This window comes from Schistocerca serialis, chromosome 7 (assembly GCF_023864345.2).
Source record: "Schistocerca serialis cubense isolate TAMUIC-IGC-003099 chromosome 7, iqSchSeri2.2, whole genome shotgun sequence".
Taxonomy (NCBI): domain Eukaryota; kingdom Metazoa; phylum Arthropoda; class Insecta; order Orthoptera; family Acrididae; genus Schistocerca; species Schistocerca serialis.
The window spans coordinates 330,955,484-331,027,572 of record NC_064644.1 but is presented as its reverse complement, the minus strand read 5'-3'; the positions used below and the strand labels follow the sequence as shown (position 1 = coordinate 331,027,572).

The 72,089-nt window shown below is 43.0% G+C and overlaps 1 protein-coding gene across 1 annotated transcript; it reads right to left on the bottom strand.

Moving 5' to 3' along the window:
* Positions 1-23,989: 23,989 nt before the first annotated feature.
* LOC126413053 (myrosinase 1-like) lies at positions 23,990-46,688 on the bottom strand. Its single transcript, XM_050082951.1, has 11 exons — positions 46,502-46,688; positions 41,844-41,977; positions 37,637-37,771; positions 37,421-37,543; positions 36,257-36,440; positions 33,698-33,792; positions 30,423-30,570; positions 27,264-27,412; positions 24,946-25,080; positions 24,408-24,514; positions 23,990-24,116 (listed from the first exon to the last, which is right to left on the bottom strand). The coding sequence occupies exons 1-11, from the start codon at positions 46,686-46,688 to the stop codon at positions 23,990-23,992; spliced, it is 1,524 nt and encodes a 507-aa protein (XP_049938908.1).
* Between the last annotated feature and the right edge of the window lie 25,401 nt (positions 46,689-72,089).

Sequence of the window (72,089 nt, the reverse complement as noted above, 5' to 3'; positions counted from 1 at the left end):
CCCGTAGTGAAGTGCGTGAGGAGGCAGCCTCGACTGATTTTAATGAGCACGAACTGTGTCGTCACTTTGCAGCAACGAGGCATGTAAGGAATCCGACTTGAACACAGTAATCTACTTTAAGGAGACTGTTAAGAGGAATCAGTACCTCGATGAGCCATTTGATCGGCTGAAGTTATTTGAATGTGTTTAACTGAGCAATGTCAGCATCTTGACGTGAGACAGTAATCGCCAGACGGTGCGTGGACTATGATGTGATCGTTGGTACGCGGCAAGTGTGCCTATCGCACTACAGAGTAATGTGGCACACCCAGAACATCGTTTTGACGAACTAAGAGGTTGGGAAACTCGTCACCGACCACAAAGGAATGGAAATAGGTTTCAACACAATAGCCTGAGGACATTGATCCTCGCGCAATAGCGATAACGGGACATGGGATGCTTCCAATTGTGAGAAAAGGGTGAGGCGAAATTTAGAGGTCGTGGAAGTACAAACTACGAACCGAAGGAAAAATGGTCAGAGTACGAGTGAAACGAGTAAATGACTAGGAGATAAAAGGTCGGGCACTGTTACACATAGTGTGGAGCCACTCAGAACCCTGTGTATAAATTTTGAAGAGCTGAGGTATGATATCGTACACTATCGACATTCCACCATGCATTCTATGTCCAGAGGTCAGCAGTAAAGCGTGTGACTGCCCTGCCAATCCGTAACCGCCCCGTAGACACACTCTCTGCTGCATATGCAAGTAGCGCAGCCTTCAGGCCGATTTAAGAGGATGTCGCACCGACACCTGCCATTCTAATCGTAGAGTTCAATTGGAGCCTCCGCAGCGTTACTAGTTTGCCTCTGTTATTTTGATTGTTCATCACTAACGTGAATGTGTAAGACTGGTTGGATTCTCTATGGACGTGCTGCTGTAAAGTGAAGTGAAATAAACAAAATGGTTCAAATGGCTGTAAGCACTATGGGACATAACATCTGAGGTCATCGGTCCCCTGGATTTAGATCTACTTAAACCTAACTAAACTAAGGACATCACAGACATCCGTGCCCGAGGCAGGATTCGAACCTGCTACCGTAGCGGCAGCGCGGTTCCGGACTGAATTGCCTAGAACCGGTCGGCCACAGCGGCCGGGTAAAGTAAACAGTTACATACTTATTACGTGTGCTCCTAATTATCTTGCTCTCTGTCTCAGCACCCTAATATTCCTCGGCATCCGCTCCTGGACTAATCATTAATAGTGACAGGTCTCTACCCATGAGTATTCCGGACTTTGACCTGCATTTTCCAGCGTTTTCTTCTTTTCTTTTCTTTTTTGGTGTGCTCTACATCATTTTTAGTGACCACGCATACTTTTCATCGTAATTTGTGTGAGTGTTCATCATGGATAGTCCTCCGAAGAACTGCCAATATCACAGGTTGTTCAGTTTCAGGCACAGCAGGTGCAGAACTTGATGGAAATGATAAGACTGTTCGCTGCGCAATGTAACACGCCGCCATCGCCTAAACCTCCCACAGCACAGCCACAGGTAGCAGCGTCTGTTTCCGTGCCGCCTTTCCGTGATTTTCATTCAACACACGAGGAATGGTTCGGCAACCAAGCTCAGTTCGACACACACATCACGGCACAAGACGTTGAAGGTAGGGACAGGCAACGTTATTTTTTGGCAACTATCGGAGTGTCAGTGTACAGGCTTGCAAACCGTTTCCCCAACACCCGATCTGAAAGTGTCCCTCATGAGGAATTAATTGGTGCACTAGACAAATAATTTGATAAATAGGGAGGCACAGTTGTCAGCGGCATTAGTACATTAGGCGGTATCAGCGGCGACAAGTGAAAATGCGTACGGGACCGGGATCTCCCGCTTACTTGGCAACTACACTCCTGGAAATTGAAATAAGAACACCGTGAATTCATTGTCCCAGGAAGGGGAAACTTAATTGACACATTCCTGGGGTCAGATACATCACATGATCACACTGACAGAACCACAGGCACATAGACACAGGCAACATAGCATGCACAATGTCGGCACTAGTACAGTCTATATCCACCTTTCGCAGCAATGCAGGCTGCTATTCTCCCATGGAGACGATCGTGGAGATGCTGGATGTAGTCCTGAGGAATGGCTTGCCATGCCATTTCCACCTGGCGCCTCAGTTGGACCAGCGTTCGTGCTGGACGTGCAGACTGCGTGAGACAACGCTTCATCCAGTCCCAAACATGCTCAATGGGGGACAGATCCGGAGATATTGCTGGCCAGGGTAGTTGACTTACACCTTCTAGAGCACGTTGGGTGGCACGGGATACATGCGGACGTGCATTGTCCTGTTGGAACAGCAAGTTCCCTTGCCGGTCTAGGAATGGTAGAACGATGGGTTCGATGACGGTTTGGATGTACCGTGCACTATTCAGTGTCCCCTCGACGATCACCAGTGGTGTACGGCCAGTGTAGGAGATCGCTCCCCACACCATGATGCCGGGTGTTGGCCCTGTGTGCCTCGGTCGTATGCAGTCCTGATTGTGGCGCTCACCTGCACGGCGCCAAACATGCATACGACCATCATTGGCACCAAATCAGAAGCGACTCTCATCGCTGAAGACGACACGTCTCCATTCGTCCCTCCATTCACGCCTGTCGCGACACCACTGGAGGCGGGCTGCACGATGTTGGGGCGTGAGCGGAAGACGGCCTAACGGTGTGCGGGACCGTAGGCCAGCTTCATGGAGACGGTTGCGAATGGTCCTGGCCGATACCCCTGGAGCAACAGTGTCCCTAATTTGCTGGGAAGTGGCGGTGCGGTCCCCTACGGCACTGCGTAGGATCCTACGGTCTTGGCGTGCATCCGTGCGTCGCTGCGGTCCGGTCCCAGGTCGACGGGCACGTGCACCGTCCGCCGATCACTGGCGACAACATCGATGTACTGTGGAGACCTCACGCCCCACGTGTTGAGCAATTCGGCGGTACGTCCACCCGGCCTCCCGCATGCCCACTATATGCCCTCGCTCAAAGTCCGTCAACTGCACATACGGTTCACGTCCACGCTGTCGCGGCATGCTACCAGTGTTAAAGACTGCGATGGAGCTCCGTATGCCACGGCAAACTGGCTGACACTGACGGCGGCAGTGCACAAATGCTGCGCAGCTAGCGCCATTCGACGGCCAACACCGCGGTTCCTGGTGTGTCCGCTGTGCCGTGCGTGTGATCATTGCTTGTACAGCCCTCTCGCAGTGTCCGGAGCAAGTATGGTGGGTCTGACACACCGGTGTCAATGTGTTCTTTTTTCCATTTCCAGGAGTGTACATTAACCACTGCGCCATACCATCCGGGCAACAGCGTTACCGCAACTGTTCGGACTGCCTCAGCATGCTTCACGGCTGATCAACATTTCCATCGAGCTCCACTTATCCGCAGTCCGTATCTATTTCTTCCATGTTCGCTCTCTGAGATTCCCAGAGATGGTTGGACATATTTGTGCACCTGCACTGAAGAAGTTGAATCCATTGCCCAGCTATGCCTATCAAATTATATGAATGTGTGGTGTCTGTCCTTTCGGACATGTCCGACAGGCCTACTTGGGCAATTGATCAACCTTCTTCAGTGCGGGTGCACAAGTAGGTCCGACCTCTTGTTGGAATCTGAGAGAGCGAACATGGAGGATTTAGACGGGGACTGCGGACAGGTGCCGCTCGATGGCAATGTGAATCTGCCGAGAGGCATGCCGAGATAGTCCGTGCAGTTGCGGTAACGCTGTGTCGCGGATGGGACGGCGCAGTGGTTGTCACACTGAAATATTATTGGGTTTAGGATGCTCTGTATATAAAATATTCGTCATAAAAGAGAAGAATAGCCATCGAGCTGTAGTTGGTAAAATGTTACGCATCACAGCGCAGATGATAGGAAAACAAATATTTTTGTAATGTGCGTCTACACAAAGACGCGAGTCCAGCACTAACTGCTTCAAATAAACACTATTACCCGCCGAGTGCAGATATGCAAATAATTGCTGCAGCGCTCGATCCTAATAAGATACGAAACATTTGAATTATAAAAGTTTTGACTTTTGCTATGAATAGTTATAGAGACTTGGTTACCTTTTACTGTTTCGATGCTGACGTGTTAAGAAGTGCAGTGTAGCATCGCTACAAGTTTTATGTGATATTTGTGTATCAGTAACGTAAACCATCGAACGAACGCTTCGATAAACAGTGCGACACTATGAAATCACGCTCGCACAAGGAGAATTAATTTTGAGAAAATATTGGACATACAAGAAAGGACATTGTCGTAGCACGGAATGTGCGTAAGAAGTGCAAAATGTAAGTTTTATATTCCATGGTTATTTGTTCACGCTTAGTGGTATGGATTATTTCAGAATATACTGATGTGTTATATTGAAATCCCTTTTTTGTTCTTTTCTTTGAGTAGCCTCAGTGTTTTTCCTTTGTATGCAAACTATGTTACAGGGCAGCTCTTTACAGCGGTGTCTTGGTTGTTTTCGGGAGGCTACTAATATATTCAATCGCAGATTTGATAACCATTGCCATAGCCCACTTTCCTTCATCCATTTCCCTTTCAATATTCAGTTAGTTCCCTCATGTATTTGTATCGAAAAATCAGATTGCGTGAAGGGAATCCGGATTAAATGTCAGGTTCAAACCACTTTTGCGTAATCAAACACTATTATTCCTCCTGGACACAATCCAGAACCGAAGCAACGCAGTTCACAAAATCTGCTCTTTCTCTCCAACCTGCACCAAAATTGGTAAAGAAATTACCGTGAGTGCGAGATCTAGTATAATTACTATTGTCATACCACATTAATTACAACTTTATATATATATATATATATATATATATATATATATATATATAATTATACCGGAAGACCAACATAGTAAACAGGAGAATCCGGGTTCGTATCCCGGTCGGGTACACATTTTCACTCGTCGCTGCTGGTTCCGCGTAATGTCTCGATGCAGCTGACAGCAGTGATCCCCTCTCCACATACCTATAGCACAACGGCCAGGGAAAATTTAAGTCCGAGTGTGGACATCATCGAAGTGATGCCACGATCGGTCACGCCATTACTCAAAATGTGCCAGATTCCTTGCACACACAAACAAATTCTTAAGTATCGTGATCCTAGTTTGCACAAGTCTTTGGAATTAGGGGAGCGTCAGGATTTGTATGACACTGCAGCGGTGGCTTTTGACTCCGCTTCTATTTGTACCATACAGAGTAGTAGTAAACAGGTTGTGCCCTTAGCTCGTGCACCGGAGCACTCTAAGAGCCAGGCCAGCGACGTAAACGGATTCAGTGCGGCAGGCAGCAGACTAGTGGCGATAAATTTTACCCTTGGTGTTTCAAGCGCTCAAGCGCCAGGCATGCCCCTGTCGCGACGCTAACTGTTGCAATGTGGCAAGACGGTCACTTTCAAGTTGTTTGTTTGCATAAAAGCAAGTCCAACACGCACTTCTTACGTTTTCCAGTTGACCCTCGATGAATGTCAATGCAACTTTTTCAGAGTCAAGTAGTGATTCCAGTGCAACACAGTGCAAAGCAAGTGCAGCAACGAAGAAATCACACAATTCTTCTAGACAGCGTCAGGCAAATAAAATTTTTGTCACTTTGCAGATTGCCAACTGCAAAATATGCTTACGGTTGGACACTGGTGCATAAGTGATTTTGTGGGACAGAAGCACATACGAACGTTAGGCAACAGTAAATTACGTCACAGGCCTCTCTTTCTGGTAATGGTGTACATACTACTCCTGTGTCAGCTATTTGCAGCCTACCTGCCACTTCTCGTAACATCACCAAGTGAGTTTCATTCACGATTATTGCGCTCATGTGACAGTGAAAATATTTTTGGCATGCAGTCTTTTCATTTGTTTGTTTTACGCATCAAGGCAATCAAGGCAATGTTTCTTCCGTGAACTCTTTTGTGCCTATGGACAGGATACCTGAACTGGGTAACGAAATAAGTGATATTTTTCATCATGGCCTAGACAAATCTAATAATTTTAAGACTCACGTTACCATGCAAGACAGTGCGTCAACCATGGTTGTGCCGAGTATGGCCGGTCCCTTACACTATCAGTGATCGGGTGGCACAAGAGTTCTTATCTTGGCAGGACAATGGTATGATTTTCACTTTAGCAGCCAGTCAGTGGTCATCACCTTTAGTGACAGTAAACAAATCTTCCTGCGGGTTAGGCTTATGCACAGATTTCAAGGGAACAGTAAATCCACAGACTGTGATCGACGTGTGTTCCCTGCACAGCCTGAGGAACTCTTGAAAAAACTTGATGCGGGTCGCTTCTTTTCCAGGATTGGTCTTCGTGATCCTCATTTGCAGCTTCCCTGAGATGAACAATAGCAACAAGTTTTTTTGTTCAAATGGCTCTGAGCAATATGGGACTTAACATCTGTGGTCATCAGTCCCCTAGAACTTAGAACTACTTAAACCTAACTAACCTAAGGACATCATACACATCCATGCCCGAGGCAGGATTCGAACCTGCGACCGTAGCGGTCGCGCGGCTCCGGACTGAGCGCCTAGAACCACGAGACCACCGCGGCCGGCATGGAGTTATTTAAGTTTTGAAGTTGCCCTTCCGCATTGCATCCACTTTTGCAACGTTATCCATCGAGTTGACTGCTACAATTCCTTCTTGTTTGAGCTATTTTGATGACATAGTCGTTACGGGTCGTACTCCCGATGAACATCTTTACAATCTCAGAAATCGTTTCAAGTGCTCTCAGACGCCGGGTTAAAGTGTAACTACTCCAAGTTGTTTTGAGTAAATTGAGTTATTACATTCGGTTGATTCCAAATGCTCCACTTGTTACGCACGGTCTTCGAAGAGAGAATGTTCCGTTTGTGTGGTATAGGGAGTGTCAGGTCGCATTTCAGAAACTGAAAATGCTTTACTGAGGGATCGTTGTCTGGCATATTTTGAGCCTGATAAGACGGCCGTTTTTGTGATTAACATATCCCCTTGCAGGATTGGGGCTGTTATCTCACACAGAGTTGGATCACTGGACTGGTCAAATGCCTTCATATCCAAAGCCATCGATAAGGCACAGTGAAACTAGTCACAGATTGAAAAGGAAGCTAATGTTATCGTATGTGGGGTCTCCAAATTCCACCAATAATTATACGGCACAAAATTTTGCTTTGTGATGCATCACAAGCCACTCACCTCATTGTTCAGTCCTTCCAAGGCAGCCCCTCCATGTACAGCGAAAACGTTTGCAGCTTTGGTCTCTGCTCCTCTCTAATTACCAGTAGGAAATTGTGTACCAACCAACAGCTAAGCATTCCAATGATGACACACTTTGTCGCCTGCCAGTTGGCGCTGATTCAGTGTTTGACACTTTTTTCAAGATTCATATTTCCATTTAATGTTCAGGATAATGAAACACTTGATGGTTTTCCCATTCACTACCGAGAAATTGCTCAGTGAAAGGCCACAGCCTCAGCTACCTACGCCAGATGGGGAGCCAATGACTCTCGGTGCAGCGCCGTCACCATCGCTGTCATCGTAGTGCCAGTAACCCAGCCGTAAAAGGGGGACCCCTTCGCCGTGCTAGTTTCCGGCGGGCAACTGTGGACTCTCTCAAGTCATCGTCGCGCCTTCACGTCTTCGTCAATGGAAGATTATTTTCCGTCCGTGAGCGTAGGTGTGCACCTTACGGCTGTCCACCAAACCGTTCCTTCCATAAAGCGGTAAACAACGGTCACAACAGCTGCTTCTCCGTGTACCGCTAGTTCGTAAACAAGGGTACAGCTCTGAGATATTACACTGAACCATTAACCACGTAGAAACATTTCAGAGACGCTCAAAGAGCATGGAGCGACGTTATGCTAATGGTTATCTGTGCAAAATCGTTCACATTTATTGTACAAACGCCAACCTTAATATATATATATATATATATATATATATATATATATATATATATATATATATATATATATATATACCCCCTGGTGCAAGGTAGCGCAATGGGCTCGCATTCGGGAGGAAGACGGTTCCAACCCGCATCCGGTCATCCTGATTTAGGTTCTTCGTGATTTCCCTAATTCGTTTAAGGCAAATGCCGAGATGGTTCTTCTGAAGTGTTACGGCTGATTTCCTTCCCCATCCTTCCCCAATCCTAGCTTGTGCTCCGTTCGTTTTCGACGAGTCGTTAAACACTAATCTCCTCCTTCTCCTACCTTTAGCAGTCACCGATCTGCAGTAGTAACCCGCTCTAAAAACGTCTACAGGTTCCCCATATCTTGTCGACAATTCTCTACCAGTTTGTCTTATGTATTTCGCTTCACAAGATGCAGACTGTATTTTATATTTACTCATTCTGTTTCCGACATCATACTTTAAAGTGCACTCTAGGTAAAACAAAATGAGACCCACCACGAATAGGACGTAACTCGTTAGATATCATGTACAGGTAAACGACTTATTATCGGATGATTGATTCAAGAGAAAACGCTTCACAAATTAAGCAAGTCAGTAGCACTTTGGTTCACCTCTGGCCTCATCCAAGCAGTTATTCGGGCTTGGCAAGGATTTTTAGAGTTTTTGGATGTCCTTCTGAGGGACATCATGCCAAATTCTGTCCAACTGGCGCGTTAGATCCTCAATCTCCTGATGGTTTGAGGTCCCTGCCCATAACGCTTCGGCCTGGAATCTCATTGACTGGACTAGAATTATCTGCAGTGATGAGTCCCGCTTCAAGGTGAGCCCCAATGACTAGCGAAGGCGTGTCTGAATACGTCCCAGGTCCCAGGTATAATGGACCAGAGAACCATTTCTTTCCATTGCAAGACCCATCTGGTCGTCGTCCGCAGCACCCTTCAGCACAGCAGTGCGCCAACGATATTCTCTGCCCTGTTTTGTTGCCCTTCATGGCAAGCCAGACCGGACTTATATTTCAGCAAGATAATGGACCACTGCTTGTCTTCGTGGTTGCGAAATCATACCTTCGCCAGCAAGGTCGCCGGACCTCTCCCCAGTTCAGAACGTTTGGAACGTTGTGGGCAGGGACCTTCAAGCAGTTTCGGATTTTGACGACTTGGCCAGTCAATTGGTCTGAATTCGGCAAGACATCCCTTAAGGAGGTCATCCAACAACTGTGTCACTCAGTCCCAAGCTGAATAACTGCTTGTATAAAGGCCAGAGGTGGACGAACTTGCTCAATTTGCGGATCTCTTTCCCTCGAAGAAACCACGTAACTTTTCTGAAATTGTAATTTCTTCTCTGTACAAGTACATCACAACTACCGATCCCCGCACCATTCGGATAATACTTTCATGGTGCGTTGATTTTTCCCTTAGAGTGTATTAGTGGTTGTGCTAAAATATTTGTAACGATTATCTTAACAACCGTTACCTCCGGGTTCGTAAGATGGACAATGTTACAAGACATAAAGCAGATGACATATCAGACACCTGGAAAAGACGAGGGTCATGAGACATCTCCAAGAAATTTTAACGTCTCATCGTGAGGTATTCTCTGGAGCACCTGGAACTACTCGTATTAAAAATTTCGTGCGGCACTTCTAGCTTAAACCGCAAAAGAAGTTTCTGGGTGACCGTATTCATCTCGTTAATGAACAAGGAGAAAGTGGAGGAGTAGATACGTTTTGTGGTCGCGGAAGGAATTATTGAACCTGCAGCCAGTTCATATAGTGGCCCCTTAATCTGCGTCACTGAGAAGAATGATTCTATTCGGCTTGTGCTCGACCGGTGCCAAATTATTACTATTATAGAGTCGGAGACCGGCCGTTCTGAGATGCTGGAACAGTTATTGCAATGTTTTCACGGGTTAGAGGCGCATATCTCTGTCAACCTTATAACCGAACCCGCCGATTTCCCGTTTGACCTGTCCACTAAATTCTAACGAATCTCGCCCCGTGGATTCGAATCTATAAATTTTTTCGTAATATAGACTAAACTTTTTAATTAAGAAAATAAGAAGTATGGGTAGATTTGAATTACTTGCCATTTTTGGCAGCAGTTCTGTACTGACTCAAACTGTTAACATCTGGAAACCACAACCTAACTTGCTTGTTGCTTGCAAACTGGCTGCTCGACCAACCGTTTCTGTGCCGGGACGGCCAGTACCGTTTGTTCTGCACATTAAAACCACTTTACTGAATATGCTTCAAAAGCTTTTAACAAAAACTGCCCTGTGGAACCTAATTGGAATTTATGTTATAGTCACTTCTTTACCAAAGTCGAAGAGAACTGGTTCCACTGGTTCAAATGGCTCTAAGTACTATGGGACTTAAGATCTGAGGTCATCACTCCCGTATACTTAGAACTACTTAAACCTAACTAACCTAAGGACATCACACACATCCATTCCCAAGGCAGGATTTGAACCTGCGACCGTAGCAGCATCGAGGTGCCGAACTGAAGCGCCTACAACCGCTCGACCACAGTGGCCGGCAGAGAACTGTCATTAGCTTACAGTATGACTATCCTCCTGTAAAGCAAGTTATTCTACAAAGATTTCGATTTCCAGATCTGAAGGAGGATTTGAACTTTAATTTTTCAGAAATAATTTTGCGTTTACTGAAATGAAGTTAATCATCTTTCGTCAAACGGACTTACTTAGAGGCAAGATGGGTGCAAGGTGGGAAAATACTATGTAGTAAAACGACTTCCGTCTTTAAAGTTTTGATGTGTTCGTGCTAGAGTTGATTAGGACGGGAAATGAGCAGAAAATGGGGTCTCCGGTGGTGTTGGGAGAAAACCTTCGAAAGAAAAGACTGATTCCAGTTACCAGTGGAGGTTTTATTTTCCAAATGCCTATGCCTAAGGGCTACACCAAACTCAATCGCTGCAACAGAAGGCTGCCGCAGTTAAACTGCGCTCCCACAGGAAGAAACTAGTGGACACGTCCCGTCGCGGACCGAGCTAGCAGGCAAGAGAGCGTCCCGAATACCGACCCACTCTCACCTACTCATCCTCCACGCCCCACGTGACTGCTCCACAGTACTCCCATTGGTGAGCAGACGGTGCTATAGTGGGCGACCCTCCGTCAGCGATACTCAACGATAGCGTCCCTTGTCAGCAGTACTACTGTGGGACAATGTGCATGTGGGCTGAGCGTGGGTGTTGTACGATGCATCTGTTGCTATGCCGACCCAGACTCAGCCTTTGTCTTACCAGAGAGCAGTACTGTGGGCCACCTGAAAGATAATCAACATGTAAAATCGGTAAGAAATTTGAAAAGCTTTTTTTACCCTAATAAAACTGCTCACCACCTACATAATTTGCATAGGTATTGAAATTAATTACTGAAGAAACTGTGATATTACTTCAAAGCAAAATCAATTATCAGCAAATCAGAAAAGCTACTACTTTTCTAAATAAAACAATAATAGATCTTTAAGGTGGAATTGTAAGATGTCAAAAAAATTTTGAACAGTTGCGTTTTGTTACTTAAATAACGCGGTCGTTTCAATCTATTATTGTAGCAGCAAAATGTCGTAAAGCAAGTAAAGTGTGTATAAATGCTTTTTTTCTTGTAACTAAAGTAAGTGTATGTGTGTATATCTTCTAGAAAAAGCACTTCCGTAACCAGCTTTACAATTGTTCATCCAGAAGCGGCAAAGACCATGTATGCGGCGGTGGTTGACAGCAGCAACGCAAGCCAGAGATCATCCTGGGCGAGCTGGCAGCTATGTAACGAAACGATAGCCATTTGAAGTGCCAAACAAACTGGTATAGGCATGCGTATTCAAATATAGAGACACGTAAAGAAGCAGAGTACGGGGCTGTGGTCGGCAACGCCTATGTAAGACATGTGTCTGGCGCAGTTGTTAGATCGTTACTGCTGCTACAATGGCAGGTTATCAAGATTTAAGTGAATCTGAACGTGGCGTTATAGTCGGCCCACGAGCGACGGGATACAGCATCTCCGAGGTGGCGGTGAAGTGGGGATTGTCCCCTACGACCATTTCATGAGTGTATCGTGAATATCAGGAATCCATTAAAACATCAAATCTCTGACATCGTTGCAGTCAGAGAAAGATCCTGCAAGAACGGGAGCAACGGCGACTGAACAGAATCGTTCAACGTGACAGAAGTTCAACCCTTCCGCAGATTGCTGCAGGTTTCAGTGCTGGGCCATCAACAAGAGTCGGCGTGCGAACCATTCAACGAAACACCCACACGACAAGAATTGCTACAGTGTGGCTCCAGAGACACTCTTCTGAGTTCCCACTGATCACCAAGCTCCACAGACATGAACATTATTGAGTATCTCTGGGATGCCTTGCAACGTGGTGTTCAGAAGAGATCTCCTCCCCCACTGGTACTTTTACGGATTTATGGACAGCCCTGCAGGATTCATGATGTAAATTCACTCCAGCGCTACTTGAGACATTAATGGAGTCCATGCCACGTTGTGTTGCGGGACTTCTGCATGCTCGCGGGTGCCTTACAGGATATTTGCAGGTGTACGAGTTGCTTTGGCTCTTCAGTGAGTATTGATTGTTAAAGAATAATGGTGGCGCCTTAAGTTTGTCTAGATTTATGGTTCAGCTATGGTTTTGTGGAAAGAAACAGTTAGTCACCGTCAAGGAACGGAAGAGTACGAGCTTGAGTCGGTAAGACGACTGTTGTGTTACTGCATATAGTCGACACACATTTGCGTGTGTAACAATCGATACTTTGCAATGAGAATTCGGTATCAATTATCAATATAGTTGGAGATTTTCCGTAAATTTTGTTGGAAAGGTTTCGGCAGTTTGTAATGAGAGAGTTAAAATTTTTAAATGCAAGATTACACGATGCAGAAACGGTACTAGGCACAATCAGTAACTGTTTGATGAATTTTATTCCAATCTGGCTCCTCGTAATTTTGTTTTGTACTTGACCTGTGGTCAAGCGATCTTTCAGCGACTTGCTTAGTGAAGCCCTGCTGGTGCGCTGAGTCAGTTTGAAGACTGGTATTCGTGTGTCGTAGACACGACCGCAAATAAAAGTTTTAAAGTCAACTATTGTGTCTGGTTTTGTTGCCTGTGACAGTTGATTGCACATGCCAGTGGATTTGGGTGGTGCGTATAGTTTGAAGATTTTGCAGTAAGAAAACTCTAAGGCAGGCGAGTGTTAGCTATTTGTGTAGATTTGTTGTACGCTGTGAATTATTTAATAATCGAGCGTCGTTCTCGAGTTTTTCTGGATCATAGGATCAAGTGCAGGAAGAAACGGACCGAAAGTGAATTGTGATTACCACTGTATTTAGTCCGTACTCATTGTTAGTGCCGCAATTATAGAGGTTCCCTTGCACTAGCTGAGTCATTTGAAGATGGAAAACCCAACTGTTGCCATTATTCTAGTAGTGACGAGTGGCATTCGATTAAATTTGTGGTGGACGCGCGAGAAGCCAACACCTGAAATAAGAGAGTTTTGAAAATCTGCTTTTAAATTGAGCTTGAAAGTGGTGGTGGCGCGTAGTTTTCTCTGTTTTTTCTGTCTCGTTCAGTGTGGGGATTAGATATGTAGTCCCTCGCTCACATCAACGTTTGTCAATGGAAAGCTCTGATTCATTTTAAATAAACTCTGAGTCGTTAAAATTAATATCAAGTCCCCGTATTATTATTTTATCCACTATTATACATAAACTGAAATCCAATTTTGAACTTTGAAAAGAAAAATATGTAACAAAGCTTGAAAGTTTAGTGATCTGACGTATGACAAGTAGAGCAAGCACTTTCAAGTCAATGATATAAAATAAATAAATTAATGACGAGTATTTAAAAAAGATAGCAGAGAAGTATTTTATCAAAGTTTAACGACGCAAAGTTTACTATTTACGTAATGTTCTGAAAGGTAAAATTGGAGTTCAGTTAAAAAAATATTGACAATTATGAACCAATACGCGAATATTTACATACGAAAGAATTCTGATTCAGTGCAAAAGACTATATTTAAACTTAATTAGCAGAGGTATCGCTAATCAGAGGGTGTAAATAACTGTTATTTGTTTCCATAGTAACCAATACATGTCTGGCCTGAGACGACAACTGCATTATAAAAAATAATTAGCCTCAGAACCTTTAAGACATTTTGAGACGCGTAAGTGCTGTAATTAAGAAGTAAGAGTAATTAACTAAATAATTTAATGCCAAATACAACGTTGTTATTATCTGCGTAACGAGTTCAATGGTGTCAATATTACGTGGTAGAGCACGACTGTCCTATATAATTTTCATTAATAGTAACTTTTACGGTGCTCACGTTTGTGGTGTGTTGATGACCTCTATAACCATTTATGAGCCTAACGCAAAAAGTTAAAATGGCTCTAAGCACTATGGGACTTAACATCTGAGGTCATCAGTCCCCTAGACTTAGAACTACTTAAACCTAATTAACCTAAGGACATCACAAACATCCATGCCCGAGTCAGGATTCGAACCTGCGACCGTAGCAGCAGCGCCGTTCCGGACTGTACGCTGGCAGTCAGTACAGTGAGTAAACCAGAGACTACAGACATGTTTGTAAATAGTAGTAGCATTGTGTAGCCCCCACTCAAGAAATTTTCTTGAAAAAGGTAGGGCCCGGCACACTTCAGATCGCATATTTAAGGGACTGGTGAACTGCAGTCAATGGATCGATTACAGTTATGTCTGTAAATAGTAGCAGTATTGAGTAGCCTCCATCCTAACACAATTTCTTGGAAACGGTAGGGACTGTACCACTACAGACTGCCAGCTCAAAGGACTTGTGAACGATGATTAACAAATCGGGATTCACGATAGGACAGTGGTTTGCTGATTGACCATGCACGTCCACAACTTCGAGTGGCCTTGGTGTGATGTCTGCGTGGAAATGTTTTGAGACATATTTGGTATAACTAGTATTAATTTATCCCCACTGGATGTGTGTTGGATTTTTGCGATGTTCGTTGCTTTAAGAAATTCTCCAGTTGTGAGTATTTCGAATTCTCATTTGTGTAGGGTATGTAAACATCTCGCTTGAATTTGTGCGTCAAGAGGTAGGGAATGGCATGTTCTAATTGAGGAATATTTTTTTTAAATAGAGTTCAGTAGAAAGAATTTTTGTGCAGATCACAAGAGCTTGACGTCTCGCCCCTCGAATTTGATGGGGCAAATAAGACGATAAATCCATAAGTGTTAGTGCCAATCAATCTGCCTCTCTTATAATTTTGGTGGTTTTGCTTGTCAAGCACGTAATGTGTGTGGAGTATCTTTTTTGTGAGTGCAATTGCTCGTATTTTCCATGTCAGGTAGGAAGACGAAGCTAGGAATCTGAGTTGTGTGTCTTCATTCTCATCTTAATTACAAACAGTAGTCCTCACAACATGTACCTATAACCGCCTGTCCCAAAATTGGATGATTACTCATTTGGAATGAATGTGGGTATGACAACAAATGCATCCAACTAGGCACAGCCAGGTGGAAGCACATGGTTTATCTTTACAGTAGCAGTCTTGAAAGGCAGTTGAATCTTATTTTTGAAGCCAGCTCCGGTGGCGGCAATGTGTCGTGACACGGTTGCCACACATGGCAGTTTGCATCCTCGGGCATGAGGTCGCATGGATAGTTATTGCAGAGCCAAGCGCTGGGATTCCTTCTTCAAGATTTTAGCCGTTGAACGTGAAAGACGATATTTAGCCACTTTCATATCGATTGGTGAAAAGTATCTCTCACCTGTTCTTCACGCTGGCGGTGCTGCATAGTGTGTGCCGCGCTAGTTTTACATTGGGGAAACGCCACTAATAGTCTTCTGGAAGCAAGATGGGAGATATAATTGTTTTATTTTTGTCTTATTTCGTTTATTCCTCACTCCATGTGTTAGTGCATTGGATGATTGTTTGGGAACTTAGAATTTAATGCATCATGGTGGCAGAGTAAAGAAAAATACAGTAGGGCAGGAATGACGCTTCTTCCACCCTAAAACTTTACGTTGCTTAAAGCATGACGAAGACTCGTCTTGTGTGAGGAACGCTACAAACTTTGACGAAAATCTCTTCCCTCCTCCTGAGATATTTTGGGAGTTAGAAATATGCCTTTGGAAGAGGGAGATGGCAAAACGTGCAACTGCTAAGGGCGGAATCATTGGCATGTTTCAATTCTAACGTAACTTCCTCCCCAACACTCGATAGAAAGAGCCAGTTTTGGAACTGAGAGAGAAATGCAGGACGGGGAAGACATAGAAAACCGCGTGCCCCAGATGGCCATATTAGTGTTTTTTCAATCCACCAGCCGTCAACACCATCTGCAAGCGAGTGCCGTTCTGGAATAGAAGAGAAAGGCTAAGTGTCAGAGAGAGACAGGATGGCGCAGAGCTGTAAGCTTTGTAATGACTGGCCATTTCAAAACGAACGAGTTTTACCCTCTCGCTTTGGATCTGAAAGTAAAACTCACGAAAGTGTGGAGAGGGCAGACGAGAGAGCAGGATTGTGGATTCAGATTACTATAGAAAAGTTGCGTCAGACAGGGAAAGATTATAAATTGTCTCTTTCAAATTTGACGCATTTTGCTTTCTCCCCTCTTGAGGACCGCGTAATGACCTTACTGTAATGACCTTACTTGCGCAAGTAATTCTCGGATAGATGGAGAGTCGCTGTGTTCGTCTAGGACGCAAAAAATTGGAGAGCTGACGGGCAGCCGTGACGATGGAATTAGCGCGATGCCTGATGGCAATGTTAAGTGTGCCTTTGCGGGTGGATGAAGACTTCCACGGTCCTCCAGAAGTCGGTATTTAGGCCATTTTTGGTTGCGTCCTATCGCTTGCGTGTTTTGCTCACGTGTTTCGGTGAAGTTTTGGAAATGATTGGAATTATTCTTGCATCTTAAATGACGGTGGGTTCAACAAAAGCATCACTAGATGTCCGTTCCTACTGCACCGTATTCTTAGTTACTCTGCCGCCAATGTTTGAAATGGTGATCAGTAGTTAGCAGAGAAACATGATTTTCTGGCGTGTCTGCAGGTTACGTGAGAGAACCACCATTGGCTTCTTTCGTATGTAACGACCTCGTCATTTCATCTGCACATGAATGTAATCCCATATCTTTACAGAATTAATGTTACGGAGAGCACAACTTGCTATGAAACGTTTTACTAATCTTTCATCGTCCATGATCTTGTCCGGTGGTTGTTCATGTTTTATCTACTAATTAACCGTGTCCTACGAAATAAAGACCATTTATATTGTTAAATTAACTTGACATTCTCTTCCAAGACATCTACCGCCACCTTCGCACGAGAACACATTTCCATTGCGCGAGGATTCGATGATTACTACCTTAACCGTGATTCCTAAATCAGCTGAAAAGAAAGCTGGGCTGAAGGAGCATATACAAGTTAATATTCCATTTATCCTATCCCATTCTAAACTTCTTGAGGGAATTTTTGTTCTATCGTTGCAAATACAAAAATGCGTGATTATTTCACCAAACGCGTTTCGCTTCATTGAGGTAAAGCATCATCAGTGATCTGTAATTAATTTTTTTACATTTTGATTTGCTTTTAGATCGAAAAACAGTTCGTTAAGAATAGGTTGATTTGTATTTGCGGTGAGTTTTCGGCTTTCTCGCTTACATCGGGAAATGTCGTCTGCTAGCACATCGTTGTTTTTCTGTGTTAGACACCGATAATTTTGGTCTAACTTTTAGATGTTCTGCAGCACTATGCATTTCTTATGTTTTTCACAACACACTTTTATGCACACCACTGTATTCTGTTTGTTTTTGTACTTCAAGTATGTGTTGTTGTTTACGTTTAGTAGTGTTGCCAATATAACCTTTCCACTACTTTGTCTTTGACCTGTCACATCTTTTAAAATTAGTTATTGTATGTGTGTAATTCTATTTAATTATGTTTCTGTGTATTTATGTACTTTGTATGAGTAGAGAAGGAATAGCGATGGTTGGATTTTCTTTTGTAGGGGATGAGGAAACCATGATGAGTGGACATACCCAAAAAGCAAGGCATAAACATAGCTTCCAAAGAAACAATTCCATACAAAAGCACATCCCAAAACTGAAATCAAAACGAGGCAGATACCAACAATGTGGTATCAGTCAGCTCAGTCACAGAGATAGTGAGAAAGTTACACTGGAATGACTAGTAGGACATTCGACACAAGATGTAAAGAACTCATGAGAGCATTTAAATACGGTGCAAATCATGCAACATTTGCGGATCGTCTAAAAGAGGAACACCATAGACCAAACAATATTGAAAACAATAGGAATATCATAAAAATCAGTAAAGACAGACACCTCCTCCCTATCCAAGAAAATTTCCAGATACAAAAAGCATTAACACAAAATAAACAGTTGCTCAATGACCAGATAAAAATTGGAAACCAGACTCTATATAGAATAATTTATGAAAATACATGAAATCTTCTCCTCTAACTCACACTCACTACACTGCTATATACTTATGTCCACTCATCTTGATTTCCCCCCTCCCCCCCCCTAAAAAAAAGAATAAAATCCCTCCATCGCTATTCCTTCTCTACCATTACACAGTACATAAATACACAGAAACATAATTAAGTAGAATTACACACATACACTAATCTAATTTTTAAAAAGTGTTGTAGGTCAAAGAAAACTAGTGGAAAGGGTATGTTGGCAACACTACAAAACACAAACAATAACACATACCCTCAAGAATTATAAAGCAACTACAGATACTATGGCCACACAAATGAAGAATTCATTCTAACTATTTTACACCAATCCGACGCTCGACAGGACTACGTTCATTTTAGTTCTCCTACTAGGATTACTATTAAAGGTAGTGAAGCAGACTTTCTAATGGAGTGGAAAATTTTAGGCCAAAGAGACCATGCGTTTCCTCTCCCATCTGGTTGGAAGAGGCGCCTACTCATTTTGTAAAAAGCAACTTGATGATGGGTCAATACACACCACGAAATTATCGACCTCTGTTCACTGTGACGAGTCGGTTTAAAGTTTGGCAGAGAACTTATTGGTGCACGGATGAGGCCAGTCGTAGCAAGAAATCATTGCTATGTGACCAAGTGACCAGTGATTTTTGGATGGGAGTTAGGGTGATTTCGTATTAGACTACTCTATAATGATGAAATTCCGCCTCAAGAGCAGTGGAGAATTCTCACAAGTAATGATTTCAATATCGTTTTATGTAAATTCAGATCAAACCGAATTAGGTGTTTAGTCAGACACCACGAACTTCTGTGTACTCAGTTAGTTTTTATGATTATTTCCGCTGTGAGTCACGAGCTGACCATGATGATTGACATATTAACGGAAATTGGTGAACTTTGCGTTCAAATCTTTGTGTGTGAGTAACTTGCCTGTCCATTTCGCATTTCCTTAATGGAATCAATTCTTTACTGACAGATGAGCGGTATGTTATTATCGTCTGCTCTTACAAACCATAGGTATGGTATTTTTATGTGTATTCCTTGTAACACTGTCTCAGGAGTACGCTTCAACAGCTTAATGTATCAAACTCTGCCCCAACGTGTGTACTAGCACGCTTTTCCCCATCCCGTAATCTCTGACCACATGTTTCGTTTGAGAGAAAATTACGTGGAATTTCTGATCGATCTTCCTGGAGTTCACTAATTAAATTCCTGTTGAGCAGTTTTCTGTTTAGGATAAAAACTCGGACTAATAATCAATTAATATTCAAGGAACATCAGACAATTTGGCACTCAGGGTCGAGAAGCTAATGTTAATCCCTATATTTGTGTACATTTACCGCTCAACTACCCAAAGAACTCTTAGCTTTGATTTGTGGCTATTAGCGGAAACCATAGACAGCCTTGTTACAGATATTGGTAAAATCAACTACAGTGAAAATGATTATCTCCTTAGCAAAAAGAATTTAAACGTTCTTGCACGCATTACATAAACGTTGGGTGATAATATTATGGTAGTTAAGGTTGTGACCTCTTGGGCTACCATGAACGATTGGACAAGGGACAGTCTGTAACGTTAAAGAAGGGAATTTGTGGTGTATTTAACAGCTTTCTATCAGGTAAATTCTCCAAGTTCATCTCTGGGAGACATAATGTCAAGACGAACTAATATTTCTCCTACACGGATATTATAACGTGGCAGCAAGAGAAACACTGGGAATAACTGGCAAGGGAGCAGAGAATCCCGTTTTGGGGAAATACAAGAATCTTGTTCCTACAACATATGAAGTGGAACTGACTGACGGCAAAATGGATGTTCTGATGGACCAACTGGATGGAGTATTGCAGCAACTTCTTCTAGATGACTGTTAACTAAATGTTATTATTATTACAACAATATTTTGCTGCGATTTTTAACAAAATCAAATTTGTGATTACCCAAGATTAAACCACGACTTCTGTGTGCAAGAAGACTACCAAGGACACAGTAATGTGATAGTAAACAACGATAATTCTGTTGGAATAGACTGTATAACGTGGATGAACTCAAACTAAACAGTAAAGCTATATAACAGATTTAAAGGCCATATCACCAATATCTTTGTTCACTCCAGCTCTCAAAACTGCTTTATCAATTTTATAAAGTGTCCAGACATGTAGCTAAAGGAAAAATTTTACGTCTTTCTTGGTTAAAAAAGTGTGTGATCGTCAGATTGTAGACTACAATAAACAACAACAGAATGGTCGATTCTAACCAGTGGAAGACCGTTTAATAAATACTTAAAAACAGTATTTACAATATGCTCCACTGTACTCTGTACAAATTGCTTCACAGTGATGTAAACTATTGTTATGTTTAATCTACATCTACATCTATAATTTTCTAACCACTGTGAACTGCATAGCAGGGGGACCTCCCACAGTACTAATTATCAGTGTTTCTTTCCGTTCCATTCACATATGCAGCGCGGAAGAATGACTGTTTAAATGCCTCCGTGCGTGCTGTAATTAACCCAATCTTATCCTCATGATCCCTACCTTAGAAATGTGTCGGGGGATGTAGTATTTTCCCAGAGTCTTCATTTAAAGCCAGTTCTTGAAATTTCAGGAACAGACTTACTCGGGATAGTTTATGTCTATCTTCAGACGTGTGACAGTACAGTTTCTTCAGTATCTCTGTGACACTCTCGCATGGGCCAAACAAACCTGTGGCCATTCATACTGCCATTTTCTGTATACTCTCAATATCAACTCTTAGTCGACTTGGTGCGAGTTCCACAAACTTGAGCAATTTCCTAGGATGGGTCGCACGAGCGATCTGTAAGCTACCTCTTTTGTAGACTGCTTGCTTTTCCCCAGTATTCCACCGATAGACTAAAGCTACCACCTGCTTTACCAACGACTGAACCTATGTGATCATTCCATTTCATGTCCCTACACAGTGTTACATCCACATCTTGGTATGAATTGACTAATTCCAACCATGGCTCGCTTATACTATGGTCATAACACACTACGCTGTTCCGTTTTCTGAAGTTCATACTTTTACGGCAAGCTGCCAAATTTTTACACCACTTTAAAATTTCATCAATATCTGACTGAATATTTGGGCAGCTTCCTTCAGAGAGTGCTTCATCATAGACTACTGCATCATCTGCAAAATGTTACTGTTTATACTGTCTGCAACGTCATCAGTGTACAAAATTAACAGCAAGGGTCCCGGCCCACTTCCCTGGGGAACAGCCGAAGTCAACTGTCGATGGCTCTCCATCCAAGATAACTGGCTGCATCCTCCCTGTTGTGGTGTGCGTCGACAACAGTTATGCCCCCGTTGCTAATGACAAATGGGTGGAAGGTGACCAAAGGATTTGTCGCCGTAGGAATCTGGACAGGTAAGCAAAACGCAGGTTGACGCAAATGCACTTTGAATAAATACATTGTGTCCACCTTATTCTGGAGAAATGTTACACGGTTGACGAACAATACGTCTGAGCTCAGAATTATATTCTAACATTCTGCAACAGATCGATCTCAAGTGTATTGGACGACTGTTTTGTGGATCACTTCTACTACTCTTCATGTAAATGGGTTTGATCCGTGGTTTCTTCCAATTACTGGGCACGGTTGTTTTTTCGAGGGACCTACGATAGATTATAGTTAAAAGAGGGCCCGATACAGCCAAAAATCCAGTATAGAAACTTATGGGGATTCCATCGGGTCCTGGAGTTTTGGTCAGTTTTAACGATTTGACCTGTTTCTCCACGCCACTGACACTAATATCTATTTGACTCATCTTTTTCGGCGGTACGAGGATTAAATTGGAGCGATTCTCTGGGATTTTCCTTTGTAAAGCAGCATTTGAAAACTGAGTTAAGTATTGCACCTTTGGCTTTGCTACTCTCAATTTCAGTTTCATATCATCTATGAATGACTGGAAAATAACTTTGGTGCCACTAACAACCTTTTTATACGACCAGAATTTCTTTCGGTTTTGTGAAAGATCTTTGGGCAGTATTCTGCTGCGATAATTATTGAGGACTACACGTATTGCTCTCTCGACAGTCAAACTCGTTTCTTTTAGCGCCTTTCTGTGTGTAACCCTATGCTTTGTTTTAACCTATTATGTTGTCTTCTAGAAGTTTCTTTACAGTGACTGTATGAGTATACCGCGGAGGGTCCCTCCTATTACGAGCTACCCACTGCATGGTCAACCATTCTTTTTGGCTCTTCTACATGATCCTGTCCTGTACTAAAAGTTTCAAGTTCTACATTGAGAAATGACACTACTGCATATTTATCTAGCTTACTGAACGTATATGTCTTCCTACTTATTTTAGTTGTTCTTTGTACTTCGGTAACCATGGGTACCACAACCGTTTCATACTCACTGATACCAGTTTCGATATGGCCTCCACAAAGAGGTGAGGTCTAGTTGTTCCCATTAGATCTAAACTATTTTCACCATGAGAGGATTCCGAAATGTCTGTTCCAAATTGTTCTCAGAGAAGGCATATATTAATTATCCCCGTAATACCTTGTCTCACCCACCATTAATAAAATTATAGTTATCTTAATTGTTAGTTGGGTGATTGAAGTCCCCTCCGATGATTACTGCGTGATTGGGGAACAAAATTACAAGCGAATTGACGTGTTTGGTTATTTCAGGAGGTGAGTATGGTGGTCGATAGAAGGAACCGATTAATATTTTGTGCTCACTTTGTTATACTGAATGTTGCTCAGGAAATCTCTCATGCAGCTTCAATTTCTGTCTCGGTGGTTCTGAGTGACTTGTCTACTGCGACAAATACACCACCTCCATTTTCTATTAGCCTATCCCTTTGATATACTCTTAAATTTTCCCTATAATTTCACTGCTATCAACTGTAGTATTTAACAATCTTTCTCTACATAGTATTATTTGAGCGTCTCTGCTTTTCAGGAGCGTTTCAAATAAAGTTTTACAGTTTGCCTGCATGGGCAATAAGAATATCCGACAGATGACTTGTGTACAATTAAATCTTCCCGATAATCAAGACGAAGAAAAGATTATGAACAATGTTCTGTCTGCCTATAGTTTTCATTATTTACCTGAAAGTAATGGGGGAAATTTTTAACCCCGAACTCCAACAATGATGATTCGTTACTGTTGTAACAAATCTGGAGAAAGATATTAGTATCGATCTAGAACTGATCTACACTATACCGGAAAATATGTTGTTGAGTAAGGATTGTATGGACCAGGCGTGTACCATTTCCTATTAGAAACAAGAAATAACGCTACAACAGTAAGTATTTAAGTATTAAGTGTTTCGAAATTCACGGAAAACAGATAAAACTTCAGAAAATTTGTTTGATGGGACTCTAACTCAGAACTTTCTGAGCCAGAAACAGTTCATTTTTCAACCTTATTCCAGAGAAACGATTCCAGATTATGGGAAATTACGTCTTCAGGTGGAGATCGAAGATACTCTTTACGTAAGTCATATATGGAAAGTGGGTGTAATAGAGAAGAAAATACATGATGTGCGTAATTAACACAGTTTCTTTATTGTTTCCACAGTGCACACATTCTCAGGCATTACTTCAGGTATTTAGCTGGAAGTGTTTTCGTTTTGAAGATCTGTCCAAGGACCTTGCTGGATGCCTTGGGCGTCCTTTTGCGATCCGGATCATTAAAGTCCACATAGTGAAGTCCAAATCTTGTCCTGAAACAACAGAAAAGTATAATATTTAAACAAGCTGCACATGAAGCGAAAGCATTTTATGGCTGCAATTAGTGTATCTTTTTAGTTATCACGTTACATATACATGATTGGGTGTAATAACAGATGTGCACGTAGCAGTTACGTTTACAAGACACATATCTTGCATATGTACTCCTGGAATTAGTAAAATTTTTTATGCTATCTAATTGAGATACTCCGAGAACGTCATAGCCCGTAGTAGTAATAACAATGTTTGAGAGCAATTGATCACGTTTGTTTAGAATTACTTACGTGAATCCTGTGCCCCACTCAAAGTTATCCAGCAGACTCCAGGCTGTGTAGCCTATGACGTCGACGCCGTCTTCATTAATAGCCTTCAGCATCTCAGCCAAGTAGCTCTGTTAACAACAAATGAACCTATATTTTAATAAATAGAAGCTATGAAATATATGTAATGGTTAAGATGATGGAACCACGTTAATAGAAAAAACGAAACAAACACTGTTTATCTGTTTCATGTAAATATGGGTGCGATGGTGTAGTGCAACATTTTCAAAGTCCCACTGCAGAGAGCTCTATTACAATGTTCACAAATAACACGATAATTGTTTTTTAAATGTTGTTGAGAAATATTTGTGAGTGTGACGTGTCCACAGTGTCTCCTTATATGCTACGCAACAGCAATAATTTCATCTATTTTTCAAAAAATGTGACCTGTGTATGGATTTTCTACTTTTCCAAAAAATTCTCACTGACAACCTGCTGAAGAAATACAGCATAAGTTTCTGATAATGTCCTTTGCATCAAAACAGATGGACAGAGTACACACCGTGTAGTAGTCTATTCTGCCCTGGTCCTCGAGTTCTCCAGTGTCGGACCAGCCGTTCTCCATGACGAAGATCGGGTAGCCAGGGTACTGCTGGGCGAGCCAGTTGAACAGCTTGCGGAAGGCCCAAGGAGTGCTCTGCAAGAGTAACGTGGCAATTAGACGTTCTGGCATGAAGGATAACATCGTAGAAATGTTCAGGTGTTTCCCTTTGCCTTGTCTTTTATTGTTTAAAACGTGAAGCTACTGCAGAATATTGCATGTAGCAGACATGTGACATGCGATAAACTTGTAGACGGGGGGAAGACACTGTGCCATCTTGCAAGACACATAACGCTTGTCGGACAAGGCAAGGAGGATGTAAGAGGCGAGTTATCACAGGCAAGAGGGAATTCTTCGCTAAAAGGAGTCCAGTGGTATTCAAAATAGGTCTCAGATTGGAGAAGAATTTTTTGAATGTCTGCATATGGAGTATAGCGTAGAATGGAAGTGAATCATGGGTTGTGGGATACTGACGAGTACTGGAATATGTGGAAAATACTGAGTAGAAGAAAGGGTAGGACGAGACCAAGTGTGCTAACATATCAGGGAGTAGTTTCCATGGTACTAGAGGGAGCTGTAGGATATACGAACTGTAGAGATGATAGGAAACTGGGATATACAGGGTGTTTCAAAAATACTTCCACAAACTTTCACACAGGTCCCTTTCACCAATATAAGAAAAAAAATTCACATCAACGTTTGTCCGAAAATCCGTTTTCAAGTTATATATGAACACTTCCTGCTTAGGTAATCGAAGCTCATCGAGTCACTAACTCACAATAAATGCTCGATACGTCCCCTCTTGCTTCTAAATACGCATGCACTGGTCAAAACATAGACTGTCGCGCCATTACAAATACTGCCTGATGGTTTCGAAGGGTTTTTCAGCCTTCCCTGATACGTCATTGAAGATTTTTATGCATCTGAGGGGGGTATGCTGCGTAGGCCAATTGCTTAGGATGTCCCCAAAGATCATAATCCAAAGGACTGAGGTCGGAGGAACGTTGAGGCCTTGGAACTGGTTCTGTTCTACCTGTACATCTGTCACGGTAGATACCAGCCAGTGCATCCCTTACACTGAGACTTAAATGTGCTGGAGCTACGTCACTCATAAACCACATGTTTCTTCTTGTTTGCAGGGTCACATCCTTTATTAGGTGTTGGAGTGTCCTGAATAAAGTCCCTTTAGACAGATCTCATAAGACATACTTGGAGAACGTAGGACCCTACCAGACAGTCACATCCAATTAAACTGATGTTGATTCTAGCCTGTATTGTAGTATCAGGACTGAGATCGTCCCATATGGTTTGGTCGCCGAAATTTGTTGTTTCACGTCCTCTAAACGTTGCCTCGTTTATAAACAAAACTGAGGAGACAAACAGTGGATTGGCAGTTTTTGCGACATACCACTGGCAAAAGTTCTCCCTTGGTGCGTGATCGACAGGCGTGAGGGCCTGCAGAAGTTGAAGATGGTACGGATACGTGAGTGGTTCGTGAAGAATCTTCCATGCTGACCTTGGAGAAGTACGATATGCCAGGGCAACATGTCTTGCGCTGATGTCAGGCTCTTCTTCGATAGCCCGTAGAATGTGATTTTTCTTGTCAAGCGTATAAGCAACACGTGGTCTTTTTCGATTAACAACCTGTGATGCTAAGGATCTGAACTCGGCAACGCACCGATACACAGCACCAGAGGCTGGATGACTCAGTTGTCTTCGCTCTGGAAAAGCCGTCTAACGCAGATGTGCGGCTTTGTGTCTAGTAACATTTGTGTGGTTGTATGTAAAAATCATGTGTGGCCGCTCACGAAATAAACATCCTGTCATGTTTGAAAGAAGCAATTTTAGATAACTCGGTACTTCTAGTAAATACACACAATGGACACGTTGAAGACAGACGAATGACGAATGTAAATAAGTCTCCCTGGCAAGAAAACACCATCTAGGTTGCAATGAGTCAAACGGCCGCATAGCTAAGTGCCGTTGTTAGATCGCACCTGGAAAGTCGTTGAATGTTAACTTCCATCAATAACTCGAAAACGAAGGATTTTCGCACATATGATTATATGAATGTCTTTTCTTCTTTCGTCGTAAGGAACTTACCTCCAAAGTTCGTTTAAATTTTTTTGAAACACACTGTATACAACAAATAATCGAGGACGTTGTGTGTACTATCTTGCAAGTTTCTCGTTTGGTTTCTGTAAATGCATCACAGAGCAGAGATATAAAGCACAAGACAGACAGAAATGAGTGACTCTCTGTACAGCGAGGCTACGAACCCTGTGCCAGGTGGATGCCCCCTGCGGTGCGTCCGTGTATTCCCCGATAACGACGCCCGCGTCAAATTCCATGGAGGGGTCGTAGCCGCTGGAGCCGTCTGATACTGGGTTGGCCGTGTAGTGGTTCAGTCCGTAGAAGTCAGACGTGCCTGAAATAAGACAGTACACTTTCACACACGTACTTATAGCTGATACAGCATTTTCACAAATGTAGAAGTTTGTTTAACCATGCAACAAACGGACCGAGAAAATACTTCATAAATCGCACAAGCTGACAGATTTTTCTCCTATCGATAGAAAACGCGAAATATTCAGTTGCGTCAAGGTTCACGGTCACCAAAAATAGTCTGAAAGGCAAGATCACCACACTACCTGTTATTAAGTTAATTAAAATATCTGTTTATCTTGTTTTCATTCCTGTGCAATTTCTATTGCGAAACTAATTTCAAATGCTTGTAAAGTATTATCGCGAGACGTCGCTATAGTCCTGTGTCTTTGCACATTTTCGTTCTTATCATTGTGTTATCTGAAGATCAATTTTTTATGGGCTATAGATTTGCAAACATTTGTTGACGGTTCCAGGGCAGAAATTTCGCAGTAATGTAAACAGAAGAATACTCTATAACACCCAATGGTAACCAGTGAGGTAGAATGGTGTAATCCTGCAATACTGACATATACATGACTTTGAAATGATGTGGTTTATTTCTAATTTTTATACCTGACAAATTCACCCATTCATTTTTTGTGGGTCAAAATCTTAAAAGCGACTGATAACTATTACAAACAAGATAAATTCACTATCAGTTCATGAAGATAACAGGCAGTACTTGTTTGGTACTCTTAGAGAACATGTTATGTGTTTTTATACTGTGATAATAGCTGTACACGGCATAGGAACGTTAGTCCTTTAGCTGCAATATGCAGAAGATCCTTCGTTCCATTTACGGATAGAGCATTAGTTGCTTGATTGTTTGTACACTATTCAATGTCCAGTTATATGACTAATTTTTATCTGTATTGTATCTACGAGAACGGAACATCCAATGCCGGAGCCTGTTTCTTGATCATACCCCAGTTACTAGTTCTTGGAATTCTCATTGAAGATATGTGCGATATATTACCTATTTCCCGTGAGGCTATATTAGTAGAGATTTTAAATAGTTTCTCGCATACTCATGTGCACATCAAATAAAGCTGAGACTCCACCTTTCTTTGTATACACTTAATCAATTCTGGAAGTGACAGGTCAAAGACTTATCAGCATTATCAGTGAATCAAAGTATGAAGCTCAAGTTATACAAACTGTACCTACATGATCAGTCACTTCATGCCTCTCCATGTTTTCATCTCCTGACATTTGTATAACATAATTGAATCCAACAGAGTCTCATTAACAGCGAAGCTCAAGATACTATTATCGCTTCATGTCGTCCAAAAGAATACATTTCCCTGCATTTTGGCCTTGTTTCCACTTCGATATTTTGCCAAGAATAAAATGATGTTAATTCCTTATTCATAACATTTATACCTGAGAAAAGTCTGGCCCCGCAAAGCAACTGAAACAGTGGAGTACTCTAAGTAAAATACAGAAAAACTTTACAGTATTTCCTAAGTGCATGGCAGCAATATCAAGATAGAACTTTCGGTTTGGGTATGATTGCTCCCTAACGTTTCTTATTAAGAAATGTACTGTTCCATTGTGAGAGTCTTTCCTGTTTGAGGAAAAAGAGTGAGGAATTACTTGAGTGTAAGTAGCTCGGTCCCCTATGACTCCTAGCTGTAGAAATGTGATTTGTGTGTGGCATTCCAACACGAGTATTGATAAGTATCTCTGCGTTTTCAGAAGAGGACTGCACGAAAACTGCAAGACATGCAGAAAAGAGACACATATCAGTGACGAGAGCATGTCTCCAAGTTTTTAACTTATTACAGGTGCTGAGTATAAGCACTACTTGCTGCGTGGCAAATGTCAATACTTTAGCCAAAATCTTGACATATGGATCTCAAGAAGTCACGGTCGATATCAGCGACGGCACTAATTATCTTTCGTTGTCACTTATTCAGATTTAGTGATGGCAGATGCAGGAACAGACTGTCTTTTACATAACCCACAATTATAAATCAAAGACAGATGACTGTGGGGACAACTGGAGAAGAAGAGCATTATGATAGGAAGTATGACCAATCCAACGCTGAAGCAATTCGACACTGAGGTAACCATCATGTTGCAAAATGAAATCTCCGCTGTCTTGCTGTAATGGTGGAATAAGCCATTACTGCAGTGTGACCAAGTACATGAAACCAGTCACAATTTTCTCCGCAATGAAAAATGGTTCATAAAGCTTTTGAAGAGGATATGGCGTACAAGAAGTTAACTGTAAGTGAATCATGAATATGTTCTATAATCTTTTTATGTATTTTCTGTGCCAAAAGCATGAATGTTATGACAATTCACCTTACCAGATACATGGAATGTGGCTTTGTCACTGAAAACCGATATCTGTGTTGCTGCAAGTCATTCCAAAATATAGGACGAAGCTCATTCTGCCGAGCAGTCAGCGCACGCAAGTGAATCCAGTATGGTTTCACAAGCAGACGATTGTATAGGATGAGGTGACATTTGACTGTGGTATCTGCAGTTCTCTGCTCGCATGTGTCGACTATTTCTTAAGGCTCCTGACGAACGATTCCCACAGTTGCTCACTGTCTCTGCTGATAGTCCTGGACAGTTTGTTTCCTTCACACTACATAAGCAGCTAGTCTACCGGAATCTGTCTTACCTTCATGGATTCTTCTGTCCGTTGGAGACTTTAAACGATATCAGGCATGAAATTGACGCTGAACGTCACAACTGACTTTCATTTAGCGAATTCAGCGACAAGAAATGCACCCATCAATCTATTACATGCCATATTCTGAAATACCTGCCGATAGTATTGCGCTCTCCAACTATGGCACGGCGCATATTACCAGTTGAAACTTGGAGACAAGCTATATCCGCTGATACGAGAAGTTTTTTCGTATTTCTTGATGTTTTCATGCTGTGGTCATCTGAAACCCTGAAAGTACTTTCGAAGAACCTTTTATAATGGACAGAATTCAAGCACGAACAAGCCCAGCAAAGCGCACTAGCTGTGGCTGGTGTCGTTTACTCACCCCTGATGTATTCCACCTCCTCCAGTGTGAGCTCCACTAGTCGGGACCTGGGGTAGCCCGCAGCCTTACTGTTTGCCGCAATCCTCTGCTTCACCACCTCAGGCCAGTCTCCTTTGGCCGTGAAAATCGGGTGACTGTACAGGCCAGACTGGAACATAAATTCCTTAGGTGAAATCAGTAGCCAAAGTGCAGAATCTTAAGTAGTAATTCTTCCATGCATACTGTCTCAGATGATCATAAGTTAAATACTCTCCTGGAAATGGAAAAAAGAACACATTGACACCGGTGTGTCAGACCCTCCATACTTGCTCCGGACACTGCGAGAGGGCTGTACAAGCAATGATCACACGCACGGCACAGCGGACACACCAGGAACCGCGGTGTTGGCCGTCGAATGGCGCTAGCTGCGCAGCATTTGTGCACCGCCGCCGTCAGTGTCAGCCAGTTTGCCGTGGCATACGGAGCTCCATCGCAGTCTTTAACACTGGTAGCATGCCGCGACAGCGTGGACGTGAACCGTATGTGCAGTTGACGGACTTTGAGCGAGGGCGTATAGTGGGCATGCGGGAGGCCGGGTGGACGTACCGCCGAATTCCTCAACACGTGGGGCGTGAGGTCTCCACAGTACATCGATTTTGTCGCCAGTGGTCGGCGGAAGGTGCACGTGCCTGTCGACCAGGGACCGGACCGCAGCGACGCACGGATGCACACCAAGACCGTAGGATCCTACGCAGTGCCGTAGGGGACCGCACCGCCACTTCCCAGCAAATTAGGGACACTGTTGCTCCTGGGGTATCGGCGAGGACCATTCGCAACCGTCTCCATGAAGCTGGGCTACGGTCCCGCACACCGTTAGGCCGTCTTCCGCTCACGCCCCAACATCGTGCAGCCCGCCTCCAGTGGTGTCGCGACAGGCGTGAATGGAGGGACGAATGGAGACGTGTCGTCTTCAGCGATGAGAGTCGCTTCTGCTTTGGAGCCAATGATGGTCGTATGCGTGTTTGGCGCCGTGCAGGTGAGCGCCACAATCAGGACTGCATACGACCGAGGCACACAGGGCCAACACCCGGCATCATGGTGTGGGGATCGATCTCCTACACTGGCCGTACACCACTGGTGATCGTCGAGGGGACACTGAATAGTGCACGGTACATCCAAACCGTCATCGAACCCATCGTTCTACCATTCCTAGACCGGCAAGGGAACTTGCTGTTCCAACAGGACAATGCACGTCCGCATGTATCCCGTGCCACCCAACGTGCTCTAGAAGGTGTAAGTCAACTACCCTGGCCAGCAAGATCTCCGGATCTGTCCCCCATTGAGCATCTTTGGGACTGGATGAAGCGTCGTCTCACGCGGTCTGCACGTCCAGGACGAACGCTGGTCCAACTGAGGCGCCAGGTGGAAATGGCATGGCAAGCCGTTCCACAGGACTACATCCAGCATCTCTACGATCGTCTCCATGGGAGAATAGCAGCCTGCATTGCTGCGAAAGGTGGATATACACTGTACTAGTGCCGACATTGTGCATGCTCTGTTGCCTGTGTCTATGTGCCTGTATTCTGTCAGTGTGATCATGTGATGTATCTGACCCCAGGAATGTGTCAATAAAGTTTCCCCTTCCTTTGACAATGAATTCACGGTGTTCTTATTTAAATTTCCAGGAGTGTAGTTGCATATATTTGGAATGCGAAAAATGATTTTGGCAAAAAGAATGGAATTCCTTTTAGTCTTGGAAAGAGTACTGAAAGTAATTAAGTGTTGGGCACACTGTCAATGCGGAACCTAGGAGACGATTGACGACATGGGCATGTCCAGTAGTGACATGCTACAAATTAAGGCATGTGAAGCTGAGCTCATGTGACTTATATTCGACCCTTCTAGCAAGCTGCTCGCTTGCAGTACTTATCAATTGGAATCATCTGCGACAGTTTCTGTTCTTCTGGACCCTTCTGGGATTTTCTGTGATACAGCTGCTGACAAACTCTGTTAATGAAATAGGCTGTGAGTGAGTGTTGACTATAGTAAAGCAGTCATCAATATGAAAATTCCTTTGAACACCACAGTACTTTTCCAGGCATGGTCCTGTTGCGTTGTCCATTACTGTACAGACTTTTCCTTCGCCCCTGATCTTTGTACTATGTGGCATGTGACTTCCGTAAGGATGGTGAACGCTGGCCTGTAGGGTAGCTATACACATAAGTAAAGCTTGAAAGTGGCGATTTATTTGTTTGTAGGTGAAGCCAACAGATGCGCATAAATCTACATCTGCATCTATACTCTGTAAACCACTGTGAAGTGAATGGCAGTTGCCGGCAGGGGTGGCCGAGCGGCTCTAGGCGCTACAGTCTGGAACCGCGCGACTGCTACAGTCGCAGGTTCGAATCGTGCCTCCAGCGTGGATGTATGTGATGTCCTGAGATTAGTTAGGTCTAGGTACTTCTATACCCTGTTTGGGTGCCCTTCATGGCACGACATCCTGGGCTTATAATACACGGCGAGAGTTTCTACTGCCTGTCTTCGTGCTTGCCAAACCCTGCCTTGGCCGCCAAGGTCGCCGGATGTTCCCCGGTTGAAAACATTTGGAGCATTATGGGCAGGACCCTGCAACCACCTCAGGATTTTGACGATCTAACGCAACAATTGGACATAATTTGGCACGATATCCCTCAGGAGGACAAGCAGAAACTCTGCCAATTAATCCCAAGCAGAATAACTGCTTGCATAAGGACCAGAAGTAAACCTACGCGCTAGTGACGAATTCAATTTGTGAAGCACTTTCTCTTGAAGAAAACATTCAATTTTTCTGAAATTGCAATCATTTGTTTGTCTGTACGTGTACAACCCATCTACCGATTTCCGTTCCATTTGTTCCATTTGGATAATTCCTTCATGGTACGTAGCTTGTTTGTCATAGAGCGTAGCTTTCCTTAGTATGTTGATTCGTGACTATAAGGAATATAAACAATGTTAATAAAGTCATTCGGTGGGTTGCATTTCGTCTTGAACAGTATATTTTGGACCTGATGACATAACATCGTCTGATCACTATTAGAAAAGCAAAACACAAGAGCGGTTCTAAGAACATTGTTTCATAATGAATGAAACGCTGAAGAAACAGTTCTTCAGATTTAGCCAGGAATTGACGTTGGATGGCAGGTTGTTTAAGTAATGTTATGGCACACCGTGTTAATCAGAGCCTTCGCCCTCCATCTGAAGGGCACTAACATCCTTATTGTAATACAGGAAAGGTTATAAGAGTTCCTGGTACTTACGTAGAACTGCATCTTGCGTTCTGCTGCCTCAATGTCTGCTGCAGAGTCGGTGGCGGGTTCATACCACATGTTACTAATTGTGATGCCGACCTTTCCTGTGATAAGAGAGATACATGCCAGTTATACACTCTGTACGATAGCTAAGAGAAACAACACACGAGGCACTAACAAGTGGACGACGTTTCAGCAAATTAATGTAACTAGAAAGCATTGGTAGCATGTTTAACAGTTTTGAAAGATAGGAAATGTATGTGTATTCAATACGCAGAGATAGGACAGCAAAGATAACTGAAATGAATATCATGTCCCCAATTTTCACCCAGAGGAAGTCAAAGATGGTTTGAAAGTTGTTCACAAACTTCTCTCAAAAGCCAAGAGCGTATTCACATTAAAGGTCGCTGAGGACTAATCTCATAGACGAAATGAAACAATTTTATGAAATGTTGAGGCCTGTAGCAGGGCGTTGATGCCCACGGTGTTTAGAGACATAAACCATTAGTCATCAACATCATCAGACAATGTAATACTGATTCGTAGTTATACAAGTTGTATGGACCAAATATTTGTGAATTCCGTGGGGCGAACCAAATAAGATGTGTCATCATCTCTATCTGCAAATGTCATGCGCAATCTCTGCGCAGTGTCTTGCGTATTGGTAAAACTCGACATTTCGTGCAGAACTTGCACACTCAGTGCTGACGTGTATCTAGTGTGTATCTCATTGATCTGATATCTAGCTGAACAATGCTGCACTCGAATCAGGGTTTTCTGCAATGTGTTGATATAACATGTCATGTGATAGCAAGATCCTTAAGTTTTTAAGAGAACTACATATGAGTCGTTGTGTTTGGGAAATCCAACGGGATAATGCCAATGTGATAATATACAAAGTTATTGTAAATTAGATTTCTGTTTGTTACTGTCCGATGTAATATTTTATTAGAGCAAATATGCTCAGGAATATTAATTTTAATTATGGACAAAGCAATGACCACCATCCCCTTCCAACCACTTCCTTCCCTTTCACCAATTCGCGATTTACTATTTTTGTACTACTGCTACATTGCAGACGTTAATCTAAACGTCTCTCGTTGCTGGTTACCGGGACGCCACATTTCGCTAACCTCAGAACGAGTGTATAAACAGAATATGGGCGTAACGACTCACAACGATTCGTTGCACCATGAATTTGTACTGCAACGGCGATTAGTGTTAGAAAGTGCGTCTTTATTCTACAGGCACTGAGTGCGGCACAACGTACAAAATTGGAACTAATACCTAATAAAAATTATATTTTTAACAAACCTACACTGCTCTTTGTGGGACTGCAACGCGAACGTTAGTTGCCTTCAGCGGTCGTCTTAACATCTAAACTCGATTGGTTTTAGCACTAAACTGATAAATATTTAGATAGACCTCTGCATCAGCGGTTATCAGCTTGTGTTCTGCAGAAGATCAAGCTCAGTAAGGCATTGTTGAGCTTCCGTGAAAAAAAATAAAGGAATTCAACAAATTTAGGAGCTGATACAGAGTTTTAGGGAGAGACTTTTTTGATTGCTAGGAGATAAGCTTACTATTCCTCTTTAACAGTACTACATTATGTAACATTAGTTATCGAGGTTTATTGCGCAACAATGCTGTTTTATCTTGCACAGCGATCGTGAGAGAACGATAAGAGTTTATAGTGGCACACAGACAATCAATTTTCACCCACACCATATGTAAATGGAATAGAATAGGAATGATCAAATGAGACTGTATGGTTCCAGAAACCTTTTCAGGTCTCAAATATCTATATCGCACGTATGCATGCTGGAGCGATGTATGGAAATTTGTACCAAGGCCGAGATTCGAACCCCGGTCTCCTGCTCACTAGACAGGTGCGCTAATCACTACGCAACCGGGCACAGTGGTTTTGCACAACTACGTGAACTACCCTATCACGCCCCGCTCCTCAATCCAAATTCCTCTAAATGCTGTTCGAGTTTATGGAGAATAGCGAGTGGACTGAGGCGTGAATGGGAATTTGCATTGAGGAGGCGTGCTAGGGTAGTCCACGTAGTTGTGTAAAGCCACTGGGCCCGGTTGCGTAGTGGTTAGCGCACCTTTCTAGTAAGCAGGAGGCCCGGGTTCGAATCTCGAACTTCGTACAAATTTTCATTCGTCGCTTCAGTCTGCAAATATACAGAATAAGAACAGGCTAATATTGATGTGAAGTACTCCCCAGCATACAAAGAGGTGCTTAGTGTATACCTAGTTGTAGATGCAGTGACGTACAGGGTGTGAAGTGACTGTTAAGGGCAAATTGTGATCTTTGGTTCGTATAATGTAAATTGGACGAGCTGTACTAATCAAACCTAGTAGGCCTCACTTGTAGAGATCGCTCACTACATGACTTGCGTGATATGAGACTTGCGTTTACAGTAAACAGATCTTCTTATAAGATTTTAGAATTTCATTTACCGGGTCGCCAAAGATGGGTACTCAAGTTTGAATACCACTTGGCTCACATTTGCTTCACTCTTCGTCAGCGGAGCCATAATGACGAACGATATTTACCTTTCTGAGTCTGTCGGTACTTCTCGTCGTAGAGGCGGTAGGCCCCAGCGTGTGCTTTGAGCAGGGTGTAGGCCGCCATGTAGTCTCCCACGCCTGACGAGTTGATGCCCGGGGCGATAAGGAAGCCTCCAGAGTAGCCTAAGACGACACTGCCCGGCTCGTTGAACGTCTGCCACCACTTCACCTGCTCACACAACACGTGGTTAGTTCATTAAACAGGACTATAGCTGTCATCCTATGTTCGTTTACTTTAATCCATTGGATATCACCTCAGTCTAATTATGTGGTAGAGCGATAAATGTTTGATATCTGCAACCAACAACTGGTTGAGCAACTGACGCGCTACTAAGTGCAGACAGTGAGATGGGGACACATGCAGATGGAACTAAGATCACCTACGTTTAGAGGACGAAACCAGAAATCCACAGACCATACACTGGTGTGCACGTGAGACAGAAGGTGGTGTGCCAGTACACAGTAACAAGTAGCATTGTACCACATGACACTCCATACAATAGCGTCATTGTGCGCATGCACTTCTGTTGCGTGCACCTTGTGGTGTGTATAAAACACGCAGCGTTGTTTTTAGAGTTAGCGTAGGTTTGATGAAGCTACTTCGTCACTGTGATATAGATTCCGGATGGCATAAGGCAAACGCAAGAAGCGTTAAATGAACAAGCGACAGCGACAGTTCTCGGAATATATGACTTTTTCTGTGGACAGTCAGAAGGAAAAACAGTGGCCCATTGCGCTACTACATTAAAATGCTTGTTAATGTGAACAGCTGCAACTGTAGGTGGTGATAGTGGCACCGAAATCGATCATGGCTCAATAAACGAAATTGAAGATCATTTTTGCAGTCAGAGGCACATTTATAGACAGTCATAAGACTGTGTTCCCACTTACCATCACGGTTGCAAGTTTCAATACATCTATTTCATCACAATAGAACCCTCGTACCTTTTTTCTGCTTCTGGTTTTTCTAAGTCAAGACAGCGTCGTTTCTATTAAGCTACATATTTTTAGTCTCGAACGACTAACTGTTGATGGAAATGCCTTTTTCCTTATATTTCAGTAGTTAATTCCAGCGTAATATTGAATAAGAAGATAAATGCATAGTTGTACGTCGGCTTTGTAACCCCAGAACACTCTTTTGTCGCTTACCCTGTCACCGTAGTTGTCGTAGAGCACTCTGGCGTACTCAACAAAGTAGTCTGCCAGCCTAGGGTTGGGCCACCCCCCGATGTCCTGCAGTGTCTGTGGCAGGTCCCAGTGGAACATCGTCACCTGCAACAAACATATACACCACCGTGTGACGTCACTTTTGATTAGTGATCTAATGTCAAGGTACAGAAACCAGATCACTGAGGTTGCTCTTACCACTGGAGTGATGCCTTTGGCGATCAAGCCGTCGATCACCTTGTTGTAGTAATCGATTCCCTCCTGGTTGATGTTGTTGACGTCTCCGGTGGGGAGAACCCGGGGCCACGATACGGAGAAGCGGTATGCGTCCACCTGCGGCACAAACACAATGCTGACAGACTCGCTTAGAATTTCAAATTACGTTTGACTTTGTCCCTACTCATTTTTCACGAACTCAGCATTAGGTTTACTTTGTGGACTCCAAACTTCTGATGTATCCTTTTATAGCGCTAAAATAGTCTGTAAGTCATTTCCATTTAATTTCTAGAACAAACTCACTAGCAAGGTAAAGGTTAAGTTCCCTGTTCTGCCCTTGGACGGGCCAATAGTGTCCGACCGATCACCGTGTCATCCTCTGCCAATCGCGTCACAGGATGTGGTATGGAGAGGCATGTGGAACTGGCCACTAGCCTACGTATAATCGAAAATCGTGCAGCAATCAAAACGAAATTTAAGTTTTTATATGTTACCTGGCCGTGTAAGTCAGTTCGAAGGTCGCAGGAAGGCATCGGCATACGACCATGCCTAATGAAGCACTGTGTTGTTCAAACCATTCCTCGAACTGATGATATGTTAACTTTATTCAGCTTGTTAGCACTAATGTAGATTCGCTGTCGATGTAACTAAATAGTCTTCTTTTTGTCCACGAATGTAATTTTACCCCACATTCCTTGTCCCGCATTGACGATTCCACCCCGTCCCTACTTTTTCCTATAAATTCATGTTATTTCTTGTCGGGTTTTGTTTTCACCATTCCTGTTTCTTCAATTTTCCCCATCCTTTATCGCTATTACTATGACGCTGCCATCAATTAACTAAGCTTATTCTCCCCCTATTGTTGTCACGGCCTTTGGTACTAACCATTTGGTATTAGATGCCAAACTGCTGCGATATTAAAAATGTGTTTTCGCCTCTTTTAATATGATCCTTATAATTAGTTATTTCTTGTTGTCTTTCTTGGTGTTTTTGTCCTGCGTCAAAGTGGAGTTGGGCTTGTTACTATTGATTTGGCTGTGTTAGGTGCAGAGGGTGGCCAGATGCCCTTCCTGCCGCCACCTCGTACCCCTCAGGACGAGATTAGTGTACCCCAGCTCTCTGCATCCAGTGGAAGTCATGGAATAGTACGAACGTTTTCAGATGCCTGCGAGTCGTGTAACTGATGCGAAACGTGGGAAACAACCCGGTATTCACCCAGCAGGATGTGGAAAACCGCCTAAGAACCACATCCAGGCTTTTCGGCATTCCAGCCCCCGCTAATTCGCCGGGCAGATTAAATCTGGGGCCGGCACACCTACCCGAGTCCAGGAAGCAGCGCATTAGCACTCTCCGCCACCCTCCATCGATCAATTAGGTACGTTATGATATTCATTATTATCACCATTACGATTATTACTATTATTTGTATTTCATTACTATTATTTTTCAGATGTATAGAACACGACTACTACTGGCTTCAGTGTTTAGAAAGAGAACCTCAGGAGGAAAGCCTGAATGGCTGTGAGCGATGGCCTTTAGACCGTATACCGATCAGCTTAACTAAGTACATAAATAATTAAATTAAACTTTCTCAACATAGAATCAGACGACCTCTTATGATTATAGCACCCACAAACACACGCGCAAGAACAGCTAACACACTCATTGTTTCCTCCGTTGCTCTGAGTGTGAAACGACGATTTATAATTATGAAAAGTTGTTAACAGAGAACATGATATTAATATAGAATAAGCACTTCTAAACGCAATAGCAATTTTTAAACGATTAAGTATATTACGTTTTGATTCGCAATTTCGAACATTTAGTAGAAATACCTTCATAATTTTTGAGTATTTCATACCTTTCAAGAGAGGGCTACATTCAGTTACAGCTATCCTACAAAAATGCTTTTTCTGAATTATTCCCTCAAACAACAAGTTAATTAACTGAATTCTAAATTTGTGTCTCGCAGAACATGACGATATTACGAAACAAGCGATATTTTTCTAAACTTCTGCGAAAGTTATTTCTTTTCTTTTGTTCCTAGTGAGAGCTACTCTCCGCCAGCTGAGCTAGCCGATCGGTACTGTTGAACTGACGCAAGGCCGTGGCTCTCTGATCACTCACCTCTTAGTTATGTAACACTTCTGTAAGCCTCAGCGTATTTACTGACAAAAGGCTATGATATAGAATGGTAGACTTGTAGCTTAAGAATGGTACCAGAGGAAATGCTTCGTTCATCAAATTATACATAGCCAATCAATTGTAGTTGAGGATAATAAATTCGGAGAATTTGATGACGAATCGTATTCCGCATATTATTCCTTATACAATACAGAAAGTGTCCTGATGTTCGACATTGATTTAACATCCTTTTCACTTCTTTGGTTGATGATTACATCATACTGGCGTCGATTACGACACACAATAGTCATATGCAATGAATTATTTAGTGTTTTTCCTTTAGGTATGATAAATACACTAGTTGATAATTTCTAAGGAGCAGCTAGACTAGTTAACCATAGGCAATAATGGATGACATGAAACACAGTAACGGAGGGAGAGAAAGCAGGGTAACAGATATAAACAATGTTTATGCTTGACACTGGTCAGACTACCAACATAAAGACTGATATCGGACACTCAGTGAGTAGTATGTCATCCTTGGCCATTAATGCACTTTTTACACCTGTTACACATAATGGCTACAAACGTGTTGAGGCGTCCTTGGGAGATACTGCTCCATCCCTCTCTCAAGGCGATTTTGAAGTATTTCACGTTTAGGAGAGACGGTGTTCGTTGAGCAGTCTGTCTGCCAAGAGCATACCAGCCATGGGGTATAGGGTCTGGGCCAGGAGAGTATACAGAGAAATCCGTTAAGTTCAATATCTTGACTTTCCAGTGGGTCCGACACCTCAACATTCTGGTGTGAGTGGGCACTGTCGTCCGTAAAGAGCAAGTCTGGACCTACTACTCCCGTAACCATACGGATATGATCTAGAATAGTCTCCCTGCATTACCGCTGTGCTGTTGCTTCGCGCAAAGATATGCAGCGGTGTTCGGTCATTGTGCATAACGACTGCACTCACCAAAACTCCTAGGCAATACCAGTGACGTTCATGAACATTCTGTGGTGTGTAACGTGTTCCCCTCTTTCTCCGCATTAACCTGTGGCCAGAATCACTTGCCACAGAGAAACAGGATTCATCGAATAACATGACTCCGGACCTCTGTTGCTGCCCCTAGCCAACATGCTCCTTATACCAGCGAACGCTTTCTTGACCGACCGTGGCACGACTGTAGTGAGATGCATTTAACAGGCTTCCGATCATAGAAGGTAGCCTGATTTAATCGTAGCGAAATGGTTCAGGGTAGAGGCACGGGCAGCGGTAGTGGCTGCAGGGTCTGCAGCGATCTACTTAAGAGTGAGATGTCTCTTTCTTTTCCCCTCTAGGGCTACGTATCGATCCTTTTTCGGTGTGGTGGTCCGCCTTCAACCATGGGCATGCTTTCGCATGGCATCTTCATCTTCAGCGGCCTTTTTTAATTGCTAGATGACACATTTGTAGGCTCCCATCACTGTGGCCATAGTAGTGACACCCCGATCAGCTTAGAGCCTTCCATCTGCTCGTCTACTCAAATGATATCTCGAAGACGCGTTGTTGTACCACAAGCCCGAATGTCACGCTAATAGGTTCGACGACGACCTTCGTGAAACACCTTGATGCATGAACTATCCAATGCATCCAGGATATTCATGAACAGGTTTCTCTGGAGTTAACTCATCCCGACCTCCATATTTCCTTTTGCTATTATTGGCTGGGTGTTCCGCAGCATTTGCCGATTGCTCCATACCAATTGCCAGTTATTCCTTAGCAAGTGCCAGTTATTCCTTAACAATTGCCAAGCAATGTAATTAATCAGACTACTATTACTGAAGGCTACCGAGTGAATAATGTTCTTGATTTTCAATTTATCTACAAGACTGAAATCAGTGTTGATATCTCAAGCAGCGCATTACAAGCATCGTCAGTTTTCAGACTCCTACGAATTTTGAAGCTACGGCGCTCTTATTTTGTGTATCGTTAAATAATGAATCAAACATTTCACTAGACATTAAAATAGATCACAGTTCTGTAGAGGATCACCACTATGTTGTAAGAGTAATACAATTACGAAAAACACTCACGTTCATATCCTTGGCGAGTTGTATGTCTATCTCGTACTTGTGGTAGGAGTCACACGCCACGTCGCCATTGCTGCCATCGGTGGTGATGTTTGGAATTGTGTGGAACATGCGATCGAAAATGCTCTCACCTTTGCCTGCAACACATATTGATCAACAGTTAAAACATTGTACAAAGAAGAATTATTAAATGAGGGTAATTATTTTGTTCTCCAGCCACCAACTTACATTGAATATCACTCTGCACAGATTCTTCGCTCATGTATCTCAGGATACTAGCGGTTAGAAAATACATATCATAAAAAGTTTAGAATGAGAACGCTATTTCGTTTTATTAAAAGAATTCGGTTGGAGGAGTATTGGTGGATGAAATATATGCTACAGCTCATGCATAGTCCGCAAGCTACCGTATAGTGCGTGGCGGAGTGTACCCTGTACCACAACTAGTCATTTCCTTTAGTGTTCCATTCGCCAATAGTGTGAGGGAAAAACGACTATCTATATGCCTCTGTATGAGCCGTAAGCTCTCTGATCCTATCTTCGTGGTACTTACGCGAAATGCACGTTGGCGGCAACAGAATCGTTCTGCAGTCAGCTCCAAATGCCAGTACTCTAAATTTTCTCAATAGTACTCCTCAGAAAGAACATCGCTTTCCCTGCAGTGAATCACATTTGAGTCCCGAAGTATCTCCATAATACTTACGTGTTGATAGAACCTACCGGTAATAAATCTAGCAGCCAGACTCTGAATTGTTTCCACGTCTTCCTTTAATTTGACCTGGTGTGGATTTCAAACACTCGAACAGTACTCAACAATGGATCGCACGAATGTCCTATATGTGGTCTCCTTTACAGATGAATCACACTTTGTGAAAATTCTACCAATAAACCGAAGTCGACCATTCGCTTGCCTACTACATTCCTTACCATGCTCATTCCATTTCATACTGCTCTGCAACATTATGCCTGCACATTTAATCGATGTGACTGTGTCGAGCAACACCCTACTAATACAGTAGTCTAACATTACTGATTTGTTTTTGGGTTTCATTGGCATTAAATTACGTTTTTCTCCCTTTAGAGACATCTGTCATTTATCAAACCAACTAGAAATTTTATCTAAGTTATCTTGTATCCTCCTACAGTCAGTCAAAGACGACACCTTCCCTTGCACCACAGTATCACCAGAAAGCAGCGACAGGCTGCTGCTTACCCTGTCCGCCAGATCATTTGTGTATACAGAAAATAACAGCGGTCCTATTACACTACCCTGGGGCGCTCATAACGATATCCTTGTCTCTGATGAACGCTCGACGTCGAGGACAACATACTGGGTTCTGCCACTAAAGAAGTCTTCAAGCCGTTCACATACCTCGCAACCTGTTTCGTATGCTTGTACCTTCGTTAACCTTGGCAGTCTGCCACCGTGAGAAATGATTTACGGAAATGTAGGAATATGGTATCCGCATGTTGCCCATCAGCCATGTTTCACAAGATCTCATTTGAGAAAAGGGCAAGCTGAGTTTCGCGCGAATGATGCTTTCTAAAATCGTGCTGTTTTGATGACAGAAGCTTTTCCCTATCAAGGAAATTTATTGTGTTCGAACACAGAATATGTTCAAGGATTCTGCAACAGACCGATGTAAAAGATATTGCTCTGTAATTTTGCAGGTCCAATCTTTTACCCTTCTTATTTACACTAGTCACCTGCGCTTTTTTCTAATAACTTGGAATTTTGAGCTGGGCGAGAGATTCTCAGTACATCCAGACTAAGTATGGGGCCAATGTTGCAGAGTACTCTTTGTAACCTCGAATTGGGATTCCATCAAAACCTGGCGACTTATTTGCTTTTCTGTGATTCGCTGTGGTAGGCATTCCCGAAGTGTTTGGATGTGAGGACAGCACCCCGCCAAAACTCGTCGTTTGGCACGTTAAGTGAATATCGACTGTGATGTTGTTTCAGGTCCTACGAAAGGTTTTCACATATGGTGTAAGTTTATGTAGCAGTCCTGCCACTTCATTACTCTCGAAGGTTCCTCACAGCAATTAGCCGGAGATTTAGACAGACTCGACAATCAGCATCTTGGATGACAAGTTTGGTAATGTTACTATCATCGTTAATCTGACAAGGAATTCTGCGGAACTTTAATGTCCTGCAGTTCGATGGAGCCATTCTGACTCTTTGATCTAGTTGCCTGGACCAGTGAACTAATTGCACGTCATTAAAACATGGGAAGGTCTCCCGGAGCTTGCAGCATTAGTGGCCTACGAAGTTACTCCAAAAGGTTTTCTATCGTTTGTGATGAACATGATGCCGTGCATCCATCATATACCAGCAGAAAATATATTCATCAAAAGAAGTTTCCAGTCTTTCATGGTCAGTTGTCAGCATATCTTCCTTCACCCTCTTTAAATGAAGCAGTTTTCTTGTGTGAATGAGTAAATGTCTCATGCGAGAAACTCTGCTTCCAATATCGGTACGATCGGACTGAACCCGCAAGGTTAGCCGAGAGCGCTAATGCGCTGCTTTCTGGACTCGGGTAGGCGCGCCGGCTCTGGATCGAATCCGCCCAGCGGCTTAACGACGGAGGCCGGTGTACCGGCCAGCCTGGATGTGGTTTTTAGGCGGTTTTCCACATCCCGCTAGGTGAATACTGGGCTGGTCCCCACGTCCCGCCTCTGTTGCACGGCTTGCAGGCATCTGAACACATTCGCACTATTCCATGGATTACGCTAGACACAGACAATTGGGGTACACTAATTCCGTCCCAGGGGGTACGGTGTGGCGGCAGGAAGGGCATCCGGCCACCCCTTAAATTAACCTTGCCAAATCCGTTTAACCTTGCTGACCCTGCGTCATTGTGGGAAAAAGGCACAAGCAAAAGAAAGAAAAGAAAAACTGTTCCGTCCGGACTATTCGTTCTCCAACAGGTCCAGAATGTCCAGCACTGGCTTTAGATAGCAATTTCTGTTCCAGAGCAAGACGAGTTTCACACCAAAGACAGAAAAAGGGCTGTTTGTTCCTTTACCTCACGTTCAGCATACGACATGAGTTCTGACCGGAGTTCCGTCTAGACTGCTTTATTTACCACTGTCGGTTAATCCGTCAAAAATTAAGGCAATAGTCAAACTATTCCCATGTCTGAAGTTACTGCGTTCACTGCTATTGCTGTGCGGCGTCGTAATACGCCCAAAGCTGCTGAAAGGGTGGCACATAAGCGGCGTCTTTCACTACTGTCCACAAAAAAGTCGCAAATCTTGAGATCATGCGACTTAGGAAGCAAAACTACTTTTGTTGCCATGTTATCGGCATCGCGACTCAACACAAATTGTGCAACAAACGAACGAGCGAACTAGATAGCTGCACCACAGTGACCCCTGCCGGTAACGACGCGACATGAACTGGCACCTTACAGCTGGCGCCAAAGTCAACTTTTACTTTCGATGCGAAAGTTAAAATTGACCCCAAGTTTCAGCCTTCATTCACATGAAAGATGCAGTGTTGTGAAATAAGATGCATCTTTTGAAACAGCTTGTAGTTTGTAATGATTTGCCCGTTGACTTCCCTGCTTCCTTCATTTAAGGCAGTTATTCCGTTTTATTTTTGCATCATGTGTACCTTACACCCAAGGTTATACTCGACCAACGAAACAAACATTGTCCTATATACTTGTCATACCGTTTCCCTTGTTCCGCCTCGTTCAAAAGCATCACAAGACATTTTAGTTGCGATACGATCCACAATTGTCACCAATTTACTGATAATAAAATCTCCTGCACACTTACAATAATTTATTTGATTAAAATATCCATTTGTTTTTCAGTCACTACTGCGCAGTCTCAGCTGAGTGGACTTTTTGAAGCACATCAAATGCAGATACTTGCGACACAGTACAAGCATTCATCAAGTCACACATTAGTAAAAACCATAGCGGGTTGAACAGACTTCACAGTTATTGAAGATAAGACAATGTCATCCACTCCGTATGCTGTAGTTTTCCCTTTCACGAATAATATTAATTAATAGTCTTTGTAGTCATTAGGTTTTCTCTGTTTTATTCATCGCCCACATCATTCTCGTGTTTCGTATATCTATTTGAGCTCCATGTAATTCCACTACTCTTATTCCGAATGACTCATGAACGTACTGGCCCAACTAGACTCAAACAACTCTCTGAATATAAGTTCGCGTTCTCGATTGAAGAACTTACGTTCGCAACATTACAATGTCCCATCCAATGGGAGTCCGTGCGGCTATCAAAGAAGTTGGCCCCGGTAAATATTAAACAATTACACCAGTTTCTGCCTCATAAACAGCCATTTCATATGACATGTAATTCGCATGAATAACCTCTGTCGTTGTACGTGCGCGAAATCGATCGTGCTTTTTATTTGTCTATCTTTTTTAGTAAGAAATTTTATATCTGGAGTAGCTACTATTGCCACCAAATGTCTGCAGGTGTTGATTCAGATCAATGTCTCCATGAACTTCGCAATATTCATGCACTTAAAATGTCTTACTGAGAAAAACTATCACCTTGACAAATTGCACATGAGAAAGGTCTTCCATGGCATTTCTGTCTTTTAACACACAAGAACATGCTGGTGCTTAAGCGTAGGTAATACCGAATGTTTCAGGCGCGAAGACAAAGAGTTCTTACCGCCTTCATTCCAGGCGCCCTCCACCTGGTAGGACGCGGTAGCAGCTGCGAAGATGAAGTCCTTGGGGAAATTGTTGGGAGGCCCTCGTGCTCCAGGTCTTCCCGGGCGACCCAGGACACCGGCTGCCAAAAGAAAGAGCAAGCACACAGTGGGCCTCATCTTCACCACTGCAATCTGCCTGTGCATGTACGGTTTTATACTCTGCGTATCTGCCTAATCTAACCGCAAGATGTGTTTTCAGTGAGGCTGGAGCACACACATTGTCGATTAAAGGCTTAGACAAATTTTCAGATGGGCGTGGGTGTGACCTTCGTGTCATGTTGTTTGTAGTCCGTCATTGTGGCACGAGATGCCTGTTTGATGAGCTCGAACTTTAAAGCAAAAGTAAGCAAACTCTGTTTTTGTTGTGGCGACGAGAATTATGGTGTACTATTTGCCCAGCGTATAATTTCCCCCGGTCTTTAATTCAATCGGCAGTTTATCTGCCGCGAGGTATTTTGCAGTCACTGGACCTGCCTTACGTTTCCTTATCTCTTGGTAAAACGCTGTAATCTCCCAGAGAGTAGGCCGTGGCTGAGCTCATACGAAGCGATAAAAGACGTCGGAAAGACACTCCTCCTTTCTCTCAGCCGCTCCTCCGCAGATGCTACGCGACTCTGTCCCCGTCAGTCTGTCAGTCGGTATCTTCATCAGTTTCCGTGCGTTCTCCACATCTCCTGGGTGGATATTTTCCACCTCAGACTGATTCTATCAGCATAGTTCAGCTGCGGCCAACGACGGTGAAGAACAGTGTACACAAATCACTCTTTTCTGCTGGGTAGTAAGTTCAGACAGTATTTCCGCTTTGCAGTTTCACATAGCTGACGTTTTGTTTATTCTACATATTAGCCACATGCTCCTCCTATACGTACATTATTGTTAAATTCTGTGACCCAACGACAAGAAATCTGATTATCAAATGAAATGAAAATTTTTTGTGGTAAGTTGCTATGGGACAAAACTGCTGAGATCAGCGGTCCCTAGGCTTACACACTAATTAAACTAACTTACGCTAAGGACAACACATACACCCAATCCCGAGGGAGGACTCGAACCTCCAACGGAGGGAGCCTCGCGAACCGTGACAAGGCGCCCTGAGACCGCGCGGCTACCCCGCGCCGCCATGAAATGAAATAATGTAATTTCTGATTCGATTGCAATTAGGCTTTGAAATAATTTCAATGGCGACAAGTGAAAAGTGTCTCCAGACCGGGACTCGAATCTGGGTGTCCCGTTTCTCGCGAGTAGTCGGCTTGACTGTCTCAGCTATCCGTACACAACTCCGGTCCCACCCAAATTCCCATCTTGCCGCACACTACTGATGTATCGACCTTGTCCGTCGTACTCAGAGCTCGACGGCATTGGCTGCAGTCCCCCAAGAGTTCAGGAAAGAGAGAGAGAGATCTTACGTTCGTCTAGCCGTATATGCATTTATATATGTGTGGTGCCTGTTCTTTCGGACATGCCAGGAATTTTCACTTTTCGCCGGTGAACTTATTTCAGTGCTTAATTGCAGCCGAGTCAGAAATTATTTCATCGCATTTCATTTCATCATGTGTATGTGTTCGCCTCCCGGTAGCTGAGTGGTCGGCGCGAGAGAATATCAATGCTAAGGGCCCGGTTTCGATTCTCGACTGGGTCAGACATTTTCTCCGCTCAGGGACTGGGTGTTGTGTTGTCCTAATCATCATCATTTCATCCCCATCGACGCGCAAGTCGCCGAAGTGGCCTGAAATCGAAAGACTTGCACCCGACGAACGGTCTACCCGACGGGAGGCCCTAGTCACACGACATTCACATTCGTTCGTCATGTATATATTTGCAGCTCTGGTCTAGTGCCTAGTGTTGCTGCCTCTGGATCAAGGGGTCTCGGATTCGATTTCCGGCCAGGTTAAGGATATTCTCTGTCCGGGGACTGGGTGTTTGTGTTGTCCTCATCATTTCATAATAAATCATCATTAGTGACTGTGGATACATTGGACCGAGTAAAAATTGGGACTTTCTACGGGGGCTGATGACCGCGCAATTGAGCGCTTTACGAACAAAATATCATCATCATGTATATGTACGGCTGCAGAATCATGTCCCAAATAACAGGCACCACACATATATGAATGTACAGAGGGCGTTCAGTAATTAATGCAACACCTTTTTGTTTTCTGAAAGCAGGTTGGGTTTATTCAGAATTCCAGAACACCATATTATTTGTCACTTTTTGGCTACAAAACCCTATTTTTCAACACAATCTCCGCTCAATGCGACGACCTCACGTCTCCTTACTGGGAGGGGCTATACGCCCGCATGGTACCATCTACTGGGCGAGGTCTCAGCCAACGTCTCGCTGCATCAATAACCTCGCAATCATCCACGTACTGCTTCCTGCGGCGTGCATAATTCATTCTGCCAAAGACTTGGAAGTCTGAAGCTGCGAGATAAGGGCTGCATGTTGGATGAGGATGAACAGTCCAGTGAAATTCTGTGAATTCCTCTCAGACGCACAGACTTTTATGAGGAATTGCGTTGTCATTGAGAAGGATAATTTAGTTTGCATTTATGTGGCGACGAACGCGCTTCAGTTTCCTGATGGTAGCACAGTTGCTTAAGGCCGACCGGCACGCGGGAGGTCAGATTATGGCGCCCTAGTTGCGATGGTGACAGACGCCTCAGCCGGCCGCTGTGGGCGAGCGGCTCTAGGCGCTTCAGTCCGGAACCGCGCTGCTGCTGAGGTCGCAGGTTCGAATCCTGCCTCGGGCATGGATGTTTGTGATGTCCTTAGGTTAGTTAGGTTTAAGTAGTTCTAAGTTCTAGGGGACTGATGATCTCAGATGTTAAGTCGCAAAGTGCTTAGACCCATTTGAACCATTTTTGAACAGAGGTCTCGTCCACCGACTCAACGTGCTTTTGCTCACTGCCACGTCTCTGTAATCATTCTATAAGCGCCTATGGATATCTCCGCTGCTCTTGTTTTCCACCAAAAGAAACGCAATGACAGCTCTCTGCTTTAGTACACCTCCTTCACAGACGCCATTTTGAAGGTTATGTATAGCGCGGTCACCTATCGGATATTCATGAAGCTATAGAGGCTGAAGCGGGAGTATTCCACGATGACCCACAACAAATTCCGCATTTTTTTTCAACGAAAATTGTCCAATGAAAAGATGTAGTGCACTACTTACTGAACCCCCCTCTTATATCAGGTTTCATAGCCACAAGATTCCTTCAGTGCGTATACACATTTTCTCCTAAACTCTTGCTGGACTCCAGCGATTGCCGGTGAGTACTGAGTATAATGGACGGGGACCAGAGCGTCAATAGTGGGCGCCGAGATGGGAATTTGGGTCGGACTGTAGTCGGGTCGGGATCGCCGAGGCGGTCAAGGTGACCATTCACGCGAATTGGGAAATCCGGGTTCGAATCCCACTCTGGAACAAATTTTCTTGCCACCATTGAAATTATTTCCGTGTCTAGTTGCTACCGAGTAAGAAATCATTTCATTTTATTGCCTCATGTATACGTATCCGAAAGAATACACCAAGGCAAACCATTATGTATTGGGAGTCCAAAATAACACTGGCCTAGAATGATTTTTCATAAGTGTTACACGAAACAAGTTAGTTTTGTAAATGAACAAGAGAAAAGCTCTTTAAAGAAGGAGTGAATATTTTCAACGTTGACAACCCGAAGATTTTTCTCGGGATGCTGACTGTTCTCCGCATCAGATAACTCATGAACTGGTGCATGTGCTTTTGGTTCTGTATCTTATTGTTCCTTATATTTTTGTTTTTATTAATATTAGGCTTGTTGTCGTATTGGTGCAGCGCATCGCCGGGGTGGTTGCACAGTGCAGTCGGTCAGGGGGCATCTGTAATAACCTACTGTATGACCCGTAGGAATGTGACACAGAGATTGTGAATAAACTGAACTGACAGACACAAACCATCTTGAGAAAGCCTACTTCCAAAGTTTCCAGAACCGGCTTTAAATGATGCTCTAGGAGTATTCGCGTATAAAACTTCACTCACGCTGGAGCAGCGTATGATATACCATCGTTTGACCGTCGCACAGACTCCTGTATGGAGGACTAAGGAATAGGCATTCCTGGCGCTGAGAAGCAGCTGAAAGAGTTGATAACAAATAAATCGCCAGGTACTGATAAAATTCCTGTTCCATTTCACACAGAGTACTCTGCGGCAGTAGCCTCTTACTTAGCTTGCATGTATCGCGAGTCTCTAATTCAGCGTAAATTCCAAAGCGACTGGAAAGAAGCGCATGTGAATTCTCTATATAAGAGGGATAAGAGAACGGATTCGCTTTTTCCTTTCCTTGTCTGTTTCTTCCGCGTGGAGATCGTTTCTGTGCGAACGTCATGCGTCTCTCAATAGTCTAAGATTGGAAAGTTGGTGTTTCATTACAGACGTCCCGCAGGGACCGCTCTGTGGCGTGGGTGATGAATTCTCTTGTGCTGTAGCGCTTGGCACGAAGAGGTTCCTTCATTTTGGAGAACAGGTCGTAATCGTACTCACTAAACTCCACCCCCTGAAGGCCCCGTGTTCAATCCTGGGAAGATGCAGGGACTTTTCCTCTTTGTAATTCCTCCAGGACGGCCCCAGCTCCATTCAGCCTTCTATTAAATGCAGTCCCAGTATAGGCTTTACCTTTTCTTATTATTAAACTTTGTAAAGCATGTAGACTATTCCGTACGGAGTGAATATAGTGAGCAACTTTGCTGTCTCCTACCAAGTAATTTCCCAGTCTGCATGCAGTCTTAATTATTTCGAATAACTTTGGTTGTTGTCAAGATATCTTTTACATGGGCGTCCAGTGGCTCTTATGTTGCTGTCCTGACGGTCCTATTTGATCTTGTTTGAATGGCATTTCATTGCAATACTTTTACTTTAATCTTTGCTACTGTGTATGGTCCCTTGTGTAAATAAGTATGTTAATCATTATGTGGTATTCTCCAGTCCATACATTTCCTTTGACATTTCAAGTCGAACATCATTAGCCAGTTATCTAGTGGACTAAACAGTTTCTGGGCATCCCAATCAATCTTTAAAAGTTCGCTCAAAGAACTGTGCTATGACGAAACCGGATATTATACACCAGCTACCAATCTTGTCTTTATGGAAATTTTTGGAAATTTCTGGTAAGGTCTTATGAGCCAAACTGCTGAGATCACCGGTCCCTAAGCTTACGTACTACTTAATCTAACTTAAACTAACTTACGCTAAGGACAACACACAGACCCGTGCCCGAGGGGAGCCTCGAGCCTCCGACGGGGGGAGCCGCCCGGACCATGGCAAGATGCCTGAGACCCCGCGGCTACCCCGTGCGGATTATATCTGTGCAACAGCTGTCTAACATAGTGACTGAGAAGGTGCCTAGTCTAGTGATTTCTTATGCATAAGTGCGTGTATTCTGAGTTTATGTATCTTTCCAGGGTTAATCAGGAAAAAAACACTTGGATCCATTTTATTTTGACCATCTTATAAATCACTGTGATATAAGAGCATTCATAAGTACTGACGTAGTTTATTTATTTAAGGTATCGTGCTCTTGAAAAATCATAAGCACATGAACAATTACAAAAGAAGAAATTATAAACAACCGGTTAAATGAACAAAAGGGAAAAAAAAAACTCCGAGATCAGTGGCGAGGTTTTCCATCTGCTTTAGTGGCAATTAGGTGCGTTTCTTTAGGGATTCAGCGAGGGGATGTAGTGGGCAGTCCTGAACAAAATGTGGCGTCATGTGGTCCACCTCAGTGCGACCTCCGCGTTGAGAGTCTCAATATCTCCGACTGTGGAGAGTAGCAGCTGTTCTGCCCGGTCCCACACGTGGTGCACTTCAGTCTGCAACGGATGTCACGAGAAGGCCGAAGCCTGGAAGTTTGATAGCTGGGTTCTCGACTCGCAGGAAGGCTTTTTCTTGTTTGAAGATGATCGCTCTGTTTCTCGGCCAGCATGCTCTGGAACTTCTGCCTCCTCAAGTCCCGAACTCCGCAACCTGCCAAAAACTGCTATTACCGCGAGTAAACGAATTCCGCAACCAACAGCAGTTCTGTGATTTTATCTTGCCAGCACCCCACAGTCAATAACCCATATTGTAGGAGTGTTACAGTATTAAGCTAAAGAATACTACGACTCTTTTTACGAAATTATATAATGAACTTCGGTTGCTAGCACTAACTACATGGGTTGGATAAAAAGTAGTGGCGACGCTACTACGAGTATAATGCATACCAGACTTTATTAACAGGCATTCACCATATTACACGCCCTAAGTATCATCACCCCGCATCTCGATCACCGTCCCCTACACAGATGGAAGGCGCCGTACACCATTATCGCGTCCATTTCCGTCGATGTCGGCAAGGAACGGGCTGTGGCACGGATGATGTACTTTCTTGCGGTGACCGAAGAGGTTCCTTCACTTTGGAGAAGAGGTGGTAATCGCACAGACTCATTTCGGGTGAATACGGTAGGTGTTCCAGTATTTCCCATCACCAAGTACGCAGGAACTCATGCACGAGGTTCGCTGTGTAGCATCGCGCATTATCACTACAGTAGCAACAAATTTTAGTTTACCAAATTCTGTCCTAGCTGCTCACCTTTATTGATTTCAGACTTACTGAACTATTCTAGATGTATAGATTTTTCTCGATTCTGCCTGTGAAAACCCCTTAATTGTGAATGTTTCTCTCCCATACACTGGTTCCACACAACTTCATTATGAGATCTAATTTGATTAGGTTCCCCCCAGTCCCCATTTTTAAAAATTTTGCCAGGCACTACATCAGAACAAAACTGATTTGCACTTTCATTTTTCCAGATCTGATCAAGACCCAATCTTTCCATAAACATAACTCCTGATTCATCATTCATATCTTGTGCAAAATAATTCTTGCTTCAACATGTAAATTTACTGTAATACATTTGCTTACACCTGTGAAAATTTAACCACTAGGTGTCTGCATCACAGGACACCCCTCATTTCCAGACACACTCCCTAATTGTAATTTACTTATTCTACTGTTTTTCTGGCTAACTTCGCTATTATTCGTAACAAATTTTACTTCATTAATATTTAATGTGACATTTACAGTTCCTGCAACAAAACATCATTATCTGCAGCTATATTCTGCACATTAGTCGGTACCACCAAAAACATATGATAAGGGACCATTGCGTCTTCATGATTAACCTCACACTAAAAACATCTACTACCTTAAATTGCAGCTCAACTTGTCACTTCACTTATCACAACAGATTTTGACTCATCATTGCTAGCCACAATATCTTCCTCTACATCAGCCAGACTTATCCTCATCTCAACATCCATAACGTCAGACTTTTGCCCATTCGAATCTGTTTCCCCGTTCAAGTCAGTCCCGACTGCATGAACTCTTGATGGTGGTTGGTGTTCTATTACATTAGATCTGATAAATACCCCATCCCCCCTTTTGACATCCAACTGAATTTGTCTTTCAAAATAATATCTTCTCCATATTTTAATCCACGTTTCTTTATTTTCTGCCACACCATCTAAAAATTTCTCAAACATCGCGCTAACTTTGTTTTCAAATGACTTGAAATATTATGAAAAAGACATTCATTAGCATTTCCTTGCATCTGTAAACTCACAGGGTGATTCACAGTATCCTTGACTGACACAATCATTGGGTGATGTTTTGCTTTCCTGCTCTATCTCTGTGGGTAGCAGGACAGCTGAAATTACGAAATAATGCGCCTGCTGCCAACACCTAACTTCAACTGTGGTGACTGTGACTCTGCTGCTGCTGTTGCTTGTGTAACAGGCTACTCCAATGCAGTGTGATGTGCCTCCATATTTGTAAGGTACAGCTGTGGTCTGCTACTGTCAGATGGTCGTCATGTGACACTAGAATGATATTAGTGTGATGTGATGAGGTACAGTGTGGCAGCGATAGCGGCTGCAGCTCCAACTGGCGCTATGCCACGTCTCCCTGTTACTGAGTAGCTGATGACCACTCCAAAATGTTTCTCGTAGATCGTCGAAGTCATAAATAATCCTTCACTGCCTACGGGGTCACTTCACTGTGAACTACCCCGGAAGAGCTTCTATATCTGGCACTACGGAAATGTCATTCGTTAAAAAATCCTGATTTCGACTTTTTAACCCAACCCTCCCCAAAAAATTCTGTTAACTAATAGTTCGTAAGCCTCCATGTGCACTTGCACAAATCGAACTCAGATTAAAATCGCTGTTTATAGGGTTTTCAAACGTGTGGTTGGATTTCTAAGAGTTGGTTATGCCAGAGTCTAACGGCCAACCAGTGCATTACCACATTTACTGTAAAAATCCAGTCACAAAGATCAAACTATTTGCATGTATGAATTTGTGGTGAAAAATAATGTTCGCTAATCACTGAATTTTCAAGATTTAACGAAATGTCGTTTATTCAAAAGTTCAAATGGGTGAGAATCCCTAAGGGACCAAACTACTGAGGTCATCGTTCCCTAGGCACATTCGAGAGGTGACTTAGTGCCACTCGTATATAATCACTGTCCTAGATCTCAAAACAGAACACTCCACTCATAGCGAACAAAATCCTGCCTGTTTAAGCCATGACTTTGACTTGAGACAAGTGCATACACTTCCACCAACTTCTGTAACATACTTGACAACTATAAAGTTAACGTTAGACACATGGATCACTTTGAATTAAATTTCCTCAGATTTCCATCGCTGTTCCGTATTCAGTTGTCGTTTAAAATTATATACAAGGAGAAAGTATTTACATTAGGGAAACAATTTAGCTGTTGGCTTGAATGCCTTGCTACCGTGGTTAAAACTGACTGCCGCAAAGAAATCGCATATTTTGACGTCATTGCATAGCATTTTATTTCTTGTAGTTGACGTTAACGGAAAACCAGCACGTGCTGTTGAAAATAATAAGTATACTATGTACGTCTGAATGTTTATTACAGTATAACTGAGATAAATCGGTCAACAACTTTGGAGACTTTTGCTAACAACCTTAACTTTTTATATACTGTATATAAATTGTGTCCACAATCACAGTTCAAGTTTCAAAACGCTGTGGGAACAGAACCATTGCTCAGAATGATTTCAAAATTGAACAGCATTTATATGAAGCGGGGAGTAACGTCAGAGAACAAAAAAAATCGCAATACGTGGGTTGTGGTTTGAGCTGCACTATGCACCATGCGTACCGTTCAATGCGCGTGTTTGCAGAAGTTCGGCAGTCTACAGTTGTAGCACTATCAATTAGGTATGCCCACCCACCACAACAAGGTCGTACCACATCGGAGGTGAAAAATCGCATAAAAAGCAAAATTACATCCATTGTCAACTGTCGTGAGACTGGCGCAAGACTTGGTCGATATGATGTCCACCGTTTTCTGCCACAAGCTGAAATCGAGAAACAGCATGTTTCACAACAGATCAGAATGTCTTGGGGGTCACGTTCAGAGAGCGTGAGTTCAGTTCGTATGCGTTCGTAATTGGAGCACTGAACACAACATCTTTCAGATAACCCCACAGTCAGATGTCACACGGATTAAGATCAGGTGATGTGGACGGCCAGGCTGTAGAGAAATGATGGCTGATAATTCTAGTAATTCCGAAATGCTTCTGCATACAATGGTCGTGCAATGAGCGGAGGAGCATAAAAATAATCCTACCCACACATCCACACTGTTGAAAGGTTGAAATGACGCTGGTGTGCAAAAGACTTTCAAAGCGTTTACTAGTGGCGGTACAGGTAACTGGACGCGCTAGGACGACCGGCGTAACCGTGCGGTTCTAGGCGCTTCAGTCTCGAACCGCGCGACCACTACGGTCGCAGGTTCGAATCCTGCCTCGGGCATGGATGTGTGTGAAGTCCTTAGGTTAGTTAGGTTTAAGTAGTTCTTACTTCTAGGGGACTGAGGATCTCAGATGTTAAGTCCCATAGCGCTCAGAGCCATTTTTGAACAAGCAAGACTCATCCCCTCGAAAAAATACGGCACTACGATAAACGATCCGATCAACTCGCACAACACAGTACGCTTTGCAGAATAAATCGATGCCGGTTGATGTGTGTTCGTACTTTCCGTTATCCATATTCCGCAATTCTGCACATTGACATGTCCATGGAGATGGAAATGGGCTTTGTCTGTCCACAGAGTGTTCCACGGCCATTCATTGTCCAACTCCAAGCGAGCAAGAAATTCCGGAGCGAACGTTTCTCTTGCTAGCAAGTCAGCAGGAAGCAACTCCTGAACATCGGTGATTTGGTACGGATAGCAATGCTGGATGTTTCGTAGGATTTTATGCACCATGCTCGCAGGCATGTCCAACGTTTCTGCAACTCTCCGTGCGTGCACTGTATGTTTGCACACCACCAGAAAAAAATTTCCGAATTTTGTAATAACCCTTAGCAGACACCGGACCAGTGCCATTTTTCATACCCCTGAGTGTCGGAAGTCTCTGCATGACTGCAGGCGAAGGTCACCATTCTCGTACAAGAGCTTTATTAGCAGCGGGTGAACCTTTATGGTGACACTTATGTTGGGGGTCTCGGACAAAAACCGAAGAATAGCCGTGTGCCGCATGTCTATTGGTGTGCACATTCTACGATTACATCTACATCTACGTGATTAATCTGCTATTCACAATAAAGTTCCTGGCAGAGGGTTTAATGAACCACCTTCAAGCTGTCTCTCTACAGTTCCACTCTCGAAGAGCGCGCTGGCAAAACGAGCACTTAAATATTTCTGTGCGAGCCCTGATTTCCCTTATTTTATCGTGATGACAATTTCTCCCTATTTAGATAGGTGCCAACAGAATGTTTCCGCAATCGCAATCGAAATTTCATGTGATGTTCTCGTCGCAACGAAAAATGCCTTTGTTTTAACGATTGCCACTCCAATTCACGTATCATGTCTGTGGCACTATCTTCCCTACTTCGCGATAATACAAAACGAGCTGCCCTTCTTTGATGTCATCCATCAGTCCCATCTGATGCGAATCCCACACTGCACAGAAGTTCTCCAGAATAGGGTGGACAAGCGTGGTGTAAGCAATCTCTTTAGTAGACCTGTTGCATCTTCTGAGTGTTCTGCCAATGAATCGCAGTCTTTGGGTTTCTCTACCCGAAACATTATCTATGTGATCGTTCCAATTTAGGATATTTGTAATTGTAATCCCTAAGCATTTAGTTGAATTTATAGCCTTCAGATGTGTGTGACTTATCGCGTAATTGAAATTTAGCGGGTTTCTTTTAGTACTCATGTGAATAACTTCACACTTTTCTTTATTCAGGGTCAAATGCCACTTTTCATACCATACAGATATCTTATCTAAATCATTTTGCAGTTCGTTTTGGTCATCTGAAGACTTTACAAGACGACAATGACAGCATCATCTGCAAACAATCTAAGGGGGCTAATCAGATTGTTTTCTGTGTCGTGAATGTAGGTCACGAACAACAGAGGGCTTATAACACTTCCTTGGGGAACGCCAGATATTACTTCTGTTTTACTCGATGACTTTCCGTATATTACTACGAACTGTGACCTTTCTGACAGGAAATCACGAATACAGTCGCATAACTGAGGCCATAGTCCATAGGCACGCAGTTTGGTTGGAAGACCCTTGTGGGGAAGGGTGTCGAAAGCCTTTTGGGAATCAAAAAATATGGAATCAATTTGACATCCCCTGTCGATAGCACTCATTACTTCATGAGTATAAAGAGCTAGTTGTGTTTCGCAAGAACGATATTTTCTGAGTCCGTGCTGACTAGCTGTCAATAAATAGTTCTTTTCGAGGTACTCCGTAATGTTCGAATGCAGTATATGTTCCAAGACTCTATTGCAAATCAATTTAGTGCTATGGGCCTTTAATTCAACGGATTACTCCTATTTCCATTTTTGGGTATTGCTGTGACTTGAGCAATTTTCCAGTCTTTGGGTATGGATCTTTCTGTGAGCGTGCGGTTGTATATAAATGCTAAATATGGAGTTATTGTATCAGCATACTCTGAGAGGAACCTGACTGGTATACAATCTGGACCGGAAGCCTTGCTTTTATTAAGTGATTCAAACTGCTTTGCAACACCGAGGATATCTATTTCTATGTCTCTCGTCTTGGAAGTTGTTCTTGATTGGAACTGAGAAATAATTACTTCGTCTTCTTTGGTGAAGGAGTTCCGCAAAATCGTGTTTAATAACTCTGCTTTAGTGGCATTGTCATCAGTGACTTTACCGTTGTTATCGCGCAGTGAAGGTATTGATTGCGTCTTGCCACTGGTGTGCTTTATATATGACCAAAATCTCTTTGGGTTTTCTGCCAGATTTCGAGTTTCGTTGTGGAAATTACTGAAAGCATCTCGCATTTGAGTACGCACTATATTTCGAACTTCTGCAAAACTTTGCCAATCTTGGGGATTTGGCGTTCTTTTAAATTTGGCATGCTTTTTTCGCTGCTTCTGCAACAGCGATCTTACTTATTAGTTCATGTTGTATATATATCTCAACTGGTGTCGATAATATCTCTCTGAAATCATACCACAACTTTTCTACCCTTACATGATCAGCTCGGAAGGATTGCAGACTGTCTCTTAAAAAGGCGTTAAGAGCATTTTATCAGCTTTTTTAAATAGATACACTTTGCGTTTCTTTTTGATGGTTGTAGGTGTTACGGTATTCAGCCAAGCAGCTACTGCCTTGTGGTCGCTAATCCGTGTGTTCGTCACGATACTCACTATTCGTACAGGATTATTTGTTGCTAAGAGGTCAAGTATGCTTTCGGAACCGTTTACGCTTCGAGTGGGCTCATGAACTAATTGTTCAAAACAATTTTCTGAGAAAGCATTCGGTACAATTTGGGATGACGTTTTATGCCTGCCCCCGGCTTTAAACGCATAATTTTTCCAGCACATCGAGGGTAGATAAAGTCACCACCGACTATAATAGTATCAGTGGGGTACCTGTTTGAAATGAGACTCAAGTTTTCTTTGAACTGTTCAGCAACTCTATCTTCTGAGGTGGGGGTCGTTAAAGTGACCCGGTTCATAGTTTAGTCCGATTGTCAAGTATAACCTCTACCCATATTATTTCGCAGGAACTATTTACTTCAATTTAACTACAAGGCAAACTACTTCTGACAGCAATAAATACTCCACCACCAACTGTATTTAATCTATCCTCTCTGTACACTGTTAGATCCTTAGAAAAAATTTCTGCTGAGCTTATTTCTGTAACTATAACTATTTGAGCCTCAGTGCTTTCTATTAGGGATTGGAGCTCTGGTTCTTTCCCAATACAACTACGTCAATTTACAACTACAATACCGATCGTTTCTACGACTAACGTACTGTGTTTTACATGCCCTCTTTTAGACGGACGCCCTTTCTGTGGTTCCCTGAGGCCCTCTAACCTAAAAAACCGACCAGTCCCTTCCACACAGCCCCCGCTACCCGTGCAGCCGCTTCCCGTGTGTAGTGGACTCCTGACCTATTAAGCGGCACCCGAAAACCTATCACCCGATGGCGCAAGTCAAGGAATCTGCAGCCTACACAGTCACAGAACCGCCTGAGCCTCTGATTCAGACCCTCCACTCGGCTCTGCACCAAAGGGCCACAGTCGGTTCTATCGACGATGCTGCAGATGGTGAGCTCCACCTTAATCTCACAAGCAAGACTGGCAGTCTTTACAATTTCCTCTAACCGCCCAAAACCAGAGAAAATGTCCTTCGATCCAAAGCGACATACGTCATTGGTACTGACATGAACCACCACCTGCTGTTGGCTGCACCCTGTACTCTTCATGGCATCCGGAAGCAGCCTTTCCACATGAGGAATGACTCCCCCTGGGTATGCACACAGAGCACACTGGCTTCCTACCCCTCCTTGGCAGCTATATTCCTAAAGGCCTAACGTTGGAGCTCCCACCTACCAGCAAACCAACCCTCTGAACATCAAGATCTTGAGGGCCAAGAAGCTTCCTCTGTAACAGGGTGAATGACTGCATCCAGCTCAGAGACATCATCAGCCACAGATCATCATCATCAGCCAATTCAATCATTAGATGATGTGGCCTCTTCGAGTCGTGGATTGAGGTAGTCTTTCAGAAGTCTTCTCCAAGTGGGACGGTCTTGGGCAGTTCTCTGCTAGCTGTTACCAGCGATCTTCTTGACGTCTTTGTCCCATCTGTCTGGTGGTCTTCCTCTAGGCCTCCGGTGCTCTCTCGGACTCCACTCCAGTACTAGCTTCGTCCATCTGTTGTCTTTTCTTCCTGCGACGTGGCCAGCCCACTGCCATTTCAAGGAACCTACTCTCTCTAAAATGTCATTAATCTTCGTCACAGACCGGATGTCATCTGCCCTTTTCAGGCGTCCTTTCTTGTATAGCCCAGCATTGATCTCTCCATGTCTCTCTGTGCTGTCCTAAGTTTCCCTTTTGTAAATGAGTTCAGTGTCCATGTCTCGCAGCCATGCGTCATCACAGGAAGCATGCATTGATCAAATACTGCTTTCTTCAGATTTACTGGCATTTTTGATCTGAATACTTTTGAATTCTTCCCAAATGCTTGCCAGCCAAGCTTGATGCGTCGATAGATTTCTGGCCTTATGTCTCCCTTCATATTTATAATCTGGCCAAGGAAGACATATTCACTGACCTCTTCCAGTGGACTGTTCTTGACTTTCACACCTCCAGCTGGGACCCATTTGTTGGATATTACTTTTGTTTTGGAAAGGTTCATGTTCAAGCCAACCAGCTGACATTCCGATGCAAGATCTGTAACTAAGTTTTGGAGCTCTGCGAAGTCTTTGGCCAGTAAGGTAATATCATCAGCAAATCTCAAGTTGGTAAGCCTTCTTCCATTAATTCTAATTCCCTTACCTTCCCAGCTCAGCTTTGACATAGCCATTTCCAATACAGCAGAGAACAGTTTTGGGGAGATGGGATCGCCTTGCTTGACACCCCTCATGATGCGGAATTCTTGAGTTGATTCTCCGATGTTAACATAAGCTGAAGAATTCTCGTAGATTTTCCTGAGCACTTCAATGTATGCTGCTCCCACTCCTTGCTCACTCAAAGCTTGGAGGACAGCTACATGGCTAACGGAGTCAAATGCCTTTTCAAAGTCAACAAAGGCAATGCAGAGAGGCAGTTGTTATTCGTTCGCTCTGTTTATTACTTCACTAACGGTCAGAATGTGGTCAATAGTGCTAAAATTTCTTCGGAATCCTGCTTGTTCTGTAGGTTGGGCTGAGTCTAGGGTGGAACTAATTCGGTTTAACAAGATCTTTGTGAAAATTTTGTACAAAATTGAGAGCAAGCTGACAGGACGGTAGTTTTTAATATTGTGAATACTTCCTTTCTTGTGTATCAAAATAATCTTAGCCTTGTTCCACGATAATGGGATTGAAGCATAGTGCAGGCAGGAAGTAAATACTTTTGCCAAGTGATTTATTGTTACCTCTCCTGCTAGTTTTAGGATGTCAACGCTGAGATCATCATCACCCGGCACTGTTCCCTTCTTCATGCTATCTAGAGCACACTTGACTTCCGATGGGAGTATATCTGGAACACTAGATACATCATTTAATTTAGATACACTCAAATTTTCCCTTGGATTGCTATACAAATTGCTATAAAAGTCTCTGATGAACTTCAAAACCGCCTCCTTTTCAGTGATTCGGCTCTCATTTACATTGAGTGCGATAATCTGCTTTTTACAGATTGTGAGTTTGCGTTTGGCTGACTTTAAACTTATCTTGTTCTCCAAACTTGCTCGTAAGGTGTCTTCAATGAATTTCTGTATGTCAGTTTTCATTTCTCTTCGCACTGCCTTACATAGTTCGGAAAACGCAACCATGTCACGATCGGTTTGGATTTTCATTTCTCTCCTCTGCTGTAAAAGGGTTTCAGTTTTGACACTGAATGTCTTTGGTTGTTTATTTTTTTGGCATAGGCCACCGACTTCTTGTGCACTTGAAACAATCATTTCCGCCAAATCACCATCTTTAGTTACGTGGAACTTGCTTTGGAGGACTTCTTGGAATTTCGAGGAATGTTCTTCCAGGTTTTTGAGGTTGATTACCCTTCTCTTCCCTTTCATAGGTTTATTCCTTTCATTTTTTACATTGAGTTCGACCCTTGCTCTCACAAAACGGTGATCACTGCCAGTGTTGAACTGATTTAGCACTGATACGTCTTTTACAATCTGCGGAATATTTGACAGAATAAAGTCTATCTCATTTTTGACACTGAAATTTGGCCTCCTCCAAGTCCATTTGCGGTCAGGGTGCTTCTTAAAGAACGTAATCATGATGGACATACCGGCGTACTCAGCGAACTGGACTAATCTCTCACCTCTATCGTTTCGGTCGTCAATCCCATAGTTGCCCACCACTGTGTCGCCTTGTTTCTTGGTGCCAGCTTTTGCATTGAAATCGCGAATGACCATCTGGAAGTGACAATCGCTACCTTTTTTACAGGTGCTATCCAGACTTTCATAAAAGGATTCAATTTCTTCGTCATGGTGACTTGAGGTGGGAGCGTACACCTGAACAATCTGTATTTTATACCTATTCAACACCTTCAGGACCATTCGAGCTGTCCTGCTGGAAGTTCCTTCTAAGACAGATACTCTATCAGCAATATTATTGTTGCTTAAGAACCCAACTCCATTGAGTTTTCCTTCTGGGTCACCACAAAAGTAAAATAAGTTGCCAGAGTGCAAATGGAGACAGTCTTCCCCTTTTCGGCGTACTTTGCTTAAACCAACTATACTCCAGTTGATTTTTATAAGCTCTTTCTCGATCTCTTCTAGTCTGTCGTTGCCTATTAGAGAGCGACAGTTATATATACAGACTTGAATGTATCTTCTTCTCAGCACCACTTGGTGTTTGGGACATCAGAGTTGCTCCCACCTGGAGATCCGACTGTGGGGCTATTACTCCGGAAAATTTAACATTAATGTCACACAACATAACTCGAAGGTGAGAAGCATAATCGCCACGCTTGCTTCAGAACGGATTGGGGATATAATTTCCAGGCCGCCCCTGACATGGGGTACAGACGCCTTTGGTAGGCCGCTCCACTGGAGTACAGACGCCACCACGCTGCTAGTTTTGGTACAGCCCGGGTATTTCATTTCCCCAGTGCCACCCATATCTGGGAGGCTTTCCCCTATCCGCCACCTGGGGAGGCGCCCGATGGGGGACTAGCAACCCCACACGGGCACAGATAACGCCCGAAATCTGTTCGTCAACCGAACTGGGGACAGGGGAGGCCCTACGATCGGCTCCTCAAAGAGTTTTTCGCTGCCTGCCAGAATCTGGAATGATCTCACACTCGACCATGGTTGAGGGGTCTACCTCAGTGCAGGAAATACCCGTGGCGGCCACAGCAGTGGACCGAACGGGGGACACGTGGGACGTGCTCGACGTCTCTCGCATTCCCGCGTTCGACCCTCCACAGTGATGCCCCTTGGCAGCAGCCTCAAGCTGTTTGACAGAAGCCAACACAGCCTGGAGCTTTGAGCGAAGGGTCACCAACACACCTTGCATCTGTACACTGCAATCACGGTTCCTATCCATTACTGCAGTCACTCCCGTTTGGAGCTTGTAAAAATATACAACAAACTAAAGGTGTACTCGCCTTCTTGGCAGAAAGAATGCGAGGTGCTCTGTCACTGATGGTCTATGGGTGTCCGATACTGAGCTGTACTAACCAAAATAAACAAAAGCCTGTATCCGTATGAGGGTCGATAGCAATGGCAGTACGGTACGCTACATTATTATTAAAATAAAAGCTTGTGACTAATAAGCACTTGAAGATGCAAGAAATTACAAAAATAATCTAGTAGCTACACAGGTATTTGTAAATAAATAAGTCGCTTCTGCTGGAAGCTCGTAAAAGTATACACCAAACGAACGGTTACTCGACTTCTTAGCTGCAGGAACATGAAGTGCTCTGTCACGGACGGTGTATGTGACTCTTTAGATGCTTATAGCCGTCTGATGCTTATAGCTGTCTATTAGTCAACCTTTCGTTAAACTTTTTTTGGTCCATCACGTTTCCCCTTACATCAATAATATACTGTTCAAATTTGACGTCATTCTGAGCAGTGTTCTGTTTCTACAGCGTTTTGAAACTGGTACTTTAACTATGGGTACCCTTTATACATTTATATGTCATATATACCGGGTGATCAGAAAGTCAGTAGAAGTTCGAAAACTGAATAAATCACGGAATAATGTAGACAGAGAGGTACAAATTGACACACATGCTTGGAATGGCATGGGGTTTTACTAGAACCAAAAAAATACAAAAGTTCAAACAATGTCCGACATATGGCGCTTCATCTGAACAGAATAGCACTAATTAGCATAACAAAGTAAGACAAAGCAAAGATGATGTTCTTTACAGGAAATGCTCAATATGTCCACCATCATTCTTCAACAATAGCTGTAGTCGAGGAATAATGTTGTGAACAGCACTGTAAAGCATATCCAGAGTTATGGTGAGGCATTGGCGTCGGATGTTGTCGTTCAGCATCCCTAGAGATGTCGGTCGATCACGATACACGCGACTTCAGGTAACCCCAAAGCCAATAATCGCACGGACTGAGGTCTGGGGAACCTGGGAAGCCAAGCATGACGAAAGTGGCGGCTGAGTACACGATCATCACCAAACGACGCACACAAGAGATCTTTCACGTATCTAGCAATATGGGGTGGAGCGCCATCCTGCATAATCATCGTACGTTCCAGCAAGTATTTATCAGCCAGGCTGGGCATCATGTGATTCTGTAACATATCGGCGTACCTCTGAGCCGTCATGGTAGCAGTTACGTTTTGCTGTCCACCGCCATCTGTCGGACATTTTGTGAACCTTGTTTTTTTTTTTTTGTTCTAATAAACCCCATGTCATTTCAAGCGTGTTTGTCAATTTTTACCTCTCTATCTACATTATTCCGTGGTTTATTAAGTTTTCAAATTTATACTGACTTTTTGATCACCCGGTATATTTGCAAAAAAATATGTATCCTGCGTCCATCTGAATGTAGCCCATGTCCGTCCAAACGTTTGTTACAATATCATGTAAAAATTTGAAATGAATCAGTGAAGAATTTTCGAGATTTTTGGCAACCATGTTAAACGTTATTGCCTTTAAATGGTAGATAGATATAGCTCTTCGAAACGACACCGTGCAAATACTTTTAGGACATGGTTACTAACACAACAACGAAAGAACTGCGCGAGTCGGACTAATACAACACTCAAACAGACAAAAATGCCGTTACGTTTTGACGACACCTCACGAACAAAATAACAACATCCTTCCGGACGCTGAATCGGCACATGGATAAATTCTCACAAAACGTTTCGTAACTCAGCCCATGACTGCCTTTCCTAACAAATGAGGAAATTGTGCAAGGGTAGTCGACATAGCTCTTCTTGAAAACAAGTGATAACTGCGTGCGCGGCTGTTACGCGGGATCTGCTTATCGGATCTGCGAACTCATATCCCTCACCGCAGCTTAACGCTGGATTATCGAGACAATGGCAAGTAATTCTTGTCTGGCACTGCTGGGTCCTTTGACTACCTCATCATGACAGAGCAGAAACAATCCTATTGCTCTTCATGTGTCAGTATTTATTTATCTGCTGTCATTATACAGCTCTATCTCGCAAAAAAGTGTTTCTCAAATCTCTGTTTCGCAAAACATGTCACGAGAAGCTATATACAGAGAGGTCCAAAAAAATGTATCCACTGCTTAAAAGTCCATAACTGGCAAACTAATTTACGGAGGTGTCTCATCTTTGGTAGTGTAATACACTACTGGCCATTAAAATTGCTACACCGCGAAGATGATGTGCAACAGACGCGAAATTTAACCGACGTCAATTAGTTTGCACGTTTTAAACAGTGCACACATTTGTTTGGACCCAAGTTGCAGGTTTATTTAGTTCACATCTCTAGACTAATCGGTAAATAAATGAATCATTGTAAACATACACTACCAACAGCTAAAACTGCTGCGTCATGTGACTGACCTATTTATTTATTTCGTGGCAAAAGCACGAATTATTCGACTAAGCGAGATCTATGCCCAGCTTTAGTGAGAATTAACTTGGTCACGTAACTAGATACGGCCACGATGTATCCTTACAAAATCCAGGAAGAAGTTACAAACGCGTCACAGCCAGTCGGACAAATTTGTTTTAATACTTCCTCAGAACTGTACCTGATTTGTTGTGGGTGCTATTTGAAGCACAATTAGTTGTCTTTTGGTTTATCAATAGAATTTCATAAAACCAAAACTATGTTTTCTAGCGTTATGCAATATACAGGCACTGCTGCCAACATAAAATTGTCAGTGCTTAGAATCTTATGGAAAATTCCGTATTGCGAAAATCTGTTCGCGGCATACATAGCTTTTAAAGAAGTTTAGTAATGTATACAGGTTGTTTCAAAAATACTTTTGCAAACTTTGGAAGCAGGTTCCTGACACCAAAACAAGAAAAAGAATTGTCTAGTAAACATGGGCTCTAAAATTTGTATCTTCAGAGCTATGGGCATTGTTCAGTACATGAGACGCGTATCACTGTAGCGAAGATGAACAGATAGTCATAGCTCTTAACTTATGCATTTTAGAACACATGTTTACTGAACTTTTTTTTCTTATTTTGATCCATACTACGTACTCGCAAAATATGGAAAACAAAGGGATTGCAGTAGAAGAGTTGTATTTCACAGATCGAAGATGAAAAAGTGCTCAAAGCTCTTAAGGTATGGGTTTTAGAGCCCATGTTTGCTGGGCCATTTTTGTATTCTTTAGGTATAAAGGACCTGTCCTCAAAGTTTGCAAAAGTATTTTTATTTTTTCTCGTGTTTCCAGCCGCGTCAAGTTATTTATAATCCATGAGCTGCGAAAGCATGCATTCGCAAACCTTGTTTAATGCACTATATACATTTTTTCAAGAAATAATCTAATATGAAATAATAACTACCCTAAGTTAATTACGGTCACCAATTTCGTTTAAGAAAGAAAAAAAAAGAACTCTGTCACACTTCAGAGGAGAACTACTGCTTTGAAAGTTGAGTCTTGCTCGCCACGTGAACCTTCTGTAATGTCTTTATGGCGGATGATCACTTTGTTATTTGACAAAAGTAGTTACTTATTTAGTCTCCAGCAGATAAAAAACAAATATCATCTATTTACAGTTACAGGACGCGCATCAAACACGTTAATCATCGTAATTATTTTCATGATAATTTCATAATTAATTTTTGAAAAATGTCTTTTACAAGACCAAACAACTTACTCAAAGTTGTGAACTCTACTACAGACATATCAACATATATTACGAGGTACACATTACCCTCTAGTATCATTTACAACATAAGAAAAATAAATAGTTAGATACTGTAATCTCTTCTAATTACAGTGCTCTGTATTATTACAGATATGGAGGAGTTCGCATCTAACCCACATTAACAGGTATGACATTTTTATATTATTTATTTTTAGATGACATATTCGTACTGTTAGTGTCAGTGTGTAATATTCTTGTTGTATCGCAACTGCATCCGACGCTAAAAACGTTGTAAATACCGGGTGGTTATAATTAAGTTGACGGTGTGCCAAGTGATGCAGTGCGGGTTTGTATATGTTCAGTAATCGGTGTATTCTCAGCGCAGGCACCAGATAAAAATATGGCGCATAAGCACCAGAGTATGGTATTAGTGCAGGAAAAGGGGAGGAGCCATCAAACAAATGATGACGGTGGTTCCGGCACTTTTGTTGGGATATGGTCACAAGTTAAAAAATGTGTTGAATATGAATGAAATTAACACTCTGCAGCGGAGTGTGCGCTGATATGAAACTTCCTGGCACATTAAAACTGTGTGCTGGACCGAGACTCGACCTCGGGATCTTTGCCTTTGGCGGGCAAGTGCTCTAATAACTGAGCTACCCAAGCACGACTCACGACCTCTCCTTACACCTTTACTTCCGCCTGTATCTCGTCTCCTACCTTCCATACTTCACAAAAGCTCTCCTGCGAACCTTGCAGAACTAGCACTCCTGGAAGAAAGGAAATTGCGGAGACATGGCTTAGATTCTCTGCCTCGTGATGACTGGGTGTTGTGTGATGTCCTTAGGTTAGTTAGGTTTAAGTAGTTCTAAGTTCTAGGGGACTAATGACCATAGATGTTCAGTCCCATAGTGCTCAGAGCCATTTGAACATGGCTTAGCCACAGACTGGTAGATGTTCGCAGAATGAAATTTTCGCTCTACAGCGGAGTGTGCGCTGATATCAAACTTCCTGATAGAGCACTTGCCCGCAAAAGGCAACGGTCCCGAAATCGAGTCTTGTGTTCCACATGGTCTTATGTCTGAGCAAAATGCTGCATCCCTAAAACGGCACGGTCGACAGTTGCTTCCAGCATATCCAGTATAATCAGAGTGGTTTGTAGTAGTATGCTATCCTTCAAATTAAGAAGAGTCCAGATACATTCCTGACAGACGTGATTTTTCATATATTCCTAGCAGCAGAAGTCACATGGGTTTATGCGGAGGGATCTGGAAGCGACCCATGTCGAAATTGCCTAGAGATGATGCAGTCATTACCAAATGTTTCTCAAAGCAAGTTGTTCGTCTGACAAGCGACTTGTGGCGTCGCCTATCTTGCATGAAACCAGTGGTGAGCACACAGCTGCGTTCTTGCGAAGCTGGAATGACATATTGCACAAAGAGGTTCTTATATGGTCACTTAAGCTGAGTGCAGTGAATGTTCCTGCACAACAAGTGGCAGAGTAGAGCCCCATATGCGACAGTTCTGTGCATTCACAGTATGGTGCAGAGTAAGACGTGCCTCATTCATCCAAAGAATATTCTCCAGTCACATATCATCCATTTTCATGTTGCAAAAGAAAGAAGGGCAAAGTCACTGTGTCGTAGCGTATATGAGAGCTTCATTTGATGCACATTCCCAATCTTGTAGGGATACCTGTGTAAAACGTGCCACAAAATGTCTTGAACTGTTGATCAGAGGAGAAACAACTCCCGTGACACAAGTCGAACACTGGCTGCAGAACTCGAGGCATATGCAGCACATTCGGCTACAGCTACATCAACTTAATCAAAAACTGCCACGGGAATGGCCACCTCTCTCTCCCTGCTGCGCCACCTATTGCATTTCTTTTTCAAATTTTCTGATCGAATTCCTTAGCTCATTTATTGACATAGGACCTCATCGCAGCTGTTTCAGTTGACACTATTCTCGCAATGCAGAACTGATATTACTGTCGTTCTAATAAAACAACTTTACCAGCAGTGCACCGTCTTTCTTCTGAACAGCCATTGCTATTTGTGTGCAAAACTTCAACCTTCTTAACTCTTTACACCGACAGTCACTTCACAAAAGAAACCAACTCGCGTCGCCAAGCGACAAACCACATACTGACTTCAAAGCAGGAAACGTTTCACACTCTGACGAATTACACCGCCATATTTTCACCTAAAGGGACTTTTATTTCTACTAGTGTGTCCACGAGCGCGTCGTTTAATGAACGTACCTACGATGTTTCATTGTCATGCAATGTAAACAACCCGCACTGCAGCACACGGAACACCATCAGTTTAACTATAACCACCCGGTATTTCGGTTATAGTGTGCGAGACGTCAGACGGTTAAATGCATGTCCATCAACAAATGCAATACAGGCAAAGGAGAGACAAATGTGCTAGTATCGTCAAATTATCTTAAATAAGGTGCAGTGTAAAATAATAGCAACATTATTAAATAAAGTAATAACGGCGTTGATTCGTTATCCCCAAACTTATTCGTCAACCTGAGAAAAAAAGAAATAATGATAATGCAACGAACACAATCACAAACACAAACACACACGCACACGCACAAGCGTACACATACACATACACACGCACACGCACACACGCACACACACACACACACACACACACACACACACACACACACACACACACACACACACACGGTGCTTTCAGTGGAAAAGAGAGTAATCGATACATCGTCGTTACATTGCTATGCAGCGTCTGCTAGAACACAGTCTCTCTCGCAGCCTTGTTCGGTAAATTCGACCACGCTCCAGTTCAAAGAAGTCCATCTCCTTACCTGAACAGATGTGGTGTAAGTGGAAAGTTGAGGTGGTAAATACATCCTTTTTTATGGATTTATCATCAGGAAAGTGAGGGAGAAAAGTTACATATAAAAAAAAGATGTCGTCGTCGAAGCTGTCTGCCATACAGGACCTGAGTTCGATTCCCAGTTCTGGGACAAAAAGAAAGGGCCAGCGAGGCTGATTGCCATGACTGGCTCAGTATATTTGCAATGTCAAGAAACCCAACAACGGCTGGGTGAGTGATGTACTGATCACATGTCCCTCCACACCGTTTCGAATGACGTCATTGGTAAAGGAAGACACGGCAGTCTATCGGATCCGACAGACCCGTCTATGACCAGAACGTGGAGTTTTATCTCCGTTACCTACACTATCAATAAATGTTGTCACAGTGATAAAGTGTCAGCAGATTGCCAGACAGAGGTGTTGGTTAATGCTTCATTGTTGTGTGACGCAGGGCATTCGCTTGAAGACGTGTACCGTGTGATAGCGTTCCACTTGTAAGAACACTGAAGTGAACGGTATCACTTCGTCCTCTCTTTTATTCTTGAAATTTTCCCCGCGTACTAGATAGGGTGAGTCAGGAGGTGGTAGTATTCGTGATTCTGAACAAAAAATTTCGTATCGACGTACATCCCGTTTCGAATGGTTTCCGAGATGGAGTACATGTAATGTATATTGTTATTTATTATCAGTATTATTCATCCATTGTCGTTATTTACAATCTGCTACCGTAGCGTAGAGGAATTGGAGACGAACAATTTGACGTCGGACACTTGTGGTCCACCATGTCGGGAAACAACTACAAATTGGCCTACAAAAACTATCTAACCTGCAGGACATTCGAGACAGACGAGATTTTCAGTGTTATCTCGTTCTCTTCGCACAAACTATTAGCCCTAGACAAAACATGAATAGGGCCGATTTTAAGTAATTTAACGTTGTTTAATTTTGTTCTGTGTCATATTTTCGCTAGAGGCTGCAGTTTTTTAGTTACTCAAAAAAGAAAACAAGCTGCAAGACTGACATTAAAGGTGTTCTATCTCGGAAACAATTCGGAATAAAGCATATGGCCAATTGAAGTTTTTTGCTCAGTATCACCAATACTGTCACCCCTCAAAGCATGTACTTTTCCTCCAAACTCGCCCTGTATATTAGATGAGATTTCATCATTGCAACCGGATGACATCAACATTTTGCCACGATATTTCGGCTGACAACCATACGGTCATCATCAGACGAGTATTTCGCACTGACAAAATATTATAAAATAATCCGAAAATGTGGTGTAATGTCTCAATCAACGCATCTAATTCGTGAAATACTTCCAGCCACATTATCTATAGTGAAATTTATGGGACGATTCCTCAGTCCTTCGAA

What these genes read in the sequence shown, in the direction of transcription:
- LOC126413053 (XM_050082951.1), bottom strand. Translation starts at nt 46,688, where the DNA reads ATGCACAGGCAGATTGCAGTGGTGAAGATGAGGCCCACTGTGTGCTTG. An exon ending in AACTCGCCAAGGATATGAAC is followed by an intron (nt 37,772 to 41,843) that starts GTGAGTGTTTTT and finishes TTTGTGCCGCAG; the next exon opens with GTGGACGCATACCGCTTCTC. An exon ending in ACGACAACTACGGTGACAGG is followed by an intron (nt 36,441 to 37,420) that starts GTAAGCGACAAA and finishes TTGTGTGAGCAG; the next exon opens with GTGAAGTGGTGGCAGACGTT.